General features: G+C 54.8%; 2 protein-coding genes across 3 annotated transcripts; both read left to right on the top strand.

Moving 5' to 3' along the window:
• Window positions 1-21,450: 21,450 nt before the first annotated feature.
• On the top strand, window positions 21,451-40,319 carry CAPN1 (calpain 1). The gene is made up of 22 exons (XM_004596686.2): window positions 21,451-21,607; window positions 22,243-22,510; window positions 22,659-22,728; window positions 23,010-23,128; window positions 24,925-25,058; window positions 25,176-25,344; window positions 25,735-25,818; window positions 26,129-26,214; window positions 26,579-26,653; window positions 26,781-26,941; window positions 35,933-36,108; window positions 36,511-36,522; window positions 36,963-37,174; window positions 37,283-37,322; window positions 37,440-37,505; window positions 37,598-37,655; window positions 38,033-38,097; window positions 38,417-38,485; window positions 38,646-38,724; window positions 39,013-39,129; window positions 39,293-39,351; window positions 39,632-40,319. The coding sequence occupies exons 2-22, from the start codon at window positions 22,244-22,246 to the stop codon at window positions 39,656-39,658; spliced, it is 2,145 nt and encodes a 714-aa protein (XP_004596743.2). The 5' UTR covers window positions 21,451-21,607; window position 22,243; the 3' UTR covers window positions 39,659-40,319.
• A 1,160-nt stretch (window positions 40,320-41,479) lies between these two features.
• LOC101530488 (solute carrier family 22 member 20) lies at window positions 41,480-54,684 on the top strand. 2 transcript variants are annotated; one of them, XM_004596854.2, is made up of 10 exons: window positions 41,480-41,911; window positions 41,993-42,096; window positions 43,080-43,234; window positions 47,049-47,217; window positions 47,787-47,910; window positions 48,725-48,840; window positions 50,309-50,523; window positions 51,786-51,894; window positions 52,001-52,207; window positions 54,416-54,684. In XM_004596854.2, exons 1-10 carry the CDS (start codon window positions 41,537-41,539, stop codon window positions 54,510-54,512), a joined length of 1,671 nt encoding a protein of 556 aa, XP_004596911.2. In that variant the 5' UTR covers window positions 41,480-41,536; the 3' UTR covers window positions 54,513-54,684. The 2 variants fall into 2 exon arrangements, with proteins under 2 accessions (XP_004596911.2, XP_058518779.1); XM_058662796.1 differs by having other exon boundaries at window positions 51,786-52,207.
• The last annotated feature ends 14,499 nt before the right edge of the window (window positions 54,685-69,183 follow it).

The raw sequence follows: 69,183 nt of genomic DNA, 5'->3' as shown, positions 1-69,183 counted from the left end.
TCCTGATGAAACCCCTAATCTATGCGAGAGCTTCAGAAAGCTGAATACAGATCCTGTGAAATGTAGGAAATGTGTGTCATGAAAAGCCTAGACAAGGATTTTGCTTGTTTTCAGACCAAAATAAACTTATCATTTTAAATTATTATATTTTTTTATGATTTATTTTACTTGAAAGTGGAGTCAAAGAGAGAGAGAGACAGAGACAGAGATCTTCCAGCTGCCGGCTCACTCCCTAAGTGGCCACAATGGCCAGAACAGAATTGACTGCAAGCCAGGAGCCAGGAGCCTCTTCTGGGCCTCCCATGTTAGATGCAGGTTCCCAAGGACCTGGGCCATCCTCTGCTGCTTTCCCAGGGAGCTGGATGGGAAGTAGAGCAGCCAGAACTAGAACTGGTGCCCACACGGAATCCCGGTGCTTGCAAGACAAAGATTTAGCTGCTGGGTCATTGCTCCAAGCCCTACTCAGTGATTTTTAAAAATTTACTTGAGGTTAGCTTTGCCTGGTCCAACCCTGGTTGTTGTGGCCATTTGGGGAGTGAACCATCAGGTGGGAATATGGAAGGTCTCTCTCAATTTTCTTCCCTTTTCTTTCATTCTCAGTTCCTTTTTATTCTCCTGGTTTTCTGGGGCAGGCGGGTGGGGACGTGGACTGCTCCTTGCTGTCAAGCTACAGCAGCACCTGGGGGTGGAGACAGTTATTCGGTGACGCCTTAGAGACCCTGATGTGGGGAAGAATGTTCCGAGGGTGTTGCTTGAGTGGCTTTGATAGTTCTGAGAAGTTGTTGGTTTTGTTGTTGCAGAGTTGAGAAAATCTTTCCAAGGTCTGTTTTCTGACCAAGTCCACCTTAGTGCATCCACAGGCCCAGGAACGTGCTGCAAACTTGGCCGGGGGAGTGGTCCTGTTCTGCTTTCCATCCCCGCTGGCCTAGAGGAGCTGGCTGTCACGTCCCTCCTTGGCACTGGGCATGCTGTCCTCTGCACAGGCACCAGCAAGCGAGGAGGCCCAGTTCTGACACATGCACTCCAAGACTGGACCACTTATCCTGCGATTCTCCCTGTGGTTGGGATTTGAGTCCAGCAGTCTAGTTGGGGAGGTCCCCAAGAAATCTCCCCTGCCGGCCAGCGTAGGGTCCTGCACCAGCCGACACACATACCAATGAAAACAGCGCCTGGTTAGTTGCACCCTCGTCGCCATCTCCCGCGATGGCAGGTGGCTTCCTGGCAGGTGAGTTCCACGGGCCAGCCTGGCTTGGCCTGTCACCCCTGCAGCGCTCTGCACCAAGCAGCGCTGCGACAATCCCACAGAGACGAACCCAGAAATCTCCTCCAGAACCTGGCCCCAGACCCGTTTCTCTAACGTTCCAGTGGGGACTTTGGTTCAGCCTGACAGGGGCCACCCTTTGCCCTGACACTTGCAGGTGGGTACTGTGGCCTAGCACCGCCAGGCATGTCCCCCACCTCCAGCTTTTGCATGTGGCGTGGTGGCAGGCTGCCCGTGTCCCCAGCCGGCGGGTGCCTGGGCCTGACCCAGACAAGCCCTCTGGTTTCCCTCTCTTAGTCCGTCTCAGCTCCCTCAGGTACCTGGAGGGGTCTGATCTATGGAAGACCCCAGAAGTCACTCCTCCCTTGTCTAACATGCCCTCAGCCACTCCCACTCCACGCGGACCCCAGACCCATTCCCCGGCAGTGTGCAGCACCCCCACCTGGGGCTGAGGTTTACTTCCCCACATTTTTTTAAGATTTTTGTTTATTTTTATTGGAAAGTTAGATATACAGAGAGGAGGAGAGACAGAAAGGAAGATCTTCCGTCTGCTGATTCACTCCCCAAGTGACCGCAACAGGCAGAGCTGTGTCGATCCAAAGCCAGGAGCCAGGAGCTCTTCCAGGTCTCCCACATGGGTGCAGGGTCCCAAGGCTTTGGGCTGTCCTCCACTGCTTTCCCAGGCCACAAGCAGGGAGCTGGGTGGGAAGTAGAGCGGCTGGGATGCAAACTGGTGCCCATATGAGAGCCTGGTGCATGCAAGGTGAGGACTGTAACCACCAGGCTACTGCACCGGGCCCCCTTCCCCACACATCTTTAAGGAAAAAAAATAGACCAGGCAACAATGTTGGCACACTAGCATAATTAACACAAATTTGGCATTAACCAAGTCCAGAATACCTGCCAGCTATTGGCTGCTTTTCTCCTAGCAGTGTAACACTTGCCCAGGTACAAGACAACCCAGGCAGTTGCCTGCAGTTGGTGTTCAATTTTCTAATAAAGAAATCTTAAAATTAAAAAAAAGTTTTTCAAAATTTATTTTTATTGAAAAGACAGATTTACAGAGAGGAGGAGAAACAGAGAGGAAGATCTTCCACCTTCTGGTTCATTCCCCAAATGGCTGCAATGGCTGGAGCTGAGCCAATCCAAAGCCAGGAGCCAGGAGCTTCTTCCGGGTCTCCCATGTAGGTGCAGGGATCCCAAAAGTTGGGCTGTCCTCTATTCATTTCCCAGGTCATTAGCAGGGAACTAGTTGGGAAGTGGGGAAGCCGGGACGTGAACTGGCGACCATATGAGGTACTGGCTCTTGAATGTGGAAGGTTAGCCTGTTGAGCCACAGCACGAAGTCCTACCTTCCCTGTATTTACAGAAGATTTTAAACTTCAGTTTGCTTTCCCCAGTTAAATTTCCAGGATAGCAGAGTCTTTACAAAATAGTACTTACGTCTTACGCTGTGTTCAAAGAATATCTTACTTATTTCTGCCTTATTGAATTTACTGGTGATTTCTTTGTGACCTGATATTTTTTTTAAGAGTACTTTGGTTTTCTGGTTGCTTTTTTCCGCAGGGAAATTTTTCTTTGTTGATACATGTTTGATTATTTATTTATTTATTTTGAGCAGTGGTACTATCTGGATCTACTGATCTGTTTTTTCAGATCGGTACTGGGTGGTTTTCCAACTCCTGGTTTCAGGCCCCAGCATCGTGGAGCACTCGGTTGGGAGCACCACCCGGCTGCCCGTGTCCCGAACAGCAGCCTCCGATTCACACCCAGTTGTCCCACTTCCCCTTCATCTCCCAGCTCCCGTGCTGGGGAAACAACAGAAGAAGAGCGGAGTTATTGAGCCTCTGAGTCCCACGTGAGAGGCTGGCTGGAGTTCCAGGCTGCTGGCCTGGCCCGGCCCAGCACCGGCAGGCCGTGAGGGAGCCATGCACAGAGATGGAAGATTTCTGTGTGTATGTGTGACTCTGAACTTCAAATAAAATAACTAAGTCTTTTTATACATGAAAAGCTCCTTCCTGTTCTGCGGCACACCCTTGGTTTGGCAAAGTGCACACACCTCAGGGGATTTCCATTCGTTTTGATATGTAGGGGCCAGCGTGTGGCGCCAGCATCCCGTAAGGATGAAGGTTCAAGTCCCGGCTGCTCCTCTTCTGGTCCAGTTCCGCATGACCTTGGAAAGCCTCAGAGGAGTCCGAGACCCTTGCCACTCTGACGTTCCAGGCTGCTGGCTTCAGCCTGGCTTGCCCTTGGCTCACGCAGCCTACTGCGCAGATGAGCCGATAGCAGATCAATCTCTTTCGGTGTGAAACTCTGCCTTTCGAATTCATCAGTCAGTCTGTATTTATGTTGACATGGGGATAATGTTCATTTGTGGGGGGAGCAGGGAGGGCACTTTTGTCTTGCCATGTTCTTAAAATTTCCCTAGGTTTCCTTTTCTTTCTTTTTTTACTACTCACTTTCCTCTTTAATTTGCTTGTGAAATCTGTCTTTTCCAAAGTCACTTCCCTGTAGTGTGATCACTGCATTTTCATGTCTTTATTTTCTTTTAAGATTTTTAAAAAATTTCTGGGCGACACAAGCACTGATTTCTGCTGGGATGAGTTTTGGGTCTGGGAGTGAGCCTGGTGGAGAACTTAGGGAACTGCCCTGGTGGGCCATAGCTACTGCTGGTGATCATGTGATTCAGGCCAAGCTGGGCAAGTTGGTCAAGCTGGGCAAGGCATCTGCACTTGGCAGCAAGTGTGTGGGTTGGTTCTTGGGGAACAGAGTGAACTGTGCAGAGCGAGGTCAAACCTTAGCACACTGACATGTGTGGGTGCCAGTAATGAGTAGGCCATGCCAGGTGAGGTTTTCACATCTACCAGTTTGCATGAACCAGCGATGGGGGCAGACTGGGCGGGGCTAGGCTGCAGCTCCTGCTAGTGAGAGTTGGGGCTGGAGGCGGGCCGGACTACGTCAGGCTGCAGCATCCAAAGGCAAAGGCCTGGACAGGGAATGAGCTATTCCGAGCTGGGTCACAGCGACCACTGTCACACGCACTCTGTGTGTAAGCGGATGTGGGTGACAGACTGAGCTGGACCCAATCTGCCTGGCACACACGAGGTTTCTTTGAGGACCCTCCCCAACTGAACTCCTGGACTCAGAGCTCCAACCGTGAGGAGAATTGCATGATCTGTGGTCTGAGTGTAGCGCGCATGTGTCAGAGCTGGGACTTCTCAGTGCAGTGGACGGCATGCCCAGATGCACATGGGGGCCATGGCAGTCCACTGGGCCTGCAGGGGGACATCTAGTAACATAACAGGAAGGAGGACAGAACAAACTGGACAGCTCTCTCAGCCAAGCATTGACAGCAAATATCTGGGTACATGGAGACTCCAAGGTGGGCTGTCAGCCAATGGACCTTGGAAGGATTTTCTCATCCCTGGAGGAATAAGATCAACAGCATTTCAGAACTGTTGAAACCATGTGAGCACAACCCTTGGAGCATGCTTCATGTCAGGATGACACCGAGTGGCTGTCCCCATCCCGGGTCCTGATGCAGTTAAGAGACCGAGTGTGGCTTCTCCCTTTTTCTCCCCCTCCCCCCACACACAAGAAGAAAAAGAAAATTGGAAACCACCTCGCCCTATTCCTCGGCCCTTTCTACCCTCATCGGTGGTCCACATGGTCACGTATCCTTCTCAAAAATATAATGAAAATAAAATGGAGGTCCCAGATATAAACAATGCATTAATAATTAAAAAAAAAAACTTGTTAGTTTTTGTTGGAAAGTCAGATTTACAGATAGAGGGGAAACAGAGAGAAAGATCTTCCATCCACTGGTTTATTCCCTCAAATGGCTGCATTGGCCAGATGTTGAGCTGATCCGAAGCCAGAAGCCAGGAACTTCCTCTTGGTCTCCCACACAGGTGCAGGGCCCCAAGGCTTTGGGCCATTCTGCACTGCTTTCTCAGGCTGTCAGCAGGAGCTAAAGGGAACTAGAGCAGCCCAGACACAAACCAATGTCTACATGGGATCCTGGAGCTTGAAGGTGAAGGATTAGCCTGTTGAGCCATCTCACCGGTTGAAGTAACTTTCTTAGTACTTCTTCCAGGTTTCGAGGGGACTTCGCCTTGACTGGGGTAGTTCGAGACAAGCCTCAAGACCCTGTGGCCACCCCCGTTCCCCCATCCTCTGCCCAGCATATGCTGACACAAAATTTGCAAACAGAGCCGTCTGCACAGGATCTGGTCCTTACCTGGGACACGTGGAGGCGCTCTGCTTCCTGGTCAGGCTGGGGCTGTGGTGGCGCTAGTGGCTTTGCCCTCCCGTTATTGTTTGAACTGTTTGGGGGGCACGCTGGAAGAAGGGGCACTGTCCTCCGCAACTCCTAGTGTCCCTCTGCTGTAACTTGCTAATTGTGAGCTTACTAGCTCTTTCCTTGCTTAAAATGTTGTTTTGATTTGAAAGACTGAGTGACAGCGAGAGGAGGAGAGACTCGGCAAGAAGGAGATCTGTCCCCTGCTGGTTCTCTCCTGTGTGACTGCAGGCCAGGGTGGCCCAGGCTGGACCGAGGAACTCCATCTGGGTCTCCCACATGGGCAGCAGAGACCCAAACCCTTGAACATCTCCTGCTGCCTTCCCGGCACATCGGCCGGGGGCTGGATTGGGGGTGGAGCAGCAGGGACTCAGTGGCGTACTGAGACGTACTGAGACGGGATGCTGTGCCACCCAGTTGCATCACAAAGCCGGCTCCTCTCATTTCGAATGCATGCCTTGGAGGTCACAGATTCCTCTCCATGTCTTGGTAGCCACGACCCCCAGGCCCGGCAAACAATGCTTCACTTCATGGTTTCTATTTGCTCCTTGCTATTAGGTTTCCCTTTGACCCAGATACTTTGCGAATAAACCTTTCTTAACTTCAAAATTCCTCACATCTCTTTTTTTCCCCCACTCTGTCTGTAGCGGTTGTTGGGCAGTGTTAAACTTCACAGTCTCATGGAGAAAACACAAGAAGTGGGTCAGCCAGGCGGCAAGATGACCCCAGACCGACAAACACTACAGTCACAGTTTGCATGTTTTTAAAGGGATGACTTTTCAGGGTCAGTGTGGTGGCACAGCACGTTAACCCTCTGCTTGCGCCCCCAGCACCCCACGGGAACGCTGCTGCTCCACTTCCCATCCTAGAGGGCCTGGGAAAGCAGCAGATGATAGTCCATGTACTTGGACCCCTGAACCCGTGTGGGAGACCCAGAAGAAGTTCCTGGCTTCTGGCTTCAGCTCAGCCCCGCTGTGGCCATTGGGAGCGTTGAGGGAGTGAACTAGAAGACAGAAAATCTGTCCCTCTCTCTGTGTAACTCTTTCAAGTAAAATGAATAAATCTTAAAAATAAAAAAAGATTTTTCAAAGATCACACCAGATCAATGAAGAATGAAGACTGGTTAGCAGTCTGTGAGGGCCTGGATGTTGGTCTGCGGCCAAGGAGGACATGGGGGGAACTAGAGGGACACAAATTAGGGAGTTTCTTTGCTTGTTTTTGCTTTTGGTTTGTTTGCCTGTTTGTTTGTGGGTTAGACCCCAGAAGCTTTAGTGCTAAGCTGAATGTTGGGGCAAGAAAGAGGGCAAAACCGTCGCTGCTTCTCGCTCATCCTAGGAGGAGTCCACTCCCTTAGCAGGCAGAATGCTCTCTACCGACGGCTGGCTCCCCAAAGGTCTGAGACAGCCAGGACCAGCCAGCATCGTAACTGTTGGGCCAAGCCCCCGGGCCATGTGCAAAGCTCTTGCTTTGTGAAAGAAGCTGAAAGACGAGCTATAGTCTGGAGAGACTATGCACAAACCCACCTAGCCTACAAAGAACTCGCTTTCAGATCATAGGAAGAACACTCTAGAACCCCTCATCAGAAAGCAATCTAAATCCCAGGAAAGCAAGGAAGTGTCCGGCTAACACATAAGCAACAGACTGGAGCGGAGATCTCACCAAAGAAGACACACGGAGGGGCAACCCTTGTGTCTTCCGGCAGAGCGCCACAAAGATGGTGGCTGCAGCTCAGGGAAGTGCCACCTGAGATGGTTCCGGAGCTGGAATTCTGACTCCAGGGGTCTCCAAGGCTGCACCCCGCCTCCAGGCTCCTGGTGGCAGCTCCCACCCCAGCCCCAGCACTGGGTGTCCTGGTTTGGGGGGACAGCTTCTTGCTCTAGGCCAGGAAGCCTGGTGCTCCCTGGAGGAGAAGCCCTTGGCTCTTGGCTCTTACTCCACCAGAGCCGATGGTGCCCTCACCCTTCTCCGCTCGCCAGCCCAGCAGCACCTGAGGCACAGAGGGATGCCAGGGATTTCAGGACCCGCCTCCCCAAGCCCCCATCCTTGCCCCGATGGAAGGACGCACCTTGGCCTACAGCTGTGTGACTTGGTGGCTACCCTCCTTTTTTCTTTCTTTCTTTCTTTCTTTCTTTTTTTTTTTTTTTAAGATTTGCTTTGATTGAGATTGATTAAGATTTACAGAGAGATAGATTTGTCCGCTGGTTCACTCCCCAAATGGCCACTGTGGCTGGAGCTGAGCAGATTCAAAGTCAGGAGCCAGGAGCTCCCTCTGGGTCTCCCGTGTGGGTGCAGGGACCCAAGGACTTGGGCCATCTTCTGCTGTTTCCTTAGGATGTAAACAGGGAGGTGGAAGGGAAGTGGAGCAGTGGGGATATGAACCGGCACCCATCTAGGATACCAGCACTTGAAGGTGGGGGACTAGCCTGTTGAACCCTCATGCTGGCCCCTATACCCGCCTTTGTTGTACATCAGCCGCATTGGATTACGGCCCATGCTAATTAAGGGGAACATAATCCTGTCTCCTTTGATTGCATATCACATTTCTAGGCAACTTGGGAAGGACTTCTACATACCTGCTTTGGATCGGCTTGGTTCCGGCTGTTGTGGCCACTTAGGGAGTGACCCAGTGGATGGAAGAACTTTCTCTCCTCTCTGTAAATCTGACTTTCCAATAAGCAACAAATAAATGAATAAACCTTTAAAACGAAGAAAGCCCCACAGTGAACTAAAAATAAGCCCATTTCATACCATGAACTATTATTTGATATTAGAAAGGAATGAGCTATTGATACCCAGGATCACACATGGGCTTTTTGCAGATCGCACATACATGATGCAACCTGGATGGATTTTAAGGGCTTCACACTGAGTGGGAAAGCCAGTCACATACAGGGCCTAGCTCAATGGCATAGCGACTAAATCCTCGCCTTGAACTTGCCGGGATCCCATACGGACACCAATTCATGTCCCATCTGTTCCACTTCCCTTCCAGCTCCCTGCTTGTGGCCTAGGGAGGCAGTCGAGGAAGGCCCAAAGTCTTGGGACCCTGCACCTGCATCAAAGACCCGGAAGAGGCTCCTGGCTCCTGGCTTCAGATCGGCTCAGCTCCAGCCATTGTGGCCGCTTGGAGAGTGAATCATCAGCTGGAAAATCTTCCTCTCTGTCTCTCCTCTTTGTATATCTAACTTTCCAATAAAAGCAATTTAAAAAACAGTTATTGCACTCCCAGCTGTGGTCAGTTTTCTTCAGGTTGATGAAAAACCACTTAGAATCACAGCTGTTATGTGGTCACCCAAAAGGATCATATGAGAAGTTAAACAGGCAGACCTAAAACCAAAGCCAAGGGAAGAACCAAGGCTCGGGGCCAGGCAGCTTGGCTACGTATTAATTATGACAAGAAAAAGAAACCAATAAAATTATTTGAAGAGTAATATTCTTTCTTTTCATTTTGTTTAAAGATTTATTTATTTTTATTGGAAAGGCAGATGTACAGAAAGGAGGACAGACAGAGAGGAAGATCTTCCATCCTATGGTTCACTCCCCAAGTGGCCACAATGGTCGGAGCGGAGCCAATCTGAAAACGGCACCCACATGGGATCCCGAGGCATGCAAGGTGAGGACTTTAGCCACTAGCATACTGTGCAGGGCCCTGAAGAGGAACGCTCTTGAAACAATAACATGTTAGTAGTGGAATCCGGATCCACAGTGGCCATGGGGAGGGCCAAGGGAGGGGCTGGACCGCACAGGGAGTGTGTGTGTGTGTGTGCGTGTGTGTCTTTGTTGTGGGTCCTGGTGGAGGTTGTGATTATGGAATACGTGTGGTAGTAAAAGTTACAGCAGCCACTTAAAACAGTTAAGTGCCTGTAAAATTAGAAAAGTTAAAATAAGGTAACAGTTTACTTAGAGTTTAACTGTGCTATGATTGCGTGCCAAATTGATAATATTGCAGTGGACAGCAGACAAGCGGACAGCTGCAGGTGTTTGTTTATCTTTTTAAAAAATAATTGTGTTTATTTGAGCCGTGGAATTACAGTAGAGCTCTTCCACCTGCTGGCTCATTCCCTGATGGCAGCAACAGATGGGACCGGGCCAGGCGGGGACAGGAGCTCCACCCAAGTCTCCCATCTGAATGGTGAGGGCCCGAGCACCGAGCCATCTTCCACTGCTTTCCCAGAAGTGTGGGCAGTGAGGTGGATCAGAAACCAACCAGCTCAACTTGAATGGGTAATCCTGTATAGGATTCAGTTGTCACAAGCATAACTGCATCACAAATTGGCCCCACGTGTGCTATTTTTAAAAAGATTTATTTATATGTAAGAGAGAGAGGTGGCTACAACAGCTAGGGCTGAGTCAAGGCAAACTCAGGAGCCAGGAACTTTTTCCTGGGCTCTTCCACGGGGGGCAGGGACCCAAGCACTTGGTGCATTCATCTTTTGCTGCCTTTCCTAAGCCATTATCAGCAAGCTGGATCAGAAGTAGAACAGTCAGGGCAGGCCTTGGTACCTGTATGAGATGCCGGCACTCACGTAGCAGCTTAACCAGCTATGCCACAACACCAGCTACCCCACCCACTCTACAGGAGGGCAGTAAAAGCAGTCTTTTTCTGCTTGCCATCCCCTCCCCCACACACTTTTTTTAAAAGTGATACCTGTATGATTCTCAATTCTTGGGAAAAATAAACAAATTGAGCACGTTGAAATCTTTCGTTTAATGTGGAGGATGTCCCATCTCTGAGGCTGGCTCTAAAGGGACTGGAGAAAGGCAGCCGCCTTGGGGAGGAAGCAATTTAGCCCCTGCACTCCTTGGTGGTCTGCTGAAGGAGGGAGAGAGCAGGCAGGCACAGCAGCAGGTCGGGAGGGCCAGGGCGGGAACCAGGAGGATACCACGAAACCAATGGTCACCTGGGAGGCTGGCTGCCTACAAGGGCTCAGCCTCAGCAAGGTCCCCGGCCTCCCCACCTTAAGAACTGGAGGGGTTGGTGGGGGCTGCCCTCTTTTGAGTCCGGACTGGAGCATGGGCACCCCCACCCCGCCTTTGTAGGGGGCCTGGCTGATGGGCGTGGCTACTGTATCCACAAGCAACAGACCATAGGTGGACCCAAGTCTCGCCCCCGGTGTGAGAGGCCTGATTGGTTGAAGGGCGGGCAGGAGCCGGCTTTGGGCTGTAAGAGGCGTTCTCCATAGGTAGCAAAGCTTTTAGCAGGCATGTCCACTTCCCTCAGGTGCAGCTGTTTCTGTCCACCTCCAACCCAAGCACCTGTGGGATGTCGATTCTCTCGCTGGGTCCGCCATGTAGAACCTTCAGCTCTGCTCCAGTGCAGAGTTGGGGGCTGGGGTAGATAATGGAGAGTGGGGGTGGGGAACGCCCCAGGAGTGCACAGATAAAGGTCCCGCTTGGAGAGCCAGGTGGACTCCACCTTCACTGCGGCTCCCACCTGCAAGGATGGGATCCCATGACCCACTGTTCTGGCTCTGTTGGACTTGGGAGAGGGCCAGGGAGCAGGACGAGACCTGAAGTCCAGAGGCAACTCTCTCTACAAGTCACCCTGTCCGGCCTCAGGAGGGTGAGAAAGTCTGTAGCCCTCCCTGAAGCTGCCGTTTGGGGGCCTAGAACTTTCCAGGTGAGGAGGAGAATCAACTCCCTTCTACCCCCTCCTCCCCCAGCATCAAGAGTTCCAGGACTTTCATGACCTTCTGAGTGAATTTCTGGGAGTGGGGAGGCTAGCACAGGAGGGACTGGGGCCACAACAGGGATCCTGCCCTGCCCCCACCCTCCCAGATACCCCTGGGTTTGGAAACAAGGAGGCAGTGGTCTAAGGCAGTGGGCTTCGGAGTCTGGGGCTGTGGCATGGTGAGTAAAACCTCCATCTGCGGTGCCAGCATCTTACTTGGGGCACCAGTTCAGTCCTGGCTGCTCCACTTTTGATCCAGCTCCCTGCTAATGCATCTGGGACAGGCACTGGAGGATGGCCCAAGTGCTTGGGCCCCTGTACCACGTGGGAGACCTGGAAAAAGCTCCTGGCTTGGTGCATTGGGTGCCCCCCATGGTCCCAGATGGCTGTGAAGACAGAGTCCCATGTCTGTCTCCTTTCACCGCACCCCTAGACAGTAGTCTTTTCCTGGAATTCATTTCCCAAGATCGTGGTTACTGGATATCAGGTAAAGTGAAAGAACATGGTGGAGGTGATAGAGGCTGGGGTAACTTGAGGTGAGTGGGGGGGTGAGTACTGTTCCCCTACCCTGGTGATGGGAGGAGGACCCCTCTTCACCCTTTTCTGTTTGAAGTTGGTTTTCTTTTTTTTGGCGATGTTTACATAGCTGATTAGAGTGGGAAGGGTCGAGGATCAGGGCAAGGTGTGAGAGAGTACTGTTTCCAAGTTTTCTCTTTCTTCTTCCTGTATCCAGGGGAAGGCAGGAGATAAGGGGAGAAGCTTCACTCACCTTCCCAACCACCTCAGTACTGGGGTTGAGGGACAGCTACCTGATGTCATCCCAGGGTCATCCTGACATGGAGCATGCTCCAAGGGTTGTGCTCACATGGTTTCAACAGTTCTGAAATGCTATTGATTTCATTCCTCCAGGGATGAGGAAATCCTTCCAAGGTCCATTGGCTGACAGCCCACCTTGGAGTCTCCATGTACCCAGATATTTGCTGTCAATGCTTGGCTGAGAGAGCTGTCCAGTTTGTTCTGTCCTCCTTCCTGTTATGTTACTAGATGTCCCCCTGCAGGCCCAGTGGACTGCCATGGCCCCATGTGCATCTGGGCATGCCGTCCACTGCACTGAGAAGTCCCAGCTCTGACACATGCGCTCCACACTCAGACCACAGATCATGCGATTCTCCCCACGGTTGGAGCTCTGAGTCCAGGAGTTCAGTTGGGGAGGGTCCCCAGATCTGACTCATGTGTGCCAGGCAGATGGGGTCCAGCTCAGTCTGTCATCCACATCCACCTACACACTGAGTGGTAGTTGTAGTTTTGGGTCAGTTCTGCTTCCAGCTCCATCTCTTATGCAAACCAGTGGATGTGATGGTGCAGCTTAACCCTACCCACCACACAGTCAGCCCTCACGTACACCAGCAGGAATGACAGTCCACTCCGAGTGACCCCCCAACCTCTCCCACCAGAGAGACCAGCGCTCCTTCACCCAAGAGTCGAACACCCAAGAGGTGTAAGGAGTTTGCAATGGATTCACACAGAGGCAAAACCCCCAGCCTCGGCCCCGAGCCTCACCGGACACCCTGGGCAAGGAGGGCAGGGATGCTCTGAGCATTTGGAAATGTTAACCAATGACCTTGAAGTTGACTCCCAGCCCCACAGCCAGATTCCTTCCCCCAGGACCAGTGGCCCAGCAGAGGTGTGAAGATGGCCTTCTAGGGTCCGCAGGAGGAGAGGACCAAGGACATGGTTATCTGAGTGGAGAAGCACTGGCCTGGCTGCATTGCCTGTTCATGTATCCTCAGCTTATAAGGAATCTGCCGTGCCTTTGGCCCCTGATTGGATCCAGAGAGGAAGGTCCGCAGGTTCTGACTATCCCTGCGTGTTTCAGAGACCAAAGTCAACGCGATGCAACCCAGCACCAAGAGCTGATGTGCACCCCAACAGGTATCTTGTCTAGAACATAATGATTAGTGCAGATAGTCACTTTGCTTGAATTGCAACAAAGCAAAAGTTTGATGTACAAAATTGAAGAAAGCAAGCTGGAGTCAGGGATTAAACTGACTTCAGATGTGGACATTTAACTGTTGGGCTGAATACTAACTCCCACGTGTCAGTTATTTATATTGGAAAAACATGTTTACAGAGAGAAGTAGAAAGATCTTCCATCTGCTGGGTCACACCCCAGTGGCCATAATGACAGGAGCTGAGCTGATCTGAAGCTAGGAGCCCAGTGCTTTCTCTGGGTCTCCTATGCAGGTGCAGGATCTCAAGGCTTTTGGCCATCTCTGACTGCCTTCCCAGGCCACAAGCAGGGAGCTAGATGGGAAGTGGAGCAGCCTGGACTAGAACCTGTGTTCCCATGGGCTCCTAGTGCAAGGCGAGGATTTCACCACTGAGCCATTGCTCAGGCTCCAGACAAAGATCTTTCATCCTCTGCTTCACTCCGCAAGTGCCAAGCTGAAGCTGGGAGCCAGGGCATCCCTCTGAGCTTCCCACATGGGCGGCAGAGCCCCGGCTGCCCGAGCTGTCATCTGCCGCCTCGCAGGGTGTACACACACAGGAAGCTGGCCCTGGAAGCGAAGCCCAGACCCAAACCCAGGACTGTCTGTAGGAGGTGGGGACATTCTGAGCGGCATCTTAGCCACTGTACCAGATGCTGCCCCTCTTGTAACAAGTTGGCAGGTCATCTGAGGGAGGGTTCACATCTCTATAAACATCTTTCGGTCCAGGCAAGGTGTCTGGGGCAGGTCTTCTGATGTGTGCATCTATTCCAAGCACTTGGCCTATTTCCTACCCTATCATCTTCCCTTGGGAGAGAGAGTCTCAAAGCCCCTTCCCCACCCTGTCTAGACCCACGGTGTGTTGCTCTAATTGCATACCATTAACTGTGTGATTTGAACAGATTGTCATGCTGCACCTGAGAAGTCGGAGGGTGTGGATGGACATCGGGGAGGGGGGTCCATGGTCCCAGCCGGACAGCACAGCCCTGGCTTAGCTTGGTGTCCCCTCCCTCACAGAGCCACCAATGCCTTCGTGAGTGTCCACTCCCACGACATGCTGTTACACAAATCCCCCACTCACTCTGTATCTCCTACGCATGTCATGACTACGTTTCTAACACCAGAAGTGTAGGGGACACATTCAAACTGCAGCACCCCAAGCCTGTTCTGTCCCCCCAGCTTACTTCACTTGCCTTTCTCATGGACCTCTACAATCTCCCGTGACAGACTGAGTGTCTGGTGTTGTTGTTTTAAAGATTTATGTTTATTGGAAAGGAAGATCATATTTAGAGAAAAACAAAGATCTTCTGTCCACTGGTTCACTCCTCAAGTGGCTATAACAGCCAGAGCTGGACTGATCTGAAGCCAGGAGCCTACAGCTTCTTCTGGGTCTCCCATGTGGGTCCAGAGACCCAAGGCTTTGGGTCATCCTCCTCTGCTTTCCCAGGCACGTTAGCAGGAGCTGGATTGGAAGTGGAGCAACCAGCACTTGAACTGCTGCCCATGTGAGATGCTAGCTTGGCCACAATGCCAGACCCTAAAAAAAAAAAGTTGTAATATTTTTTTCTAGAGGGAGAGACAGGAAGAGCACTTCTGAGACACCTGCAGCAGCTGGAGCTGAGACAGATGGAAGGCGGAAGCTGAAGAGGGAATCCAGGCCTCCCAGGTGGGTGGCCGGCATCCACCTGCCTGAACCCGCATCTCTGGAACCTGCATCACAGGCAGATCAGGGTCAGGAGCCGGAGCCCAGCATTCCACCTGGGGAGCCAGGTATGCCATGCACTTGCCTTGCCCACCAGACCACAGGCACCTTCCAGTGCCCCCAAGCAACCCCGACCCGCGTGTGGCCACCATGTTCCTGTGCATCTGCTCAAATGTTCTGTGGAAGGCACCTGCCTCGGGCCCTCGCACTCAGCAGGGGTGCTCTGTGGCTCAGCTTAAGGAGGACGCTCAGTAACACCAGGTCACAGGTGGCACGCCACAGTGTTTTGTTGCTCATTTGTCACCAGGGATGCACGTTTGTTGTCTAGTCAGCAGCTCTTACAGTCCTGGAAATTGTGTAGTTTATAGAACTTTGCTTCTGCAGGGATAGCTAGCTTTCCTGAGACCGCACAGTGGCCTAAGTCCACTGCCATTGGGCCTGGGCAGTGATAGCTGCATAAGCATGGGCTGAGGGCCCGGTACCATAGTGTAGTTGTTAAAGTCCTCGCCTTGAATGCACCAGGATCCCATATAGACACCAGTTCTAATCCTGGCGGCCCTGCTTCTCATCTAGCTCCCTGCCTGTGGCCTGGGAAAGCAGTCGAGGACAGCCCAAAGCCTTGGGACACTGCACCGGTGTGGGAGACCTGGAAGGAGCTCCTGGCTCCTGGCTTCGGATTGGCTTAGCTCCAGTTGTTGTGGCCACTTGGGGAGTGAACCATTGATGGAATATCTTCCTCTCTGTCTCTCACCCTGTTTGTACATCTGCCTTTCCAGTAAAAATAAATAAATTGACTTGTTTCCCAAGCCACAAGCAGCGAGCTGGATGGGAATGGAGCAGCCGGGATTAGAACCAGCGCCCATTTGGGGTCCGGCATGTTCAGGGCAAGGACTTTAGCTGCTAGACCACGCCACCGGGCCCAATAAATAAATCTTAAGAAAGAAAGAAAAAAGGATGGGTTGAGTTCACTGATCCCCTGGGGCTCCCAGAGGCGACCCCATGGGCAGGGCCTGGAGGCTCTAGCCCTTAGAAGAGACTGGGGCTGTGGTAAACACCCCAGCTGTGAGAATTTGCTCTCCCTTGGAAATGAATGGAGCTGGAAGAGGAGGGGGCTGTGGCAAGGGTTTTGATGGACAAGTTAGCCGCCTGAGGTGGGTGGAGGGGGGTCTTGGGAACTTAGCGGGCCCTTTGTGGGTGAGAACTGTCGCCATCTTGAGGTCCATGCGGGCTGCACTGGACGATAGAGAGGGAGCAAGAGCTGGGCAGGTTCTGTCCACTTAAAGGACCAGGCTTTTTTAAAATAAGCTTTTTTTTTTACGTGTATGGAAAATCGCTCAGAATGTTGACAGCATGGCCGTGTCCCGCTCCTGCTCCAAAAGTGTCTCGTTAGCCCAGGGCACATCACGGGTGTCCTTGTCACAGGCACCCCTCCCTGCGGATCTGTCCCTTACTCACCCAGGTCCACGTGAGCCTGACTACTCGCTCTCGCGCCTGACACACGCAGGATATGGCACAGGCGTCACTACCTCCCTGCGCAGTGCAGTCCTCCTGCCCTCAAGGGCCCCGGCTGTGTGTTCCTCTCCTCCCTTCCCAGGCCCTGGGCCCCACGGACTCTCCACCTCCAGCCTGGCCCCTCCTAGAAGGCACCGGGTCTGGAATCCTACACCGCGTAGCTTTTCATTCTGGCTTCTGCTGAGCAATTTGCATTGTTTGCCGCTGCCCTGTATCTTTTTGGAGCTGAGAGTTCGTGCCTTTTTATTCCCGAATTTTAAAGAAACATGTGACATCACTTGACACACCTTTGACACCTGGTGTGATCAATTTCTTCCACGTTAGCAGTATTGGTAAATGGTTCTGCTTGTAGTGGTTTTTGTTTAAGGTTTATTTGTTTTCTTTGAAAGGCAGAGTTACAGAGAAAGAGGGAGAGCTTCCACCCACTGGATTTCTCCCCAGATGGTCACATCGGTCACAAACGAGCTGACCCAAAGCCAGGGTCCAGGATCTTTTTCTGGGTCTTCCACGTGGGTCCAAGTGTCCAAGGACTTGAGCCATCCTCTACTGCTTTCCTGAATCAGGGAGCTGGATCAGAAGTGGAGCAGCTGGGACTTGAACCAGCACCCATGGGGAGTGCCAGCGTTGTAGGTGGAGGATTAGTATAGTACATCACCGTGTTGGCCAATCTGTTTGTAGTCTTCCCCCATCCTTACCCCCTCACACCTCCAATGAGACTGTGTTGGATTTCAAGATTTGTTTATTTTTATTGGAAAGTCAGATATACAGAGAGGAGGAGAGACAGGGAGGAAGATCTTCCGTCCAATGATTCACTCCCCAAGTGGCCACAACGGCCAGAGCTGAACAGATCAGAAGCCAGGAACCAGGAACTTCTGGGTCTCCCACATGGGTGCAGGGTCCCAAGGCTTTGGGTCGTCCTCGACTGCTTTCCCAGGCCACAAGCAGGGAGCTGGATGGGAAGCAGGGCTGCTGGGATATGAACCAGCACCCTTATGGGATCCCGGTGCGTGCAAGGCGAGGACTTTAGCTGCTAGGCCATCATGTCAGGCCTTGAACATTTTTTTCACATCCTTGTTGGCAACCCAGGTGTCTTGCTGGTGAAATGTCTAGTTTTCTTTCTTTTTTTAAAAAAGATTTGTTTATTTTCATTACTAAGTCAGATATACACAGAGGAGGAGAGACAGAGAGGAAGATCTTCCATCCAATGTTTCACTCCCCAAGTGAGCCGCAACGGGCTGGTGCTGCGCCGATCCGAAGCCGGGAACCAGGAACCTCTTCCGGGTCTCCCACGCGGGTGCAGGGTCCCAATGCATTGGGCCGTCCTCGACTGCTTTCCCAGGCCACAAGCAGGGAGCTGGATGGGAAGTGGAGCTGCCGGGACTAGAACCGGTGCCCATATGGGATCCCGGGGCGTTCAAGGCGAGGACTTTAGCCGCTAGGCCACGCCGCCGGGCCCTGGAGATTCTTTTTAAAGTCTGAAAGTTCTAAGTATGAATACTCCACCAGAAAGAGTTTCTTCGGATATTTCTCTCTTTGGTCTTTAGATTGTTTCTCATTGTTATCAAACTGTGTTCTGACAAACAAAATTGATTAAAATTTTGTTTAAAGATTTATTTGGTTTGGGACCCAGTGCAATGGCTCAATGACTAGATCCTCGCCTTGCATGCACTGGCATCCCATATGGGCACCGGTTCTAATCCCAGCTGCTCCACTTCCCATCCAGCTCCCTGCTTGTGGCCTGGGAAAGCAGTCAGGGATGGCACAAAGTCTTTGGACCCTGCACCTGCGTGGGAGACCCAGAGAAATCTCTGGGCTCTTGGTTTTGGATCAGCTCAGCTCTGGCCATTGTAGCCATTTGGGGAGTGAACCAGCAGATGGAAGATCTTTCTCTCTGTCTCTCCTCTCTGTACATGTGATCTACCTTTCCAATAAAAAATAAACAAATCTTTATTTATTTTAAGTAAATATTTTAAGATTTGTTTGTTTTGAAAGAGTTATGCAGAGAGAGATCAATCCACTGGTCACTCCCAAAGTGGCCGCAATGGCAGGAGCGGAGCCAATCTGAAGCCAGGGCTGTCCTCCACTGCTTTCCCAGGCCATACACAGGGAGTTGGGTGGAAGTGGAGCAGCCAGCCAGGACTCCAACTGGCGCCCTATGGGATGCTGGTGTTGTAGGTGCCTGCTTCACCAGCTATACCACAACGCCAGCCCTGTTGCCATTTAACTCTTATCTGAGGGAGCAGCATTGTGGTGCACTGCACTGAACCCCGTCTGCCAGGCTGGCTTCTCAAGTCCTGGCTACTCTGCCTCTGGTCCAGCTCCCTGTTGATGCGCCTGGGAAAGCAGCAAAGGATGGTCCAGGCGCTCGGGCCCCTGAATCCACATGAAAGACCTTGACTCCCGCCTTCACTCCAGCCCAGCCCCTGCTGTAGTAGCTATTTGGGTATTGAACCCACGGATGGAAGACCTCACTCTCTGTTACTCTGCGTTTCAAATCATTCAAAGTTTAAAAATAAATATGCAAAATTTACTAGAGATGCAGAAAAACACTGAAAGACTTGAACTCCCTTCCACGCATTCATGAGCCGAATTCCTGAGAGGCTGGGGGCCAACACTCGGGCAGAGGAGATCCAACCTCTGGTGCCATCACCCAGGGCTTCCAGGAGCAGGAAGCTGCAGTGGGGACCAGTGTCGTGGAACCCGTGTGCTCGGAAACGGCCTGCAGGTGGCGCTCGCTGCCATCTTCACTGTCAGGCCAGCGTGCAACCCCAAAATCTTTTTTGTGACCCATCAAGTTACTGAATTGTTGTTGTTGTTTATGCTTTTTGCGTCACATGTAGTAAATATTTGACAAACTCAAGATGACGATCCTACGTCTAGTCAGGCGTAGGTCCTGTGTTTCCATCAGGAGTGGACCAGATGGGGCCGGGCACAATGGCTCAGCCACTAAATCCTCACCTTGCAAGTGACAAGATCCCGTGGGTGCTAGTTCATGTCCCGGCTGCTCCACTTGCCATCCAGCTCCCTGCTTGTGGCCTGGGTAAGCAGCAGAGGACAGTTCAAGCCTTGGGACCCTGCACCCACATGGGAGACCTGAAAGAAGCTCCTGGCCATTGCAGCCATTTGGGGAGTAAACCAGTGAATGGAAAATCATTCTCTCTGTCTACCCTCTTTTTTCCTGTAAATCTGCCTTTCCAAGAAAAATAAATAAATCTTAAAAAAAAATAAAAATGGACCAGATTTATACCCAGTGATGCCATGAGGTCATACGGGGGCTGGACAGTTCCTGTCCCCTCACACTGTGGGAACTGTCCCAGTGCCCCCGGCTGTCCTAATAACGTGGCTGCGTCAGCGCCTGCCCTGCCTTGCTCCCTACCCCGTATCCATGGTGATGCTGGTATCCTAAGGCGGATGCATACAGTTGTATAAACTTATTGCACATGCAATTAGGTGCAGTGCAGAAAAACTGAACAAGCAGGGGGCTGGTTTATGCATTTACTACCAGACACTTTGATTGTTATCTTAGGGTGTCTTCCTTCTACTAACAAAGTTCATAGTTGAACAGCTTGCCATGCTACTCCAGTGTGACCTCACCCCTCCCGTGTTTATCACAGTTGGTTTGTTGCTTTGTTTTGAGAAATATAGAGATGGGAAGAGATGATTTTTTTTTTCTATATGCCAATTCACTCCTGGAAAGTCTGTGACAGCTGGGACTAGGCCAGGATGAAGCCAAACAGCTGGGAATTCCATCCAGGGTCTCTCCCACTTATAAGGCAGGAACCCAAGGACTCAAACCATCACCTGCTGCCTCCCAGCATGTGCAATAGTGGGAAGCAGGATGAGAAGTGGAGGAGCAGGAACTTGAACCAGGCAGGGTGATCAAGAATGTGGGCCCGTACCCGCTCCCCCCTTGCGGGTATCAGGGCGCCTCTCAACCTTCACTGAGCCTTATGCAGAAAGCCCTGTCTTCAAGCTTACTGCACCCCCAAAACTGGAGCAGGGAGAGCCACCAGCCCCATCAGAGCCTGATCAGCCTCGCCAGGGTCTCATCTGCCCCAGGGTTAAGAGGAGAGTGGCACAGCAGGGCAGGGCCCGAAGCGGATTCGAGCCCTGACTCACTAGGTAAGGCGCTGAGTCCCACCCTCTCAGGCTCCGGTCTTCCTCGTATGCACATGGGGTGCGATCAGGTGCGTGGGCGTGGGGAGGCCGTGGGAAAGCCACGTAGTGTCCCCACCGCTCACCTCCTGCAAAATGGGCCCAGTAGACATCCAGCTGTGACCCGGGACCCTCCAGCGTTCCCCCACCCCTCATGCGAGGGCGGGGAGTTGGGGGAGTTGCTCTCAGCCTCCTCCGTCCTTTCTGGACCAGGCCGAGGCTAGAGCTGAGAGTGCGTGGGGTGATACACGGGGTTGGGATGTCTGCCTGGTTCCAGAGTGAAATGGGCTCTCACCGCGGGTCACCCTCACCACTTTGCGACTCAAACGGGGATCCTTGAGGCCGAGCAGGGCAGGGACTTACCAAGGTCACCCATCGAGCCCGCAGCCCCCTGGGACTCGTGATGGTCGTGATGGTGCCGCGGGTCTGCGCCCAGGGCGCGGGGGCGGGGACCTGGTGCGTGGTGTCCAGCAGGAGTCCACCAGCCCCGGGGATGGGGGTGGCGAGACAGGGCGGGGACGCGGGGCCAGGCTGAGCGCAGAGGGGGAAGGGCGCGGGGCGCCCGCCCGGCCTGAACGCCGGGAATACCCTGCAACCCGAGCTGTTGGCCCTGGTTAAAAATACCCGGGTCCTGTCCTGCCCCACCCTCACCCCCCTCCACCTCCCCTGTGCCCTTCCGCCCCTGCCCGCCCCGCCCCGGCAGGCGCTGGCCCCTCCCCGGGGACAGCCCTGGCCTTTTACTGATTTGTCCTGTCGCGGAGTTGGCTCGGGGCCTGCCCAGGGAGGGGCGGCCGGGAGGCTGTGGGAGAGATAAGGGACACAGAGGGGGGAAGCCAGGTGGGGGAGCGAGGAGGAGGAGGAGGAGGAGGAAGGCGGGGAGGGAGGGACCAGGCGAGGCGGGGCGCGGGGACGCGGGGCGAAGACGGGGAGAAGCGCTCTTCCTGGTTGGGCCCTGCTCTGCTCTGCGCCGGGAAGCCGGCCCCGAGGACCGCGGCGACCCCCAGCTCCCCTCCTCCAGGTAAGTCGCTGGGTGGCGGAGCACGATCACCCCAGCCTGGGTCACGCTGCGGGGCTCAGGGGCTGTCCCTGCCTTGGTTCTTTCCCGGCTCGGGGCCCTGGGCGAACTTGGGACAGGGACGGGTCGGGGGCTCGGGAAGCGCCCGAGAGCCCAGGCGCGCGCTGTCTGCAGGGCTGAGCTGGGGCACCGGGCAGCCCCGACCTCCCAGCCCCTGTGATGGACCGGCGGACAGGGACAGGGACCTCCGACTGCTTGCAGCATTGCGCCCTCTGGGAGGGAGGGTGGGGCGGTGTCCTGGAGGCTTTGCCTGGTTTAGGGAGGGGGGCCCCCAGTGCTAAGGCAAGGTCTAGCAAACCTGCCCCAGGGGTCTGCCTCTGGCCCCTGAAGGCTGGCTCCGCCCAGCCGCACCTGACCCCTTGGCTGGCTGTCCTTAGGCTGAGGGGGTTCCTCAAGACAATGGGAGTGGGGAAAAGAAGAGAGGGTGGACAGGACACTTGGAAACTGGACAACCCCATTGCTGGGTCCTGCGGGGGCTTGGGCAGATGGCCTGCGTCTCTGAGAGCTGGGAGGAGGGCAGGCAGGGGCCAGGGTCTCCCTGGTGGGCCTGGCTCCTGAACCCAGCTTCCATCCCGCAGCATGGCCGAGGAGATCATCACGCCGGTCTACTGCACGGGAGTGTCCGCCCAACTCCAGAAGCACCGGGCCAAGGAGCTGGGCCTGGGCCGCCATGAGAACGCCATCAAGTACCTGGGCCAGGATTATGAGCAGCTACGTGCTCGCTGCCTGCAAAGCGGGGCCCTTTTCCGGGACGACGCCTTCCCCCCGATTCCCCAGAGCCTGGGCTACAAGGAACTGGGGCCCAATTCGTCCAAGACCTATGGAATCAAATGGAAGCGCCCCACGGTGAGCAAGTACCCCCCACTCTGTCCTTGGGTGATGGGGGTGGGGAACCAGTGGGGGCTGCAGGTCCCTGGGAAGGAAGCAGTGTCTGGGGGCGGGTCTGGGGCTCCAGGAAGGGGCTGGTCCCCAGACAAGCCTCCGGGTCTTGTAGGAGCTGCTGTCAAACCCCCAGTTTATCGTGGATGGAGCCACCCGCACAGACATCTGCCAGGGCGCACTGGGTAGGCCTCCCCTGCAGGGGGGAGCGGGATTCGGGGTGCCACTTCCATAGTCAGTTCCCCGTTCCTTTCCCGTTCCTGTGGGCTCTGCCCCAGCTCCTCCCTTCAGCAAGCCCAGACAGGCTCTGGCTATCGGTGCTGGGGCTGGTCTGCCCAGATTCCTGGGTCTTTTCTGTCAAGCTAAGGGGGACCCCGCCCAGGGAGCCCCAGGGATCTCCCTGGCATGGGCACCCCCCAGGGCGCTGCCCCAGGGGCGTGCCTGACCTGGGGCCCTCTCCTCCCAGGGGACTGCTGGCTCCTGGCTGCCATCGCCTCCCTCACCCTCAATGACACCCTGCTACACCGAGTCGTCCCTCACGGCCAGAGTTTCCAGAACGGCTACGCCGGCATCTTCCACTTCCAGGTGATGGGGCTTGGGGAGGAGGGACAGCGTCATCCCATCCCCCACTCCTCCTGCGCCCTGGACACCTCTACCCCAGAGCCCAGCCCGAGAGGAGGGTTGGCATGGATCTCCTTCGAGCCGCTTTTCCCCCTCGGTGTTTACTCAGGGCTTCCTTAGATCTTTGGAGTCAACTTAATGAATTCTCAGTGAGCTGGTGTTGGCAGAGAACACACCCAGCGCCCCTGGGTTAGGTGTGGGGGACATCCAGGTCTTGAGTGACCCCGCCTTCCGCCTAGGTTAGTGATCCCCTAACCCAAGCTGTCCTCTCCCGCCCTAGGCAGGAGGAGTGGGCTGTCAGCCGCACCTGCCAGAGGCTAGTCTGCAGGGGCGGGCCTGGCCGCCCCTTTCCCCGCCTCCTCTCCGTGCTCCTCCAATCCACTCCCTCGCAGCCTCCGATTGGCCTTTTTCAACGCTCCCTCCTTGCTTGGGTCTGCCTCCTCACCTCCCTGCATTGTTCCTGCCCCCGGCCACTCCCAGCTTGGCTGCCGGACGCCCATAACCTGGGGCCCGACCCCTGCTCCTGGCCTGGAAAAGCTGCGTTCTCCACTCCCAGTGGCACAGCCAACCCCACTCATAGTGCGGCTGAAGGGTCTGAATGCCACTTTTGCAGGTGACACCCTCTGTGCCCCCCACACTCAAGCCTGGCCTAAAAGGACACGGCCCGTCCCAAGGCTTTCCAACGTGTCCCCACCCGAGGAGGCAGCTGACTGCGGCTCTGTTTTGCCCATCGGGATACTGAGGCCCAGAGAGGCTAACTTGTCCGGAATCATGTTCCTAGCACTCGCAGGGAAAGCAACTGCAGGTGGATCTAGAACACACCACACATAAGCACGCGATGTGTACCTGTTACATGAGGGTATTTCGAGAAGTTTCTGGAACATGGAATTCAAAGATCATTTTATGTTGGTACAGAAAGCCATAGAGATTCTTGGCAAAATGTGAGTTTTCATGAGTTTTAAAGAAGTTATTGATTTGAAAGGGGGAGAGAGAGAGAGCTCTTCTAACTACTGGTTCTTGCCCCAATACCTGTAAGTCGTCAGGGCTGAGCTGGTCCAAGTCAGGAGCTAGGAACTCCATCTGGGCCTCCCACAAGGAAGGCAGGGAACCAAGGGCTTGAGTCATCACCTGCTGCAGGGTTAGAAGGGCACAGAGCCTGAATGGGACACACCTTGTCATGAACTTGACCCCTGAGATGCCTGGATTTCAAGATTTTTCAAATACTCCAGCAGGTGATCCAAGGGTCCTCCATTAGGGGAGGGGCATATGTTAGAAGACCTCCCCTGGGCCCAGGGGATGCCCAGGTGGCGAATAGCACTGAACCCCATGTCCAGGCACTGCAGGGTGTGGGCAGCCCGTTGGGTCCTGACACCGTTATTGCCTAACAGGCGTGAATCGTGTCCGGCGGCGTGGAGGCTCAGGCCGCTGGGGTGATCACATCTGGGGCAAGATGTACAGTGGGATGTGAGATTTCATCACATCCCTCAGCGGGGTGTGCAGTTTGAAACTTCTGAAGTGTCAGTTTCTGGAATGTCCCGTGTCAGGTTCAGCTGTGAGAGGTAACTGTGACCTCGCATAAGAGGCGTTTACTGTACACGCATGCAGTGTGCATGTGTCTCCATGATCTAGAGTACATGCATCCAGGGAGCCTCTAGTTTCCTGTTGAGGAATGCAGGCAGCTATATGTGGCTGGATACTGAAGCTAGGGCCTGGGGGCCTCCCTCCCTCCCACGGGGACTCACTGGGCCTCTCCCCTACAGCTGTGGCAATTTGGAGAGTGGGTGGACGTGGTAGTGGACGACCTGCTGCCCACCAAGGATGGCAAGCTGGTATTCGTGCACTCTGCCCAGGGCAACGAGTTCTGGAGCGCCCTGCTCGAGAAGGCCTATGCCAAGTGAGTGGGGGATCCTGGGGTGGGGGAGGAGACCCAGGGCTGTTGTCCACCCCGTGGAAGGCACAGGCTGGGGTGAGACATGATCCCTGACAGGGTGCTGAGCCGGAACCTTTGCAGGGTGAATGGCAGCTATGAGGCCCTGTCAGGGGGCAGCACCTCGGAGGGCTTCGAGGACTTCACGGGCGGCGTCACTGAGTGGTACGAGCTGCGCAAGGCCCCCAGTGACCTGTACCAGATCATCCTGAAGGCGCTGGAGCGCGGCTCCCTTCTGGGCTGCTCCATCGACGTGAGTGCTGGCCCACCCCCACCTCTGGCCTCCACCCAGGGTCTTCTAACCAGCCCCTCCCCCTTCCCCTCCCCCATGCCTATCTCCAGACGACCCACCCCCTTGACCTCAGGGCCCCATTCCTGATGGGCTCAGTCATGTCTCTACCCCCAGCACTGTGCAGGCCCTACAGCTCTGGGAACTCACTGTATGGCCTTGTGTGAGTGTGTGTGTGTGTGTGTGTGTGTGTGTGTTGCTGAGTGTTCACGCACAGTCTGACCCAGCAGTTCCCCTGCCCCAGGAGGTGTGTCTGTATGTGAGGGTGCTGGGCTGGGTGGGTCCCAGCAGCTGCTGAGCGTGCAGGTGGTGACACCCATGGGTCCTGACCCCCATGTCCATGTCTTCCTGCAGATCTCCAGCGTTCTTGACATGGAGGCTGTCACCTTTAAGAAGCTAGTGAAGGGCCATGCCTACTCAGTGACTGGTGCCAAACAGGTGCAGCCCTGGGTGGGGTCTCCTGCCCCCTTGCCCCATCCCAGCCTCTCCTCTGGCATCGTGAGGCTGGGCATGGCCCTGGCTCCTCCTCCTCAGGCCTCCTGCAGTGTCTTATCCATCGGCCTTGGGGACACCCCTCCTGCGATGCTGTCCCTACTGTGTGTTGGCCATGGGTGGTGTGCATACTCGCCGCCTCCCATGGTTTTGCATGCCCGGGACCCAGGCAACGTGGTGCCCCAGCTGCGTTGGTGTGGGAGATGAGCTGGACGGGGGCGCTTGCAGGCGTGCCTGATGGGAGCCTCGGCAACAGGTGAACTACCAGGGCCAGACGGTAAACCTGATCCGGATGCGGAACCCCTGGGGCGAGGTGGAGTGGACAGGAGCATGGAGTGATGGGTAAGCGCCTGGGGGCCCCTGGCAGGTGAGGGGCACTGGGGGCCCTAGGGCTTTTGCCAGCCAAGGAAGCCTGCTGTTTGAGCAAGGGACCCGTCTCCATAGTGCTGGGTCTGGGAACTTCCCTTGCCGAAGCCCAGGCTCTGTGGCCTGTGGCAGAGCTGGGCCAGGCAGGATCACCCATGTACCAGATGACACAGAGTGGGAGCTGTGGGCCCGTGGCCACACTCAGCACTAATATGAACCAAGGACCCCATGCACGGCTTAATCTTGAAGCAGCCTCCCAACTGACCCGGACTTGGGGTGGACCGCCCCCCTTCCATTGGGAGACGGTGGCCCTGACAGTGCTGTGGCCTGCTCCCCACAGTTCCCCCGAGTGGAACTACGTGGACCCATACGAGCGGGAGCAGCTCCGTGTCAAAATGGAAGATGGAGAGTTCTGGTGAGCAGCCCTCCCTCTCCCCTCTCCCCGTCCCGCTGGGCTTCCTGCACCTCAGGGCTGCACCACCATGCCCTCGGGGTGCCTTGACGGTGTCCCCTCTTCCCCCCTCCCCCTTACCCGGACTCAGGATGTCCTTCCGAGACTTCATGCGTGAGTTCACCCGCCTGGAAATCTGCAACCTGACGCCCGACGCGCTCAAGAGCCGGACCATCCGCAAGTGGAACACCACGCTGTACGAGGGCACCTGGCGGCGGGGCAGCACGGCGGGCGGCTGCCGCAACTACCCAGGTGAGCCCCAAAGCGGGCGGCACCGTGGCGCCCTCCTGGCCAGGAACCCCGGTTCCCTGCCTTGCAAGACACACATAGTTACGGCCAAACTTGTGGATGCTGAAGGGGCACCTGGCCTCTGCTGTCCCCTGCAGCCGCTCCTGCCTGGCCCGTATTTGCATCCCTCGTGGCCCACTGCCCATCTCCCTTGTCCCCTGTGGCTTGGGGTCCGTGAGTGTGACCTTCCTATTGCTCCACCTGCAGCATACTCTTCACCTTGGCTTCACCTCTGCGCCCCGACCCTGTGCACCCTGGTTCCTCCCACCCTCTGACTTCCGCCTTCAACCTGCTCTCCTCTCCGCTCGCAGAGCTGTCCTCTGTCTCCCTCCTAGGGGGCGCCATCCCTCTTCTCCCATCTCACCTGCCCTCCTTTCCCCAGGCTGGAGTTGTCATTCCAATCCTGTCCCTGCAAACACTTCGGGCTGCTGGCCTCACTCCTGCTCTGAGTTGCCTGGCACATGGGCAGTCCTGCCTGGCACAGCACTGCCTGGCACCACACAGTGGAGGCCGTGGGTTCCCCCCTCAGATTTCCCTGCTGCTGTCCTGGTCTCATGCTTCTCCAGTCCTCACCAAGACCCCCTGCCCAAGACCCCCCAGCTCTGCTCTGAACCCCCCACCCTCCTCGCTTCTCACTCCTGTGTCCCTATGGAAAACTCCTTGTCTTGAAGCAGGCCTCACCTGACCCCTCCCCATCTGTTCTCTGCTCCCCTTCAAAGCAATATCCCCTTGGGGATCACCAGTGCCCTACTTCCTTGCTCCTCCCTGCTTCTATGATTTGACTTCGTGGAACTGTACTTCTGTTTTTCTGAAGATTTTGTTTACCTAACAGGCGGACAGCAGAGAGCAAAAGTCAGTGACAGACAGAGCAGGCGGGCTCCTGTGTGCTAGGTCACTCCTCCAATGGCTGTAGAGACCCGGGAACTCGGTGCGGTCTCCCACACATACCCACCAAAGGCCAAGTACGTGAGCCGTCACCGCCACCTCCTGGGTCTGCGCTAGCGGAATGCTGGAGGTCAGAGCTGGGGGCAGGCATTAAACCCAGGCCCTCTGGTGTGAGACATGGGCATCTTAGCCAATGGGCCAAACATCCAGCCCTGGCCTTGTATTGTAGTTCTGGTGGGGACATAGCTCATTGCTCAGAAGTTTTCAGGAAATACCAAAGGAGTTCTTATCGGTGATGAGATTTTTAAAATATATATATATTTTTTGGAAGGCAGAGTTACAGAGAGAGATGGAGAGACAGAGAGATCTTCATCTGCTGATTCACTCCCTAAATGGTTGCGACGGCCATAGCTGAGCCAATCTGACACCAGGAGCCTTTTCTGGGTCTCCTGTATGGGTGCGTGGGCCCAAGCACTTGGGCCATCTTCTGCTGCTTTCCCTGGCTGTTAGCAGTGAGCTGGATTGGAAGTGGAGCAGCCAGGACTTGAACTTGTGCCCATGTGGGATGGTGGCACTACAGATAGAGTTAGTCTGCTATGTCATGGGGCTGCCCCCGCTTCCAGGGTTTTTTCCCCTAGTATTTGTGCTTCAGTGCTATGCTGAAATTTAGAAGAAATGCTCATTTTTGTGGCTTCTTTTTCTTTTAACCATGCCAGTCCAGTTTCCATCCCTCCATGCTGTTGTCAAGGTCACTGGCAGCTGTGGCTTTGCCAGACTTTGCCCTCCCGTCCTGCCTACTCCCTCCAGTGACCCTCCACGTGGCTCAGCGCCCTGTTCCAGTCACTCTTTGCTGGGTGGATTTAATCGCAGCTTTCCCTTAAATAAATGACCCCAGCCCCATGTCTGGCTCTCCTGCAACTCTAGGCAGATTCATTCTTCAGCAACCTTGTAGCTATCGTTTCCCAAGTTTTTCCTGGTGATTTTTTTCTTAAGATTTATTTTTATTGCAAAGGCAGATATACAGAGAGGAGAAGAGACAGGAGAAGAGACAGAGAGGAAGATCTGTCCGATGGTTCGCTCCCCAAGTGGCTACAACGGCTGGAGCTGAGCCAATCTGACGCCAGGAGCTCTTCCAGTTTGCCCACGCGGGTGCAGTGTCCCAAGGCCTTGGGCCGTTCTTGACTGCTTTCCCAGGCCACAAGCAGGGAGCTGGATGGGAAGTGGGGCTGCCGGGATTAGAACCAGCAACTATATGGGATCCCAGCGCATGCAAGGCAAGGACTTTAACCACTACGCTATTGTGCTGGGCCCCAATTTGTTTATTTTTTTATTGCAAAATCAGACATATAGAGAGAGGAGGAGAGACAGAGAGAAAGATCTTCTGTCTAATCGTTCACTTCCCAAGTGACTGCAACGGCTGGAGTTGAGCCAATCCAAAGCCAGGAGCTCTTCCAGGTCTCCCATGTACATCCAAGGCTTTGCACCAGCCTCTGCTGCTTTCCCAATTGCATTAGCAAGGAGCTGAACAGGAAGTGGAGCAGCCAGGACTTGAACTGGCAGGCTTATACGATGTCCGCGCTGTAGGTAGAGGCGCTGCCACAATGACACCAGCCCCTTCCCTATGAATTTTAGAATCATTTCTCTGTATTTAGGCTTTAATTTGGAATTGCATTCGGTCTACAAACTAATTCGAGAAGGACTGACGTTTTTACAACTTTCAGACTCCCTAACCGCGAGTGTGGCATATCAACTCATTGCTTGCTAATACAAGAGCAGGCAACTGTAGTTTCTATACAGCCAACTTGTTAAGTTTTAATTAATGTTACTGATGTTTTGGTTTTCTCGTGGGTAATATAGTATCTGTGAGTAAAGAGGCACCTGCTGCTTCATTTTCAGTTCTTAGTAACTTCTGTTGCTTTTTCTCCTTTAGCCGGCTGGCTAGGGCTGTGGACTGAACAGGGCTGATACTGCGAGTGCCCTTAACCCTCTCTTACAGGGGAAGTTCTCCCTAATAAGCACTTACTATAGGCCTCACCACCAATTGGCTTCTCTTCTCTTCAGTTTGAGAGGCAGAGAGCCTTACAGACAGCTCCCAGTCCTCTGCTTCACTCCCAAATTTCCTCAACAGGTAGGACAGAGCTGAGGACAAGGCTGGAAGTCAGGAATTCAATCCAGGTCTTCCACGTGAATGGCAGGAACCTAGCTGCTTGGGCTACCACCTTCCAGGGTCTGTCCGCAGAAAGCTGGAATCAGAGCCAGAGCAGGAGTTGAACCTGGGTCCTCTGAGCCAGGATGCAGGTGTTGGAGCTGTTCAGCTACATGCCTGCTCCTCAACACCTTTTTTTTTTTTTTTTAAGATTTATTTATTTTCATTGGGAAGGCAGGTATACAGAAAGGAGAAGAGACAGAGAGGAAGATCTTCTGTCCAATGATTCACTCCCCAAGCGGCCGCAAAGGCTAGAGCTGAGCCAGTTCGAAGCCAGGAGCCTCTTTCAGGTCTCCCCCGCGGGTGCAGGGTCCCAACGCTTTGGGCCGTCCTCGACTGCTTTCCCAGGCCACAAGCAGAGAGCTGGAAGGGAAGGGAAGCTGCTGGGACTAGAACCAGCGCCCATAGGGGACCCTGGAGTGTTCAAGGCAAGGACTTAAACCATATGCTATCGCACTGAGCCCCTCCTCAACACCTTCTTAGGCAGGATTTCCCACAGGCATTAAAAAAAAAAGTTTATGTATTTTCATCGTGAAAGCAAAGTGACAGACTTCCATGCATGATCCACTCCTCCCTTTGCCTGCCGGGGAGTCCGTGAGGGTGGAGCTCGGGCGCTGGAGTCATCTGCTGCCTCATGCATACATTAACAGGAAGCTGAATCAGAAGTGGAGTACAGCTCAATTGGGTGAAGGCTGCAAGCGTTGGCATCCTACATGGCCATTGGTTCATGTCCTGGCTGCTCCGCTTCCCATCCAACTCTGTGGCCTGGGAAAGCAGCCGAGGACGGCCCAAAGCCTTGGGCCTCTGCACCCGTGTGGGAGACCTGGAAAAGGCTCCTGGTTCCTGGCCTTGGATCAGCTCAGCTCCTGCCTTTGAGACCACTTGGAGAGTGAACCATGAGATGGAGGATCTCTCTCTGACTCTCTCTCTCTGTAACTCTGACTTCCAAGTCGAATCTTTAAAACATTTTTTAAAAGAAAGAAAAGAAGGAAGGAAGAAAAAAGAAAAGTGCTGTATCAGAGACTGCTAGCGTCCCAAGCAGGGGTTTAACGTACTGCTCCATTCCACTGGCTCCAGTGAGCGGTTTGCAGTTCTATCAGCTCTTCGCAAACATTCCAGTCAGCTAACTCTGGCAGGTTTTCAGCAGCCCTGAGAAGGCCTGATGTGTTAGCAGGTACACTCTCCTCAGGCAAACGATCAGGTCTTTTTCTCTGCAGATTTGCCAATTCCAGATCCTATGGGATCTCCGTGGCCTTGTGTGGCGGCCTTCTTTCCTATAGCGCGATGTTTCTGGGTTATTCATGCCATGGTTTTGTGCCAGTGCCTCATCTTGGGTGCACAGTAGTCCGTGAGGGAGCAGTGTGTTCCCTCTTGATCTGCCCTCCTTGGTGATGGACATGGGGGTTGTTTCTTTCTTGTCTTTTTTTAAATGGGTAAGACTATTATTTCCACATTTTTTCCCCTATATCTGGGGTAAAGGGGGAGGTCAAGGGAGAAGCCCCACCCATCCCAGGTCCCTGATATAGGGCATGCTCCGAGGGTCTTGCTCAAGTGGTTTTGATAGTTCAACAGTTCTGAATCGCTGCCAGTCTCACCATTCCAAGCACGATGAGGTCACTGAAGAATCCTCTGATTCACATAGTCTACCTTAGAGTCTCCATTTTCCCTGTTTTTCATTGTCAACATATGGCTGGGTAGTTGATTGATTTGTTCTGTCCTCTGCCTTTTCATGGTTAGGGTTCTGAGTCCGGCAGTTCGATTGGGGGGATCCCTAAAGAACGGGGTTTGTTTCTGCCTTCGGGGCTGGTTGCTGTGAGCGACCCGGTGTGCCTGTGCTTGCGGTTCACCAGGAGTGCAGCTGCTGAGTCGGATGCAGAGGAACTGCCAGCTGCCGTGCCAAGCAGAGACACAGGTCCGCATTCTCACTGCATCCTGGGAGAGGTCTAGCTTCTCCACCTGTTAGTGTCCATCAGTCATTCTAGCAACTTTAAAAACTAATTTATTTGAAAGCAGAATGACAGGGCTATTCTGTATCTGCCGATTCACTTCCCACACAGCTGCAAATGGCCAGGCTGGGCCAGGCCAAAGTAGGAGCCAGGAAGTCCGTCCCCGGTTGCCCACATGGATGACAGGGGCCTCGATCTTGTGGTGTAGCTGGGACCCTACTCAGCATTCTGACAGGAGGTGGGGCATCCCGAGAGGCAGCAGCTTAACTTGTTGCGCCAGCATACCAGTCCCTCTTCCTGTGGGCTTGAAGCTGTAGGCCACTGAGGCTCTTAGTTGCTTTTCCCTAATGACTCATGATACGGAACATGTTGTTATGTGCTTAATGGCTGTTGACGCCTCCTGTTTGGCATGTAGAATGCCAAAGTTGCTCATAACTTGGGTGTTCTATGTGAGAATCTGTTGACAGACTTGCTCACTGTGTTTTCCTGAGTACCATGGTTTTCGCTCATATGTTGGGATCGTAGATGCACTTGGCTTCTTTTTTGTATATGGTGTGAGGTAAGGGTCCACCTTGATTCTCTTGCAGGTGGAGATCTGGTTTTCCCTGCATCATCTGTTGAAGATTACTCTGTACCCCACTGAATAGTCTTGCACTCACACTCTGTGAGCTTTGTAGCAAGCTTTGGGATTAAGAAGTGTAAGTCAAGATTGCTTGCTGGTCTTACAATTCCACGTGCATTTAGCATTGGCTTTCGCACTTCTGTGACCAGGGCAGCTGGGATTTCCACAGGTGTTTCATCAGTGGCACTAATTTCTCATTCGTAAGTCTTTCCATCCATGAACATGGGCTGTCATTTGATCTTTAATCTCGTTTAGCAGTGTTTTATGATTTTCAATCTCTGAGTCTTCCAACTCCTGTGTTAAATGTGTTCCTTAGGATTTTATTCTTTGGGTACTATTGTCACGGAATTGTTTTCTTGGTCACTTTCTTGAGTTGTTTCTCGCTGGCATATTAGGAACATATCTGAGTGTTGTGTCTTGAGCTCTGAGTGTTGTGTCTGTGCAAGGATTTTCCGTATGCCAACAGTGCTTCGCTTTTTCTTCCCCGTTTGAATGCCTTCTATTTTCTGCTTGTCTAACTGTTCCAGGTAGAACTTGAGCGCCCTGCTGAGTGGCAGTAGTCGATGCTAGCATCTTGTTCCTAATCCCTGGCTGAATGCTCTCTTTCATCATTTAGTGTAACATTAGCTTTGGATTTTTCATAAATGCTCTATTGGTCAGCCTTCCTCACGTTAACTAAAGTGCTGAGAAGTGCCACTGATGAACGAATGAGTTTACAGTTTGGGAGGTCCACAGGCCAACGTTTTAGGGGTGGGGAGAGCTACTAGCCTGGCCTATGACAAGGGCAGTTGATGGCAGAGGAAGGATGGAGGGGTGAGGCCAGAAGCCCAAAGACAAGACCCCCACTGGCTTCTCACTAGGTGTCTCTCCCTGTAGGACCACAGTGGTTCAATCATGGGCTGCACCACAAAGGCCCATCCAATCTCATCACGTCCTAAGGCTCCTGTCTGTAGAGTAGACACTATCCTTCAGTTAAGCTCATGTAAGACTTTGGGAAACAAAAACTTTTAACAACAGAACTTGGGGGGTGGGGTCTGCCCAGATTCTTTTCTGAACTATAACAAATGCCCTTTATCATGCTGAGGGCATTCCACGCTACACCTATTTGGGTTTTTTTAAGTCATGAAAGGGTATTGGATTTGGTCCTAATCCCTTTCTCTGTCCGTTGCCATGATGCTGTGTTTCCCCTTGTTCTGCTAATGCGGTGTATAACCTCCGTCCATTCTCTCTAGCTGAACTCTCCTGGCATTCTTGTGACACATCTTACTTGGCTGTGGCATCTTAATCTTTTTAACATATCTCCAGATTTGGTTGACCGGTGTTCTGTTGAGGATTTTTTTCATCTCTATGATATGCATCGATTATTTGATTTCTGTGACTTTGCTATCAACGTAATGCTGACCTGCTGGGGGGGTGAGGAGATATTCCTTATCATTAGTGGGTTGGGAGAGTTTGAGAAGGACAGGGATGAGTGATTCTGTCAATGGTGGAATTCGCAAGTGAAGCCAACTGGAAGGTCACATGGAAATTGATTTGAGGTTATTTTTCCAACCTCCCAGGAGTTTGGAGTTTTTCCCCACCCCCACACTCACACTCAATCCTCTTCAGGATTCCAGCTTTACTGCAGGAATTCTGTGTGTCCTCTGGCTCTGGGGCACCTTGGCTTTCTCTCGGGTCCCCGTGCCCAGTGCCTTCAGGGTCGGCCGAAGCACACTACTCCATTTACCTTGTAGAACTAGTTCCTGTCTCTTTAAACATATACACACACACACACATTTTATTTATATGAAAGGCAAAGTGATAGGGAGAACCATCCATGCTTACTCCCACACACACAGCAGCCTGGGACAGGATCAGGGTTTCCTGTGTGGGTGGCAGGGACCCACATTTGAACCATCACCAAGGGTGTGCTGGCAGGAAGCTGGAATTGGCCATGGCGATTTCAGCTGGCCCATGGACTCCAGCACCGTGAGTGACAGCTTAGCAGCCACCTCCAAGACCTGTTCCCATGTCAGTCTTAGAACAAGCGGTCCTCCCACAAGGCCATTGTGGGCCCCTTCGCTGGCCCTGCCCAGCCTGCCTAGCCCCTGGCGGTGCACCTGAACTTCCTGCTTGTCGTTTTCTGATGGTGCATGTGAATCCCCGGGTCTCATGGCCTGTGGCCCCTGTGACTGTGAGCGCGAGGGTCTCATGGCCTGTGGCCCCTGTGACTGTGAGCGCGAGGGTTTCATGGCCTGTGGCCCCTGTGACTGTGAGCGCGAGGGTCTCACGGCCTGTGGCCCCTGTGACTGTGAGCGCGAGGGTCTCATGGTCTGTGGCCCCTGTGACTGTGAGCGCGAGGGTTTCATGGCCTGTGGCCCCTGTGACTGTGAGCGCAAGGGTCTCACGGCCTGTGGCCCCTGTGACTATGTGACCCTGAGGGTCTCATGGCCTGTGGTCCCTGTGACTATGTGAGTGCGAGGGTCTCATGGCCTGTGGCCCCTGTGACTATGTGACCCTGAGGGTTTCATGCCCAGTGGCCCCTGTGACTATGTGAATGCGAGGGTCTCATGGCCTGTGGCCCCTGTGACTGTGACCCCTAGGGTTTCATGCCCAGTGGCCCCCGTGACTGTGTGAGCGCGAGGGTCTCACGCCTGTGGCCCCATGTCCACTCCTTACTCCTTTCTGGAGAGCTGCATTCACAGAATGATTCATGTCACCCCAGAAGCCTGTACTATGTTCCTTTTATTGCTGTGTGACAGGGCTTATTTGGCCATCACTGCTGTATAGCCCCTCGACAATTGCCGGGTGATGAACTGGGTGGGGTCCCCAGGTGGCTCAAAGACTGTAGGTCCAGGTGACTGTGTGTCCTGCAGTGGGATTTGGGGTCCTGCAGCAGAGACCCCCCCATTCCCACCAGCAGTGCCTGGGGATGTTCTGTCCTCATCCTCACTCACGGATGTGAGTGTGTCTCCTGGATTCTAGTAGCCTCCTGTCCACCGTGATGGCCCAGCCTCCCTGGCCAGCAGTCATTTGCTCTCTGAAACAGTCCACTAGTGCATCCACAGTGAGGCCCGCTTGCTTCTGCCCACGAGCCCTGGCCAGATACGTGCTGTCCCTCTGCAGTAACTTCTGCCCGTCTCTGGCCAAGGACAGTTACCCTAACCCAGCAGCCCGTTTTTAAGGAACGCGAGCCTCCAGGGTAGGGACAGAGCCTGCTGCAAGGGGCCTGGCACGGTTTGCGCAGGGACGCTCGTGGGGCCACGCCCTGGCCCTGCCTCTGATGCCCCTGCCTTCCACCTCTCCACCTCCTGCAGCCACCTTCTGGGTGAACCCCCAGTTTAAGATCCGGCTGGAGGAGGTGGACGACCAGGACGACTACGGCAGCCGCGAGTCTGGCTGCAGTTTTGTGCTGGCGCTCATGCAGAAGCACCGCCGCCGAGAGCGCCGCTTCGGCCGCGACATGGAGACCATCGGCTTTGCTGTGTATGAGGTGAGGCCCCCGCCAGGGGGCGCCCGAGGCGCGGCCGTGGGTGGGGCCTGCCGGGGGCGGGGCTTCCATCGGTGGGCGGAGCCAGGGAGGGTGGTGCTGTGAGGGGAAGCCGGTCACTCAGCCCCTGGGAGGCGACTGCTGGGGCCAGCCCTTGGCAGGAGTAGTGTGACCCCTCTGGGCCCTCAAAGTGTGAGCAGAGGCCTTGCTGGCTGGGCCATGGTGGGACGGACACTTCTAGACTTCCCCTCAGCCAACATTCGGAGACCCCTGCCAGTAGAGGCTGATGATGTCTCTTGGGGTCCTTCCACCTGGGGCCGCCTCTGGGAGGAAGCCAGGTCTAGGGGAGCCCTGCCCCACGCCCCTGGACAGACACATCTGACCCTTCCGTGCTGTCTCTTGCAGGTCCCTCCAGAGGTAGGTCTGACTCCTGACTCACCGGATTGAGCTGCCCCCGAGCACACAGGGCAGGCACTGCCCAGCCGAAAAGTCCACCCTACTTGAAGTTCCCCCCCGCCGACCCTGCACAGTCCCCACGCTTGTTCAGCGGGCAGGGCGCTCCTGAGGTGGCAGGATTTGAACCTGGGTCCTCAGAGAGCCCCACTCAGAGGGGCACACAGGAGGCTCTTCCTGTCTTGGTGTGGGGGGCAGAGCACTAGCTGGGAAGAGTGGTCTGTTCCCTTGAGACTGTTCAGGCCGGTGAGGTGGGCATGGGGGCCCTTGAGCCTTCACCCAGGGAAGAGCCTGGTGGAAACGGGGGTGGTCAGGACCATAGCCCCACCCCCCGGGATTGGAGCTGGGGTTGGGGGAGTTCAGCTGAATGGCAGCTACTGCAGCCCTGCTCTCCCCGCCTCCAGCTGGTGGGCCAGCCCGCCCTGCACCTGAAGCGCGACTTCTTCCTGGCCAACGCGTCCAGGGCGCGCTCGGAGCAGTTTATCAACCTGCGCGAGGTCAGCACCCGCTTCCGCCTGCCACCTGGGGAGTACGTGGTGGTGCCCTCCACCTTCGAGCCCAACAAGGAAGGCGACTTCGTGCTGCGCTTCTTCTCCGAGAAGAGGGCAGGGACCGAGTGAGTGGTGGCTGGGTTCTCCCGTCAGCTCCCCTTCCAACCCCCAAGTTCCCCCTTGCGGCCTCGTCCCACCAACCAGCCCCCTCCTCCTTTTTCCTGTCCCTGCAGGGAGCTGGATGACCAGATCCAGGCCAATCTCCCTGATGAGGTGCGTGTCCCACCCCTCCAGGAGCCCCCTCACCACCCCACCTCCACCCCGTCCCACCCTGGGCTGCAACCTGGTGGGCGGGGACGGAGCCCCCCTCACCTCCCCTTCTCTGCACAGCAAGTGCTCTCCGAAGAGGAGATTGACGAGAACTTCAAGGCCCTCTTCCGACAGCTGGCAGGGGAGGTACGTGGGGTCCCCGTGGGGGTGGGGCAGGTGGCACCGGGGACCAGCTGGGCCTGGGACAAGTGAGGTCAGCCCCTGGTGTCTCCCCCCAGGACATGGAGATCAGTGTACGGGAACTCCAGACCATCCTCAACAGGATCATCAGCAAACGTGAGTGCCCAGGGACTGTCCCCAGTGTCACCTGCCCGCCCCTGCCCTGCCCCACCCACCAGCCCCCCAGTGTCACCTGCCCGCCCCTGCCCTGCCCCATCCACCAGCCCCCCAGTGTCGCCTGCCTGATCCCGCCCTGTCCCATCCACCAGCCCCCCAGTGTCGCCTGCCCGCCCCTGCCCTGCCCCACCCACCAGCCCCCCAGTGTCGCCTGCCTGATCCCACCCTGTCCCATCCAACCCCTCATCTTTGTTTTCACTTTGGCTGAACCGTGCCGGCTTGCTGGCTGCCACGCTGTCCGCCACGCTGTCGCACGATGGGACCTGCTGAGCATGTTGCATGTCCCTGGCTGAGGTGACAGAATGGCTTTCTTGCAGACAAGGACCTGCGGACCAAGGGCTTCAGCCTGGAGTCGTGCCGAAGCATGGTGAACCTCATGGATGTATCCTTGGGGCAGGCTGACTCCCAGCACTGCCCAGGGTGGGGTGGGGGAGGCTGTCAGCTGGGGGCAGGTGCTGTGTGGCCTGACTCCCAGCACTGCCCAGGGTGGGGTGGGGGAGGCTGTCAGTTGGAGGCAGGCGCTGTGTGGGCTGTGCCAAGGACCTGTCTGTCCACGATCAGACAGCCTCACTGGCATTTTCGGGTTGATTTGGAAGCGGGAGGGGGGAAACCGAGAGAGGAACCTGCATCGTGTCCTCCGCCCAGCCCACTGTATTCCGGGTCTAGGTAGGGGTGCTCTTTCTTCTTTAACACCTGCCCAGCGTGATGGCAATGGGAAACTGGGCCTGGTGGAGTTCAATGTCCTGTGGAATCGTATCCGGAACTATCTGGTGGGTGCCCCGCTGCTCCTACCCCTCCTCCCACAGCTCAGCCCTGCCCCCTGCCCAGCCTTGCCTCCCCAAGCTCACATGTCCCAGTCACCAGACATCAACCTGGACACACGCAGGAAGGGCTGGACACTGACACTTCCTCCCGTGGTCCCCTCCCCAGGCCGTCTTCCGAAAGTTTGACCTGGACAAGTCGGGCAGCATGAGCGCCTATGAGATGCGCATGGCCATTGAGTCTGCAGGTAAGGCCTGGAAGGCTGGTGACAGCTGCTCCCGTGCCCCCGGCTGCTGCCCTGGCGCCTGCCCTGGGGAGCCCGTGCTGGTGCTGGTCATCGTGGCAAGGGCCACTTTCACGGAGGCACCAGGAGGGACGATCACTGACCTGGGACCACCCAGCTGAAGAGGGCCTGGGCCAGGCTGCTGAGTGCCAGTGGGAGGGGCACTGACTTAACCATGGACTCCCCTACCCCCTGAGGCCCCGGGCGCCCAGCAATCTGGCCAGTTTTGAGCCCCCCATCCTGCCCTGCCAGGCTTCAAGCTCAACAAAAAGCTGTATGAGCTCATCATCACGCGCTACTCAGAGCCAGACCTGGCAGTGGACTTCGACAACTTTGTGTGCTGCCTGGTGCGACTGGAGACCATGTTCCGTAAGTGTCTCTCCTGGCTGCCGAGCCGCGGTGCCCGAGGGCTGGGTGGGTGTGGTGGGCGTGCAGTGGGTCACCTGGGGGCTGTGGACGGAGAGGGGGGCCCTGCCCCACATGCATGTCCCACTGAGTCAGAACCATGTGCCATCCTTTCTCGAACACGCAGGGTTTTTTAAGACTCTGGACACCGACCTGGATGGAGTTGTGACCTTTGACCTGTTCAAGGTGGGAACCTCTTGTGCAGGGCCATGGAAGGGAGGCCGGGGGATGGACTTCCTTACCTGGTCTGTGTCCTCCTGTCCCTTCTTGGGCCTGGGCCTGTGGCCTCATGCCCTAATGGCAGGGTCACCTTAGTTCTGGAAGTCAGGGAGGGGTTCTGGGAAGGGAGTGGGATGGCAGGGGGTGGAGGGTGTCTCCCGGACGAAGGGCTGGGTGGTGCCTTCAGGGCCTTGGTGGAGGGGGTGCCCAGGCAGGCACTGAATGGCTGCCCGGCCCCTCCCCACAGTGGCTGCAGCTGACCATGTTCGCCTGACGGGCTCAGGTCCCTCTCACTTCCTCCTGTTTCCGTCTGCCAAGCCACGCCTTCCCGCCATGCCAGGCCAGTCCTTGCCAGGCCACGCCCCGCCCCGCCAGCTACAAGTGCCTTCCCTGGAGTCAGGAGGCAGTCTTCCTGCCCTGCTTCCCCTAGCTGCCAATGTCATTGCCACTGCTGCCACGGGGTGGTGTGATCCTTCCTGCCCCAGCCAGCTGTGGGCACAGGAAGGATGCCCCAGCTCTGCTGTCGCCCAGCCGGAAAGGTAGCGTCTGCTACCCCCCAGCATCCTGCAGTGTCTCCTGCTGTCACTCCAGAGGCACCCCCACCCCTGGCCTCTCCTGCAGATGCCACCATAACCACTAGCTGGGCAGGGCGTGTCAAGCCCGCGGGCTGGGCCACTTGTGCCCTCCTCACAGAAGCCCATGCCCCGCCCCCACCCTCCCCTGCTGCCCAGCCCTTGCCCACTCCTGCCCAGCTCCAGGCCCCTCTCCCACCCAGCCCCAGGTCCCCCACCTCCTTTTTTATATTGGGGATTTTAAAGGGAACTCTTCAGGTACTGGGCATAGGGATGCCAGAGGCACTGGGGTGGGGGAGGCCCATGTCCCCATGTGGGGGAATCCCAAATAATAAAGGAAAAGGCCCCACGGCAGCGTCTGGAGTGTTTCTCTCATGCATCTGGCTGTTTCCGTTCCCCTCCCCCTTTCACACCTGCTGGAGCGTGGGGCATCTGGGTGAGGCCTCTCTGGCCCAAGTCCCAGCTACAGGGCCACACAGCTGAGGACCCACGTGGCCCCAGAGGCCTGGCTCCTCCTTGCCTTGCTGCACACTCCTGCCCCAGGGTGAGGGGGTGAGGCTCCCACCTCCAGTCGGAACCCAAACCCCTACTTATCACTGACCTGGCCTCCTCCCCACCGGAGCTCCTTCCAGCTCTTGTCACAGGTGGGGCTGTCCTTGTGGCCCAGACACCTGTGTTTATGGAAGCATCCAGGGTTCAGGGACTTCTGGGGTTCCGGCTTTTCTTACCCTAGATAAGAATTGGCCCTGAGCTGGGAGGAGGGAGGCCGAGGGGGCAGGACAGAGCAGGAGGAAGGGAGGAGAGCAGAGGCAGGCACTCTGGTGTGGAGCTGCAGCTGGGCCCCTGTGTGGGCTGCACCTCCATCCAAAGCCATCACTTTGCCCCCACATCTCCCTGGGAAGCCCCAGCTGGGAGGGGTTGATATGGGAGGGCAGCTCAAACTCCATCCTTCCCTCCCCAACCCATCCTTCTCTGTGGCGAGCGTTATTTGAGTGGAGGCTAGGGTTTCCCAGAGCTGGGATCCCCACAATCCCCAGTTCCCAGACTGAAGACAGCGGGCTGGGGGTGGAAGGGCCCTGGGGGGTCTCCAAAGCCTCCTCCGGGGGCACCCTGGCTGTTCGTTCAGTGGGCAGGACTGGCGGCCATGACCACCAGTCCCCAGGGCGCCTGACCTCCGGGTGCCAGTTAGAGCCCAGCCACAGGGACTGTGTTTCAAGGCCAAGGCCAAGGTGAGGGACCCTGAAGATGTCTTTCGGTGGCCTCCGGTACTGAGCAAAGGTGGCGGCCTGGTGTCTCTGCCTGCTGGGGACAAGGAAGGTGACAGTGCCACATCCCTGCGGGACCAGTGGGTCAGTCCCTCCAGGACTTGCTGCTGGGGGTGGCATAAGATGGAGGAGGGGTGGCATAAGATGGAAGAGGGGTGCCTGTGGGACGGGCAGCCTCCCGGGAGGTGTAAGTGAATTCCGCAGGGCCGTGGGACCCAGGGCGTATGCCCTGCTGCTCCACCTCCTGGAGCCCAGCCCAGCCCCTCTACTTAAGGCCCCCTGGGGGCAGGCTGGGCCTCGGATCAGGCTGTGACCATGGCTTTCACAGACCTGCTGGACGCCCTGGGAGGTGTGGGCCGGTTCCAGCTGCTCTCCACCACCCTGCTATTGCTGCCCTGCGGGCTGCTGGCCTGCCACAACTTCCTGCAGAACTTCACTGCCGCCATGCCACCCCACCACTGCTGGGTACCTGCCAACCTCACCGAGGCCACCGCCAACACCTCAGGTGCCTGGCTAAGGGCCATGGTACCCCTAGACCGGCGTGGGCTCCCTGAATCGTGCCGGCGCTTCATTGAGCCTCAGTGGACCCTCCTGCGCCCCAACGCCTCTATCCTCGGGGCTGCCACAGAGAGCTGCAAGGAAGGCTGGGTCTATGACCGCAGTGTCTTCCCGTCTACCATCGTGATGGAGGTCAGTGAGGGGCCAGACACTGTGGGGGCTGCTGCCTGCAGGGTCCTCACCTCAAAGCTGAGAGTCCCTGTCTCCTCGCAGTGGGACCTTGTGTGTGAGGCCCGCACGCTGCGGGACCTGGCTCAGTCCATCTACATGGCTGGGGTGCTGGTGGGCGCTGCCGTGTTTGGTGGCCTGGCAGACAGGTGAGCCTGGGGGAGGGGTTTGGGGAGTCCCCCAGCCACCCAGCCACCCACAGTCCTGGCCAGAGGCCCCCACCTTGTAGTCCCAAGCCTGTTTTAATCTTTGCACTGGAAGCCCCTCCACGGTCCCCCCACCCGTCCTCACCATTGTCCACCCTGCATCTGTCCGCCTCAGAGAGCCCTTCTGCTGGACACCAAGCTCTTGGCCCTCCAATAAGCCCCTTCGCTGTTCCTCTCTCTCCTCCCTTGCCTGTTCTTTTTTCTGTCCTTGCCACCCTCCTTACCCAGCCCGATGAGCCCAGTGTGCGGCCAGGTTCCAGTGCTGCCTGCATGTTTGCTACACATTGTAGGCACTCACTCTGCCATGACCGTCATCACACTCCTGTGAACCCATGTCCTATGCAGTGTCTGCGTGTCGCCGGCCCTCAGCTCCAGCCCACCACCTCAACGTGCCCAGAGAATGTTTGTTTAACAGGGAGGGCACACACTGCTTGGCTGGCTGCCCTCCTGGACAAAGTTGGGGCTGTGTGTCCTTGCCCCAGACCCTCACTTGCAAGTGGGGCAGCACCCAGGCGCAAGCAGGCTCCTCTGCCAGGCTGGGCCCCGACCCTTCTGTGGTGCAGCCTCCCCTACAAGGCCAGTCCAAGAGTGGACTTGACCTTGGATCCTGCCCCCATGACCAGGACGGGTCAAGGGTTCACCCTGCTGTGAGTTCTGGCACAAGGCCACCAGCCAGAAGCAGGTGGAAGAGCTTACCCCCTGCACACCAGCTCCTCCCCTCCCCTCTGCAGGGAACCTCCTCACTCCTGTGGCCTCCCTGCTACCCTGTCCCTGCACCCTGACTGGCCTCTGCCACCCATGTCTGTTCTGAGGGCAGTGCCCCCCACGGGACCCCCACTTCCCACCCTTGAGGGCAGTAGGGCCCGGCCAGGCTGCCATTCGGCCCCTCCTGGATGCCTAATCTGCATGTTGTTTTGGGGACTTAGGCTGGGCCGCAAGGCGCCCCTGATCTGGTCCTACCTGCAGCTGGCGGTCTCAGGGGCTGCCACGGCCTACGTGAGCTCCTTCCGTGCCTACTGTGTCTTCCGCTTCCTGATGGGCATGACCTTCTCAGGCATCATCCTCAACTCGCTCTCGCTGGGTAAGACCTGAAAGTAGGTCCCCACCTGCTGGGCTCTTCTGTTTTCTTCTGCTGGGATTTCTGTGAGTAACCTCAGCTCACAACCTCTGACTTGGATGCTGGGCTCCAGAGAGCTGGCTCAGGGACGTGTGTGTGTGCCAGTGGTTACATGGCCACCAGTCTCTGCTTGGGACTCCCCTGTAAGTGGAGAGGAGTCAGCTTACTCTGTAAATTAGCAGGGAGCAGTCTCTAAGACCCCGGCACTAGCCTTGGGGAGGGAAATGGGACCAGAACAAAGGGACTAATGAGACTCGGCAGCCCCAAATCATGAGGGCTCCCCAAACAGCAGGATTCTCCCAGGTGGTCAAGGTGTAGCCTCAGCTCCAAGGAGCAGGCATGGGCTTAGTTCTCCTCGCAGTGGTCCCTGGTGGCCAGCAGGAAGCCCGCCTTGGACCCAGCCCTGACCCCTGCCTACACTTTGTTAGTTCTGTCATGTTCACAATCGCCACCACCCTCAATCCAGCCAAGGACACAGTGGCTTTTGATTTTAGGGCTGAGACAGAGGAGCCAGGATGCACCTGCTGGGGGCCCGTGACCACCTCTGCCTCTCCCAGCACCGCACCTGCGCACACACGGAGCTCCCAGCAGAGCCCTGGCCTACACTCACCTCACTCTGCAGAGCAGGCATCCAGGCATGGCTCAGGGCCAGTGTGTCAGGCCCCTCTCAGGCCACAGTGATGACCTGTACAACCCCACCTCCCCTGCTTGGCCCCTGAATGCCTCCTGCGACAGGTGCTCTACCTGGGGCCTGCTCAGTCCGCCTCTGTGGCTACTTGGTCAGGGGCCCCGGGGCTTCCTCCCACAGGCCTCCCCCTATGTTGGCATCCATCTCTGTCCTCCCCTTGGTCATCACACACACCTTTCTGCATCATGGTTTTTCTTATTGATGCTGCCCTTGCTTTGTTGTCGATCCAAGGCCTCCTATGATGTTATTCTAGGTACGAGAGATGCAGGCCCCTGCTGTGTCGAGTCTGGGTCCCAGAGCAGGACGGCACGCAGAGGGCACCATAGCTGAGCTGACTGTCTAGTGTAGGGCTGTAACTTTTTTTTTTTTTTTTAAGATTTATTCATTTTATTACAGCCAGATATACACAGAGGAGGAGAGACAGAGAGGAAGATCTTCCGTCCGATGATTCACTCCCCAAGTGAGCCGCAACGGGCCGGTGCGCGCCGATCCGATGCTGGGAACCTGGAACCTCTTCCGGGTCTCCCACGCGGGTGCAGTGTCCCAAAGCATTGGGCCGTCCTCAACTGCTTTCCCAGGCCACAAGCAGGGAGCTGGACGGGAAGTGGAGCTGCCGGGATAAGAACCGGCGCCCATATGGGATCCCAGGGCTTTCAAGGCGAGGACTTTAGCCGCTAGACCACGCCGCCGGGCCCAGGGCTGTAACTTTAATTGCTTTCCTGAAAAGGAGTCATTTTTTTTTAAAGATTTATTTATTTTTTTATTACAAAGTCAGATATACAGAGAGGAGGAGAGACAGAGAGGAAGATCTTCCATCCAATGACACGGGTACAGGGTCCCAAATATTTGGGCCGTCCTCGACTGCTTTCCCAGACCACAAGCAGAGAGCTGGATGGGAAGTGGAGCTGCTGGGATTAGAACCAGCGCCCATATGGGATCCCGAGGCTTTCAAGGCGAGGACTTTAGCCGCTAGGCCACGCTGCCGGGCCCGAAAAGGAGTCATTTTGAGCCAAACTTGATGGAGCTGAGAAAGTAAGCCTGGCAGGTGTTTGAGGGTGGAACATTCCAGACAGAACACCCAGAGTGGAGGGTTACGTGCCCAGGGTCTAGAGCAGCGAAAACAATGAAGGGGGTGCCTGTGGCCGGTGCCGAGGTTGGTGACAGATGAGGTCAGGGAGAGGGTGCACCTGTGTCTGGGGCCTCGTGGTCATTTTAAGGACTTGCTTTGGATGCTAAATCAGATGGGAGCCTCTGGAGAATTTTAGTTGGACAAGATCCCTGAGGCTGCTGGGTGGAAATAAGGCTAGAGTCGGGGAGGCCAGGGCACAGGCCATCACCGCCATCTCAGTGAGAGAGGAGGTTGAGGCTGGCTGGGGTGGTAACAGCAGCTGGGGCAAGCCCTAAGGCTGGCTCGGCCGAAGAGAGAGGCCGGAGAGTTTGCAAATGACTCAGGTGCATGGGCTCATGTTTGCGGAAGTGGGGTCCCAGTGCCCATGTTATATGGGTGCTTTGCGTGGGTGATTGCCTGGGATGAAGCCAGGCCCTTGTGATCAACGTTTAGGTCCCTGTGAGTAAGAAACCAAGAACAGTAGGGAGGAGGAGCGGGCCTGCACCCCACGTCTGACAACAGACTCAGGCCCCGAGGCCACCGACACCTGACCCAGGAAATCTCTTGGCAGGGACAGCTGCCCAACAGCCGCCTCCACAATCCTGGACCCTTGCCACCCTCCCCAGGGATGGGGGTTTCAAATATCTTATGCAATGCTTCTCATTTTTACCCTTAAAAACCTAACCCTTGTCCTAATCTCTTGAATATGCTCGATTTCCGACAGCATCGTATGCTGTGCCCTACTCCCAATTAATTTCCTTTAATCCTCAGAGTTTCTACTATGCTTGTTATTGAGGTCGACAGTGTATTCCAAGTTTTGCTATTTGAAAAAAAATTATGCTTTTTCTCTGCAAGAACGGGAACATCTCTTCACAGGATTAAGAATCATTAGTTATAGGACTGGCAGGAAACTACCCACTTTCCTTTGGGCTTATCTACCATTTTCCTATTAATTTGTAGGAATTTTTCTAGTATTAGAAGAGTTGCAAATATTTTTGCCTTTTTTTTTTTTTTTTGGCTGAGCGTGTCACTTTGCGTATGAGGTTTATTTTCCAGTGCAGATGTTTCTTATTTTTGTAAATTTGAATTTCCTGACTTTGTTTTTCCAATGATTGAATCTGGGTTTTGTTTGGGTTTTTAAATTTTTTTTGTTTGTTTTTTTAAGATTTATTTATTTATATTGGAAAGTCAGATTTACAAAGAGAAGGAGAGGACAAAGAGAAAGATCTTTTATGTGCTAGTTAACTCCACAAGTGGCTGCAATGGCCAGAGCTGAGCCGATCTGAAGCTAGGAGCCAGAAGCTTCTTCTGGGTCTCCCATGTGGGTACAGGGTCCCACGGACTTCAACCACCCTCTGCTGCTTTCCGAGGCCACAAGTAGAATGGAAATGGAGCAGCTGGGATGCTGACACTGCAGGATAGAGGATTACTCTGTCGAGCAACTATCCCAGTCCATAAGAGGTTTTATAATTTTTTTTAATTCCTATCTTCAGATAAGATAAGGCAGAGTGACAGGGAGGGGAGCAGAAATCAGTCACCAGCTGAGTCGCTCATCAAATGCCCACAACAGCCAGGGCTGTGGTCAGGCCGTCCTGGATCTCCGGGCAGGTGTCCCTGCTGCGAGGTGGGGCCCATCACCTGCTGCCCACCAGGCAGGAAGTAGCCTGGACTTAGCTGGGCACTTTGATATAGGAGATGGGCATTGCAAACATGGCTTAACCCACTGTGCCCCACCTCCCACTCCTGCATCTGGGGTTTGGACATTCTTGGAAAAGCCTCTCCCGCTTCCAGATTTGTTAACACAAGCAAACAAATGTACCACAATCTCTTCTAACTTTTCTGTGGCTTTAGTTCTTGGTCCCACATGGAATTTCCCCAGGGTAGGGGGCGGGCAGGAGTGAGGTTCCTCAGTGGCAAGGGGCTATGGCTGGAGCAGCTCAGCCAGGGCAGGGGTTCATTGAGCTCTGCTGTTCCTTCTGCAGTGGTGGAGTGGATGCCAGCGCGGGGCCGAACAGTGGCAGGCATCTTGCTGGGCTTCTCCTTCACCGTGGGACAGCTTGTCCTGGCTGGAGTGGCCTACCTCATCCGGCCCTGGCGCTGGCTGCAGTTGGCTGTCTCTGCTCCCTTCCTGGTCTTTTTCTTCTATTCTTGGTATGTCTTCAGCCCACTGTGGCGGTGTGTCGGGGGTTGGGGAGGTGCACCTTGCAGCCAAGCCCCTGCCTACCCGGCCCCGTGGGAGGTTGGGGATGGTGCCTTGGCACCTGCTTGGCCTTGGTGGGGGATGCCAAGGGCTTCAGGTATCCATGGAGGCTGGAGGCCCCTGAAGGTGCAGACAGCTCCAGGTAACAGCTCCAGGTAAAACCCTTCCAGGAGTGTGAGGCTCCGAGACATGCTGAGCCCTTCTACCTGTCTCGCATCCCCAAAGCGCTTCACAAGAGCAGGGGACTGAAGTCCAGCCCAGAGAGGTTCCATGTCTTACCCAAGGGTTTGTTCATGTCCTGAGTCCTTTGTAATCTCTACCATAAGCTGCAAAGAAAGGGGCAAGTTGATACTTGCCACCAGCCCCACCTTCTGCCCTCGGGGCCAGGAGGATATTTCTGTTCAGAATCTGAATGAATGTGGGTGAAGGTGTGCCAGGATTTCAGGATTAGACTGAACTACCTCCTCCCAACTCCCTGCCCTTCAGCCCTGGGTCCTCCTCATCCTCCTCTGCCTCCCAGGTGGCTTCCAGAGTCGGGACGTTGGCTCCTGCTGCACGGCAAGTCCCAGCAAGCTTTGCAGAACCTGCGCAAGGTGGCAGCGATGAATGGGAAAAGGGAGGAGGGCGAGAGGCTGACCCAGGAGGTGAGTGGATGGCCAGGGGGATGGCCAGGAGGCAGCCTGGGAACAGGCTTGGGTCTTGTCAGCTGCCTCCATTTAGGCTAGGAATGAGCAGGTTCCTAGGAAGCTCTCGGTCAGCCAAGGGCTGGGACTAAACCAGGCAGGCTGAGTTCCCATGTGGGAAGGGGCCGTTAGCCACCCAGAGGCTATTTGAGCAGGGTTGAGTGGTTCATGCCTGGTTCATCAGACTGTGCATCCAGAAAGGTGAGAAATAACCTCCCCCTCCACATTAGTACCTGATCAAGATATTAATGAAAGGATCAGAATAGATAAGTATTGGCAAATCCATCACACACACACACACACACACACACACAGGCCATTTACTGTAAGATGGTTACTGGGACTCAAACTGGGCTACTCAACACAGGCTGCTCAAGTCCCAGGCAGTGCCTTCATGACAGGCCCAAAGCCTGCCCTGTGACGCATGTTGATGCCATGCACAGTGATGCTAGCAGCTTTGCATACGTCACCTCGTTGAATGTCTTCTATTGGTCAATGAGAAACTGATGTTTAGCTCGAAGTGGCAGACCACTTGAAACTTCTGTGGTGTGATCTGTAAGTCCCCATCAGGGTGGGGTGAAGGGCCCCTCAGAAGCACAGAGCACCCAGGGCAAGGGAGGGGTTCATGCTGGAGCCTCAAAGCCCTGGCAGTTGCCCTCCGAGAGCCATCAGCAGCTGGACGAAGAGGAGCCTGCAGCCAGCCCTGACTGCTCCCCGAGCAGGGATGCAGGGCTTCTGTGCTTTGGCTATCCCTGACCAGCAGTTCCCTGCCCAGGTGGTGAACTCCTACATCCAGAGTGAGTTTGCGAGCGTCCGCACCTCCAGCTCCATCCTGGACCTCTTCCGAACCCCGGCCATCCGCAGGGTCACATGCTGTCTCGTGGGGGTCTGGTAGGTGGTGGGATCATGGCCACGTCTTGGATCTAAGGCCTCCATGAGGGGCTCTTCTAAAATGCTCATATTCCACTAGCAGGTGCACGCTGTGAACTGCCTCACCCTACACCCTGCTCTGGCACCAGCCCTCCACTGGGTGCTGAGGCTTGAAGGCACACAGTGTCACCTAGGGTGGCGTGGGAAGGGCTATTGGGAACCCCAAATATGCACCTTATCCGATCCTGTGCTTGGGGCTCTCCAGGGAATTCTGGGCAGTGTCCCAGGCTGGAACACCACTTGTACGGCTGGTATTGTGGTATAGACGAGGCTGCCGCTTGCAACGCTGGCATCCCATACTGGTGGTACTGGTTCAGTTCCAGCTGCTCCAGTCCCGCTCCCTGCTAATGCACTTGGGAAAGCAGCGGAAGATGGACCAAGTGTTTGGGCCCCTGCCACCTGTGAGGGAGATTCAGGTGAAGCCCTTGGTTCAGTCCTAGTTATTGCAGAAATCTGGGGAGTGAACCAGCAGATGGAAGATCTCTCTGTCTCCCACCCTCTCTCCTTGTAACTCTTTTAAGTAAAAATTTAAAACAACAACAACAAAAAGACTTTTGGATCCAGAGGGGACAGGCAGGTAAGAATATTTTCCATTTTCCCCAACAGTTCTGAGAGGGACAACTGCTGAGCACTTCCTGTAGGAGAGAGCATATAGGTTCAATTTATTTTTTAATGAAAAAATTAATTTTAGAGGGAAAGGGCTGGCAAGGCACATGCACAGAGAGAAAGCTGCCATCTGCTTGTCCACTCCCCAGGTGTCCACAGCAACGTGAGGGGCAGGCCAGGCTGAAGCCTGGAGACAGGAACTCCACACAGGTCCCCCAGCTGGGCAGCAGGGACCCAAGTCCTTGAGCCGTTGCTGTCCCGAGGGTGGCTCCGCCTCAGCAGGAAGCTACAGTCAGGCATCAAACCCAGGTTCTCCACCGTGGGATGCGGGTGTGTCAGCTGGCAATCAGAACCAGTAGGCTACACGCCTGGCCCAGCTGCAGAGTATTTTGAGCCACAGAATTGTAAGAGGGAAAGGAATTGTTAAAAATGGAACATGTGATCCAATCCTCTCACCGACGCCACTCTCACCTCCCTGGCATTCCCAGCTGGTCTTGCTCCATCTCTCTGGGAAGAGTCGAGGCTGGAGCACAAGGCTGCTCATCCCCTGCCACCCTAAGGTGGGCAAGTCATCACCTGCTGTTTTCCTAGATGCATTAGCAAGGAACTGGATCAGAAGCAGAGCAGCCAAGACTCAAATCAGAGTCCCTTTGGATGCTGGTGCTGCGGGTCACAAACACTAAGCCACAGTGCCAGCCCCAACTCAGAGGACTGTTAACTCCCAGAGAAGAGGCCTCCCTGTCTCCCATCCGTGTGGCTCCCATCCTGTGCCCAGGACAGTGAACCATGGGGTCAAACAGGACCATTTTGCCACCTCTCCCAGGTTCTCCAACTCCGTGGCGTACTACGGCCTGGCCATGGACCTGCACAAGTTTGGGCTCAGTATCCACCTGGTACAGGCTCTGTTTGGGGTCATTGACATCCCAGCCATGCTGGTGGCTACTGCCACCATGATCTACGTGGGTCGCCGGGTCACAGTGGCCTCCTTCCTCATTATGGCCGGGCTCATGGTGATCGCCAACATGTTTGTGCCCGAAGGTGAGTCGGCTGCTTCTGCCCTGGCCACCTACCACCAGCCAAGACCCCCAAGATGCAGGGTGATGAGGACTGGGAGCCTTGGGCACAATGGGTACTTTTCTGGATCTGGAAAGGGAGTGTCATTCCATCAGAAGAATTAATGAAGCGCTCACTTTGGTGGCGCCTGGAGCCAGTGTGATCGCAGACAGTGAGGTGGTGGGGGGGGAGAGAAACTCCACCAAGGACCTGAGTTAGGGCCCAACGCACGGGCCACAGGCAGTCGGCAGACACTCAGCGAATATGTGTGTCTCCCCCGAAGTCAGGGCAGGCAGCAAGGGCAAGGGTTGTGATGTCAGGATCAACCTGGCCCTGAGACAGTGGCTTGTCAGCTTGGCTGAGGTACCCCGGTGTCCAGGCCCATGCAGTGGGACTCTCCAGGAACTAGGGTCCTGTTCCAAGCAGCCAGGGCTGAGCTCCGTGATCCTAAGACCCCAGCCTTCCCAGCCAAGAGGGAACCCAGCTTCATCACCACGGCCTGGGTAGGCTGCCCAACTTTTGTGCCCTCCAATTTTGCACCTGTAAGATGGACAGATGGTATTGGTATTTTGATGCTTTTTAAAAATGCATTATTTCTAGATTCTGTATTGAGGTCATTTCATACATATGATATATATAATTGTATCATTAGGGCTGTAAGGCATGTGTGTGGACACATGTGTATCCTCCCTCTGTGACACTCAGTAACTCATGCTTCCAGTAGCCTGTTGCCCTTGGCATTCTACTACCAGATTTTAACCAACCTGGAGTTTCTCAACTTTGGCTACACTTTAGAATTCCTGAGAGACCTTTAGAAAATACCTGGACTTGAGTCCAGTCCCAGGAGGCTTTGCCAGCCTGGGTCTGCTTGGGTGGTTGTGTTTTGTAAAATCTCTCCTCCTGATCCCCTGGCTCCCTTGACCACCGTGGGACGATCACTAGGCATCTTGCTAGCTAGGTGCGTGGGCAGCAGAATGCACGCACCTGCCAGTTACAGAGGTAACCACAGACAGGTAATGAACTCTCTGGCGGGGTCCCTCATCACAGCCCCCTGACCACCCTGGGGAGCCTCATCTGACATATACAGATGGTGAGATTCAGAGGTTAGCAGCTGAGGTCAAGGTCGCCCAGCAGAAGCCCACATGCCCCTAAGCCTCACGCTGTCTCCTCTCCCGCCCTCACCCCTCCTGAGACACCCGGACCCCTCAGCCCTCTGCCGCCCCCAGCTCTGCCTCCCTCTGCCCTAGCCATGCAGACCCTGCGCACCGCCCAGGCGGCCCTTGGCAAAGGCTGCCTGGCTAGCGCCTTCATCTGCGTGTACTTGTTCACGGGCGAGCTGTACCCCACGGAGATCAGGTGCGCCTACAAAGTGGGGGGGTGTCTTACCCAGCCCTCTGACCTCCCTGCTGGTCCTCTGGTCCCTGGCCATGGCCCCTCTGATGTGCCCATGTGCCGCCCACAGGCAGATGGGCATGGGCTTCTCTTCAGTCAGTGCCCGCCTCGGGGGCCTGGCCGCACCCCTGGTCACCACACTCGGGGAGGTCAGTGCCTTCCTGCCACCAGTGAGCTTCGGAGCCACCTCGATCCTGGCCGGGCTCACTGTGCTCTGCTTCCTGACCGAGACCCGCAACATGCCGCTGCTGGAGACGATCGAGGCAATGGAGAGAAGGTGGGGACCCTGAGCCCAGGAGCGGGGCGAGCAGGGGGAGACAGTGCAGGAAGGAGACACTGGGTGGCAAATCAGGCCTGGGAACAAACACAGATGGAGCAGGGTTTCCCTTGGTTCTGATCTTGCGCTTATGCATAGCAGGAGGTGAGGCAGCCAATGGCCCCCTTCCTGCAGCCAGCAAAGGCAAGGAGTTGCAAGTTCGTGAGCCAAATCCAACTTTCCGTATGAGTCACCCTAGAAGACTTCCTGTCCTTACAGATGAGCCCAGGGCCTGCGAGGTCCTGGACACTGCTCCTAAAATAAATGCAGGACAGGGTGTGGCTTTGACACTTTAGTCTGCTACAGGGGGCTCCGTGAAGATCCTTCCATTTGGGAAACCAGAATGGACACAGAACACCCACGTGAACCGATGCCCAAATGGAATGCCAGCTGTAGGCTTTCCCTGCTACACATGCCACGGGACCAGTCCCTGAAATTCTGATTTTAGATCATGTGACTTCCTTTGATGCTGATGCCAAGAGCAATTAATTATAAAATTATTGTATGTTGTTTAATTGAATATGAACCAATTAAAATTTGGGGGTAAGATTTATTTTTATGTATTTGAAAGGCAGAACTGCAGAAAAGAGTGAAGGAGAGAAGGAGAAACACAGAGAAGAACTTCCACCTGCTGGTTCACTCCCCAACTGACTGCAGCAGCCAGGGCCGGGCCAGGCTGACGCCAGCAGCCTGGCACTCCACCCCGGTCTCCTACATGAGTGCAGGAGCCCATCTTCTGCTGTTTTCCCCAGGCACACTAACAAGGAGCTGGATTGGAAGTGGAGCAACCAGCACTTCATTGGTAATCATGTGGCATTCTGACATTGCAGGTGGCGGTTTAACCAGCCAGGCCACCACACTGGCCATTAGGATACATGGTTGGCATAGCAGTAGAGACACTCCTTGGGATGTTTATGTCCCCCAAAGGAGTTCCTGGGTTCAAATCCCAGCTCTCCATTCCAGCTCTCTGCTAACACCCTGGCAGGCTTGAATCAAGCTCCTGGCCTTGCTTTTGGCCTAATCCAGCCCTGGGGAGTGAACTGGTAAATAGGAAATTTCCATCTGTCTCCAGCTTTCTGCCTTTCAAATAAAAATAAATGAATAAAAAAAAAAAACGGAAAACTTTGTCAGTCTCCTTAGCATTAGTAACTGTCAGCCTTCTGGAGTCTGAGTGGTAAAGATTTTTCATTTTTTCTTTTGTAACTTAAAAAAAAGAAAATATTTAGGAGTCAGCATCGGGACAAGTGGCTTAAGCCACCTGTGGCCCTGGCATCCCATAAGGGAGTGCCTGCCCACATGGGAGATCCGGAAGAAGCTCCTGGCTCCTGGCTTCGGATTGGCTCAGCTCTGACTGTTTGGCCCCTTGAGGAGTGAACCACTAGGTGGAAGATCTGTGTGTTCTTGCCATTCAAATCAATCAAATCAGATCAACTTTTTAAAAAGTGTTCAAACATTGAGGATATCCCCCAAACAGAATTAACTAAAAGCAGAAAAGAGGCATGGGCAAGACACACAAAGGGTTAAGCCAGGAAGATGATAGAACTGAGACAAAAGGGTGGCAGGCAGGTTTCCCTGTGCCCATGTGATGGGACACTGAGAATCAGAGGGCTGGCAAAGAAATGGCCACAATGGAGCCAGGCCTAAGGACAGAAAACCTGTGGGGCACCCAGGGTGCCCTGGGATGGTGCAGTCCCGAAGTCCAGGGGAGCCCACGCTCTGGAAGAACAGCCCAGTGCCTCCACCCAGGCACCCCTCGCCTGGGGAAGAGGGCACTGGTGGTGCCCAGGCCCTGGAGTCTCTGCTGGTGCCCCTGCCCACAGACCAGTGTGCCCAAGGCCGGCCCCTGTCGCTGCCGGGGGACCTGGGCTGCGTGTGAGGCTTCCACGGCCTCATCTCGCCTGGTCTTCCTAAACCTGTAGTTTCTCCAAGGCCGTGGGCAGCCAGGCCAGTCTCTGCTGCCTCCCCCGGGGAGCCCTCAGTGGGGTGGAGCAGAGAGTGGAGGTGCAGTGGGAAGGCCGATGCGAGAGCCCCCTCTGGGTGCCCTGGGGGAAGCCCCAGGAGCTGTCTCCCTTGGGACATGGTGGGGCACAGGTGACTCACCTGAGGTACCGCCACATGAAGCACGCACACACCTGTCATCGTCCTTCCTGCTCATTTCTGTTCCAACAGAGGCCGAGCAGGCCCTCGTGGGACAGCCACAGAAGGGAAGACTGAGGACGTCTCTCTCCAGCCGCTGGGAGCTTCGCCCCTCAAAGATGCCATCTAAACTCCCGGGTGCCTGGTACCCGCTGCGGTTCCTCAGCCGGGCTTCTCACCTGCTCCTCCAACACCCCAGGGCGAGGTCAGCCAAAGAACATGGTGGCCTTTGCCCCAGAGCCACCCACCCTCAGAGTGGCCCCAGCCAGCAACAGCCCATGAGCCTCACAAACAGCTCAAAACCACATTGCAACAACAAAAGGGCTGTGGAGGCAGCCATTGGCTCCTGCACCTCAGATGCTGGCCAAGATGGACCCATGTGCCATAGCTGAGTCCCTGAGCGTGATGCCAGCTTGCTGCTCACGCAGGGCAGGGAGGCGGCAGTGGTGACCCAGCTGATGGGGCTCCTGCCACCTGCATGGGAGACCCGGATGCATTTCCCTGGCCCAGCTCCAGTCATGGAGGGCACTTGGGAAGGGACCAGAAGATGGGAGCTCTCTGCCTGACCCTCTCAAATAGTAATAGTAATAATAATAATTGTTGTTGTTGTTTCAAAATATTGTTTTCTTTTCCATCTCTGAATCTGCCCCTAAAACACGTTGTTCATTCTTGTTGCACTGGACACATCTGGTACGGAATTGTCCCTGAATGGCTCCCTGCGTCCATCCAGCTCCCTGCGTCCATCCAGCTCCCTGCGTCCATCCAGCTCCCTGCGTCCATCCAGCTCCCTGCTTGTGGCCTGGGAAGACAGTTGAGGACGGCCCGAAGCCTTCAGATCCTGCACCTGTGTGGGAGACCCAGAAGAGGCAGGGTCCCAAGGCTTTGGGCCATCCTCGACTGCTTTCCCAGGCCATAAACAGGGATCTGGATGGGAAGTGGGGCCTCCAGGATTAGAACTGGCACCCATATGGGATCCCGGGATGTTCAAGGCAAGGACTTTAGTTGCTAGGCCACCACACCAGGCCCATAAAATAACTCTTGAAAAAATTTAAAATGAAAGTTCTGGAGCCCATTTAATCTGAGAGTAAATGCTGACACAGTAGGTTAAGCTGTTGTCTGTGATACCCTCAGCCCTTATCAAAGTGTGATTGTGCCCTAGCTGCTCTATTTCCTATCCAACTCCCTGTTAACGCACCTGGCACCTGGGAGGGCAGTGGAAGATGGCCCAGGGGATTGGGTCTCTGTACCCACCTGGGAGACCCGGGTGACGCTTCAGGTTCCCAGCGGCATCCTGGCCCCATCCCTGCCATCACAGCCGCTTAGAGGAGTAAGCCAGCAGGTGGTGGGTCTCTAAGGCCTTTCCAATGAATAAATCTGAAAGGAAAAGGAAGAGTAAGGACTTGCTTCTGCCCCATGTGAGGAAAGTGGTCCCATGTGAGCGGCAGTCCCGTGTGAGGGACCTCCCCTGGGCCACAGTGCTTGGCCTTGGGTGGAGACCCTGTCTGGCACCCTTGTTCCAGGCAGTGCCACTTGGCAGAAACGGGCTCTGGCCCTGCTCCCCAGAGACCTTCCCCGGGAGAAGTCCTGCTGTACATACTGCCCCTCCGACCTTGGCGGCATCCCCACCCCACTGGTCCACATCGCGTGTGTGCCTGCAACCCTGACCTTCACACAATTCCAATCCTGGCCCACTGGGTGGCCTTGGCCACTTCTTGTCTAATTCCTTCCATCTGTCGTTGTTGGAGGATCAGTCCTCAGGCCCCCTACTGCCCAAACAAAAGCATGACACTGGGCAGCAGTGGGCTTTCCAGCGCTGGCAGGAGCCCTGGCTACTAGCCGCATGTCCAAGGTCAGTCTTCCCACAGGCCAGACTCCCAGCCAGAGCTTGACTGAAACTCCCCCCGCCCAAGAGCTCTCCCCAACCCAGCTTAGCTGTACCACTTCCTCAGGCCTTCCCTTGTCGAGCTTGTGGGGAGCATCCCTTAACAACTGACTCTACCAGCTTTCTTCTTGTGGGGCTGGCATCACGGCATAGTAGCTTAAGCCTCTGCCTGCAGTGCTGGCACCCCATATGGGCACCAGTTTGAGTCCTGGCTGCTCCACTTCTGATCCAGCTTCCCTGCTTATGGCCTGGGAAAGCAGCAGAGGATGGTTGAAGTGCTTGGGACTCTGCACCTACGCAGGAAATCTGGAAGAAGCTCCTGGCTCCTGACTGGCCCAGCTTCAGCCACTGTGGCCATTTGGGGAGTGAACCAACAGATGAAAGACCTCTCTCCAGGGTTCTGGTCCAATTGCACTGCAAGCTAACCCTCTACCCCATGGTGTTGACAGCCCATATGGGCACCAGTTCCAGTCCCAGCTGCTCTGCTTCCCATCCAGCTCTCTGCTAATGGCCTTGGAAAGCAGCAGAGGATGGTCCGAATTCTTGGGATCCTAAACCCATGTGGGAGACCCAGAGGAAGCTCCTGGCTTCTGGCTTCCAATCAGCTCAGCTCAGCCATTATGGCCATTTTGGAAGTAAATTAGCAGATGGAAGATGTTTTCTCTGTATCTTTCCTTCTCTATCCATAAAATCTGCCTTTCAAATAAATGATAATAATAATAAAACCTCTCTCTGTTTCTGCTTCTGTCCCTGTAACTCTGTCTTTCAAATGAATAAGCAAATCCTTTTAAAGCATTTTCATTTGTTAGGAGGCTAACGGAAGTGTGCCTGGCCAGGCTAAAGCCAAGAGGGGTTTCTCCCACGTGGGTGGCAGGTGACCCCGTGACTGGAGCAATTGCCTGCTGCCTCCCTAGATGTGTCTTAGCAGGAAGCTGGAATTAAAGGTAAAAACAAGACTGAGAGCCAGGACTGCCGACAGGGGCCCTGGCAGCCGCCCCAACGGCATCCTGAGCACTGCGCCACCTGCTGGCGGCCCTCTCACTAAAAGGCAGAGGCTGCTGGGCTCACTGCAATTCAGCTTGGGGCTGTCCTGTCCACACCGCACCCCTTGACCTCCCATGCCTGCCTCTGGGCTCCCATGATGCTCCTGCACACCCTCACAGTGCCCTGCTCCCAGGGGGTGGTCCCTGGATTCGGTGTGCAGAGGCCTCACTGGTGGCTCCTAAGAGCGGTGTGGGGATAGCCTGTGACCAGTGCAAGTGTGCAGTTCACTTGGAGGGAGGACTGACTGCTGCATGCTGAGAAAGCTCCCCGGGGGCCCTGGGGGTGAGAGTGACCTGGTGGCTAAGTCACCAGCCGGACACGTGGGAGGACTGGATTCCTTCCCAGCTGGAGCGCCTTCCAGCACCCTCAAGGCAGAGCTGGTGGCTCCAACATTTGCCTGTTTGTCTCCCATGCGGGAGACCTGAATTGAGTTCCCAGCTTCTGGCTTCAGCCAGAATATTGGGGAATAAACCAACAGGTGGAACTTTCTTTCTCTCCCTCTCTTGTTTACCTATCTTATAAATTTTTCTTTAAGATTTATTTTGCGCGCGGCACAGTAGCCTACCAGTTAAAGTCCTCACTTTGCATGTTCCAGGATCCCCTATAAGTGTTAGTTCTAATCCTGCTGGCCCTGCTTCTCATCCAGCTCCCTGCTTGTGGCCTGGGAAAGCACTCAAGGAAGGCCCAAAGCCTTGGGACCCTGCACCCGTGTGGGAGGCCCTGGAGAAGCTCCTAGCTCCTGGCTTCAGATCGGCTCAGCTCTGGCCATTGCAGCCACTTGGGGAGTGAATCATGAGACGGAAGATCTTCCTCTCTCTTTCTCCTCTCTGTACATCTGACTTTGTAATAAAAATAAATAAATAAATCTTTAAAATTAAGATTTATTTTATTTTCATTGGAAAATCAGATATGCAGAGACAGAGAGGAAAGATCTTCTGTCCGTTGATTCACTCTCTAAGTAGCCGCAATGGCCAGAGCCGAACTGATCTAAAGCCAGGAACCCAGAGCCTCTTGTGGGTCTCCCACATGAGTGCAGGGTCCCAAGGCTTTGGGCCTTCCTTGAGTGCTTTCCCAGGCCACAAGCAGGGAGCTGGATGGGAAGTGGAGCAGGTGGGACTTGAACCAGCGCTCACATGGGCTGACAGAGCTGGAGGCAGATTAGCCTACTACGTCACTGCACCAGCCCCACAAATATTTTTCTTAAATGAAAGTCCTAGATAGAAGAATAAGAACCTACACAAGGGAACGTTGGGAATAATCCCTGGGAAGAATGGAATCAGACGTAAATTAGGGACTTGCAGCCGGTAAATCCACGGCCTGTCACCAGTATCCCGTTTACGGGCGCCAGTTCACATCCAGGCTGCCTCAGCCCCGATCCAGCTCCCTGCTAACGGCTTGGAAGAAGCAGAGGAAGATGGCCCAAGCGTTGCTCCCCGTGAGCGACCTGGCTCCCGGCAAACAGCTTCAAGCCTCTTTACTCTCGATGTGAAGGCTTTGGCTAGCTTCATTTTCTTTCCTTTTTTATTTTAAAAAGCGATTTATTTATTTATATTGAAAAGGCAGATTTACAGAGAAAAGGACAGAGAGAGGAAGAACTTTCATTTGCTGGTTCACTCCCCAGATGGCTGCCACAGTGGGAGCTGAACTGATCTGAAGCCAGGAGCCAGGAGGGTCCTTTGGGCCTCCCATGTACATGTAGGGTCCTATGACTTTGGGCCATCCTCTGATGCTTTCTCAGGCCACAAGCAGGGAAGTGGAGCAGCCAGGACATGAACCAGTGCCCACTTGGGATCCTGGTGCTTGCAGAGGGAGGATTAGCACCACACCCCTTTTTTAAATTTTTCAAGATGTTATTGATGTATTTGAAAGACAGAGTTATACAGAAAGAGAACGATCCTCCATCCTCTGGTTCACTCTCCAGATGGCTTCCGTGGCTGGGGATGTGCAAAGCTGCAAGTTAGGAGCCTGAGACATCACCAGGATCTCCCAATGGACGATGGAGCCCAAGCTCCGGGTCATCTGTTGCTGCCCTCCCAGGAGCATTAGCAGGGAGCTGGACTGGAAGTGGGGCAGCTGGGTACACGCCGGGCCCTGCATTCCCTCCCCAGAAGCTGCTAGGACAACAGTCATCTGGGGAGCTGCTTCTGGGTTTGCTGGGCCTTGGGGTTGTGGGGGCACAGTTCCGGCACACCACTGACTGTCTGGGCCTGGGTGGCCCCACGGGAAGTTGCTGATCATGGCACATGGAGAAAGAACTGCTGCTTTGTAATGCAGGTGGTGGGGCTTGCTATGAACACAGTGCCCAAGAGACACCTTGGGACACCTTCCCCGGGACATGGTCATGAACCCAACTTCCTCCACAGAGCTCTTACTCCTCAAGCCCAGAGCTTCTTTGCAAATCCACCTCTTACTAAAATTAGCCACTGGCCCTGATCACAAGACATGAGGTCATTTTATCACCTCGATTGATATCTTCATGCTCGCATTTGTCTTGAGGCTGTTTCCAGGAACCCTGGGTCCTGAGCAAGAAGGAACTATAAGATACCAGCAGCACAGTGGTGTAGCAAACTAAACCTCTGTGGTGTTGGCTTCCAACAAGAGCAGAGGTTCAAGTCCTGGCTGCTCCACTTCCCGATCCAGCTTCCTTGCTTATGGCCTTGGGACCATGCAACCATAGGAGACACAGAAGTTCCTGGCTCCTGGCTTCTTATTATCTCAGCTGAAACTTCAGTAATAGCTGCCCAGTTCCTTGCTCTGCACTTGACAAATAAATACATGCTTTCTTCCAGCGCCATAATGTCCCAGCAGTCCTGTGGGACAGACTGTGCAGGCAGGCATCGGGAGTCCAGGAAAAGCAGGGCTGAAACAGGGAAACAGCCGGACAACAGGGTGAAATGCCCAGCGCAGCACACACCTCCACTCCCCAGCGCCCAATATCCCATACCAGATAAATCTCAGGATGAGGTGGGGAGGGCTGAGGAACTGGGAGATGAGCTGCATCATGAACCCACCTCTGCACGGATTCCTCCGTTTCTGGTCCCCAGCTGCCCGACTGCCAGAGGGAGTGGAGGCACCTAACCTGCAGCTTCTTTTGAGGCGCTCTGCTTGCTGGCTGAGGCCCTTGTGCACACTGAAGATCATGAACATGAACGTGATGCCTTGGCTCTTAAAGTTGGACCTGGCATGGCTCCCGCCTCGGCAGATCAAGATGTTTGCGGAAGGTGGAAAGTGTTCATGTGCTGCCCAGGGACACATCCGTGCCAACAGTGCAGGGGGGGCACAGGGAGGGCAGGGGCGGGTGGGGAAGGAGAAACTGCAGGAAGTGGTCACAGGATGCTGAAGGTGGAAACCCAGTCACAGCCCGGGCTGCAGGGAGGGCAGTGCCCTCAGCCTGCTCTGGTCTTACCTCTCAGCCCATCCAAAGGACACCAATCCCATCCATCGTGGACCACCCGCAACCTGACCAGTGAAGAAACTGGCTCAAAAGGACAGAACAGGTGTCCCATGTGGGCACCGCGTGATCTCACTGATACTGTCAGTGCTGGAGCTTTTGTCTGCCGAGCACAGACAAATCATTCTACACTCCCCAACACAGGGGCGATGGCCAATCCCATCCCCCTGGATGCCTTTAGCTAGGACGTGTGGCTGCCCACCAGCTCCTCCTGCTTGTTGGGTCAAGTGTCTTTGGCTGGTTGGGTTCTGGATGGGATCGCCCAGCTCTGTAGAGCTGACCAACCCACACGGTGCCACATCTAGAGTCACTGTCGTCCAAAGTCAGCTAAAAGATGAAAAAGAAGGATTCCATCCTAAGCTGCTGTTGGTACTAATAGCCAGGATTTGGGGCAGGTGCAGTGGCACCCTGTTCTGCTGAGAGCTGGTTGGATGCAACAGGTCACGGGGCAGAGTTTTGGGCACCAAATCCCCTCATAGACCCATGGTAGGCAAGAGTGGGGCTGCAGCTGCACCAGGCCTGGCAGGATCTGGAGGGACTCCAGACTGGGGGGAGGGGGCAGCGAGGGGCTTGGGAGCACAGCAGGTGCTTCCAGGTCAACTCGCTCCCATTCGCTCCCTGTCCACCCTGGATGCTGTCATGGCAGGGTGTAGTGTCACATCCGATTCCAGTGAGGTCTCAGACATCCGGCCTTACCCTCCCCAGAACCCCAGAGAAGCTTCCAGAAACACTCCACCATGTCTAGGAGGGGTTCCTCCTCAGCCCCAGGGTCTTGCACAACCTGGCCCTGGAGCCAGGGTCCCCGTGTGTTCCGAGGTATGTGTGTGACAAGGACCTCCAGGAGCTGGCCCTGCATCTCCTGCTCCTCCGTCTACATCCAGAATAGACCCTGAAGCCGGAAGCAGTTCACGGTCTCTACAAGTTCAACAGGTCAGCCCTTGACCTTGTCCTGGCCCTGCCTCCCTTGTGGGCCCATGTTCCACCCCTCATCTTGACCCGGGTTGACTCAGAGAGGCTGGGCTGTCATTTCTGGTCACCACAGACTTCTAATGATGCCCGAACCTGTGAGAGATGACTGGTTTATTGAGCTTGAGTAAAAGTTGGCGACTGACGGACTTTGACTCCGGGAACATGTCCGGAAGGTTCCATTTCGGTTCGGCCTCTGAAGGATTACTCATCTGAGGCACCGAGATGTCTCACTTCCCCTCTGGCAGCACAGGTGTAACTGGATCCGTGTGGGGACCAGTGCCAGGGGCTCTTTCCCTGGAACCTGCTGGAAGATTGAGATGAGGGGCTGTGGCAGACAGACCTAGGGCGTTAGTGTGGAGTGGCCTCGGGCCGCAGTAAGGCCACACCATGCAGTTCCTGGAGCCGCTCCTCGTCCTTGGGGTCACAGGAGTGTCCACATCCTCCTCCTGGACTTGTGCTGTCCCTTGCACACCTGTTCTGCTGTGGCTTCCTCCTGGCCATGGATGGGGTTAGCCAAAGACACGCCCTGGGGCCAGCTTACAGAATGCTGGAATCCTGAAGGCTGGCGACTTCCAAACTGCAACCAGCATCATTAGGAAAGGCTGTGCCAGGGGGCAGAGGGGCAGCGGGTTGTGGCACCGCAGCTTAACCCACTGGCACCTGCAAAGCTGCCATTCCAGCGAGCACTGGTTCAACTCCCAGCTGGTCCTCTTGTGCTCTTCTGAGGTGTCCTTGCTAACAGGCACAGGAAAGCAAGAAGACACTGCAGTCCGTGGGCTCCTGCATCCGTGTGGGAGACCCGGGTGGAGTTCCTGACGCCCGGCTTTGGCCACAGTTTCCAGGGACTGTGGCCATTGGGGGATTGAACCAGCCCATGGAAGATCTCTTTCTCTCCATCTTTTTCTGTTTTCTTTCTATGGGCGGTTGGGACCCAAGTACTTGAGCCATCATTTGCTGCCTCCTGCGGCTCACATTAGTAGGATGCTGGGCCGGAAGCAGAGTAGCTGGGACTCAAATCCACACTCTGGAATGGATGCTATGCTGCCAGCGGCAGCTGAACCCGCTGTGCCACAACATCCTCGCCCACTGCCCCTTACCCTGCCACGCTTTGGAGCACTTCCTCTCGCTTAGCCACTGTCGGGCCACGAGTCAGGCTGGGATGGAGTTTGAAAGGTGCTGAACAATGCAGTGTCAGGAGTCTCACCTCTGATCTGTTCCATCAGACACCAGCTACACATGGCCACTGAAATTACTTTTTTAAAGATTTTTAAAATATTTCATTGGAAAAAGTTTTACAGAAAGGAGAGATAAATAGAAAGATCTTCAGATCGGCTCAGCTCCAGTCGTGTGGCCACTTGGGGAGTGAACCAACGGATGGAAGGTCTTCCTCTCTGTCTCTCCTTTTCACTGTACATCTGACTTTCCAATAAAAAAAATATTTTTTTAAAAATGAAGGGAGCTGGGGCCCGGCGGCGTGGCCTAGCGGCTTAAGTCCTCGCCTTGAAAGCCCCGGGATCCCATATGGGCGCCGGTTCTAATCCCGGCAGCTCCACTTCCCATCCAGCTCCCTGCTTGTGGCCTGGGAAGCAGTCGAGGACGGCCCAAAGCTTTGGGACCCTGCACCTGCGTGGGAGACCCGGAAGAGATTCCTGGTTCCCGGCTTCGGATCGGCGCAGCACCGGCCCGTTGCGGCTCACTTGGGGAGTGAACCAATGGACGGAAGATCTTCCTCTCTGTCTCTCCTCCTCTCTGTATATCCGGCTTTCCAATAATAATAAAATCTTTTAAAAAAAAAAATGAAGGGAGCTGGATGGCAAGTGGAGCATCTGGGACATGAAGTGGCGCCATATGGGATCCGGCGCTTGCAAGTTGAGGATGTAGCCATCGAGCTATTGCTTTGGGCCCTGGATACTGAAAAGAATTCATTATAATTCAATAGCAGCGAAAGTTTGGTTCTCTGGCCATGTCCTAAGTGCTCAGTAGTCACATGTGGCTAGTGGACCCATACGGACAACACGGGCTACAACATTCCATTACTGTCTTACTTGAGACAGCTGTATGGGGAACTGGGTGCCTAGTTAGGGCTCCCCGCCAAAGAGGAGCCCCGGGGCAGAAAGAGGGATCCTCCCCTCTCGGGAGGGGCTTTATGGTTTCAATATCTAACGAGTAGGGAGTAGAATTAGCTCGCCAGGAGCCAGCAGCCTCTTCCAGGTCTCCCTGCAGGTCAGGGGCCCAAGCATGTGGGCCGTCCTCTGCTGCTTTCCCAGGCCACAAACAGGCAGCTGGATGGGAGCCCGGACACAGACCAGTGCCCACACCAGATGGCAGCGTCCGTAGTCGCTCTGCTGCTTCTTGTACTTTTCCCTGTAACATTTAAGTAGCCCTTTGTGTTCTAAAGTTACCTTATGCTTCAGTCACTTTAAAAATCTGTTTAATTTATTTGAAAGGCAGACCCTCCTCTGTGTTGGTTCTTTCCCACAACAGCCAGAGTCAGGGCAGGCAGAAGCCAGGGGCCAGGAATTCAATCCAAGTTTCCCAAGTGGGGTCGGTCCCAGAACCGGGACTCGAACCTGGGCATGTTGGTATGGGATGTGGGTGCCCCAAGCGACATCTTACTTGCTGTACCAAATGCCCATTCCACCTCTTACTTGTTAGATATTAAAACCACGAAACATGTCACCCAACATCCCGATAAGTGATTGGTGATGAGAAGTGCAATGTCCTGAGCAACTCTAGCTTTAATTTTAAACCAACAGAGCTGGACATACACTTCCCTGTAGCTCCAGGCAGCCAGCTGCATGCGTTCAGGGGACTCACGTTAGTTCAAAAATAATAAATAAGAAGTAGGGTCAGCACCATAGCAGATTAAGCCTCTACCTGCAGTGTGGGCATCCCCTGTGGGTGCCTGTTCTAGTCTCAGCTGCTCCACTTCCAATCAAGCTCCCTGCTAATACACCTGGGAAAGTAGCTACAGATGGCCTTGTACCCACATGGGAGACCCCAGGGAAGCTCCTGGGTCTGGGCTGGCTGTTACAGCCACCAGGAGAGTGAACCAGGAAGATCTCTTCCTGTAATTCTTTCAAACAATTAAAAAAGGGGGGGAGGGGCTAGCATGATGGCTCAACTGGCTAATCCTGCACCTGTAAGTGCCAAGAACCCATATGGGCACTGGTTCATGTCCAAGCTGCTCCACTTCCAATCCAGTTCTCTGGATGGAACACATTAGCAGGGAGCTGCAGCAGAAGTGGGGCAGCTGGGGCCCAATGGGATGCCTGCACTGCACAGGGCAGTTCTATCTGCAGTGCCACAACTCTGGCCCCATATTTGACTCTGACATATCACGTGGGTGAGTGCAGCAGCTGACAGAAAGGCCACCTGGGGTAGGTAGGAAATGGAGAGCAGAGACATTGCATTTACAGCAGTCGGACCCTGGGACCCGTCAGCATCTCCTTCAACAGGTGTGGCCAGTTAATGGTCCACAGATTTGCTTTCAAAACTCACACTTTCGAGCCCGGCATGGTGGGCCTAGCAGCTAAAGTCCTCGCCTTGAATGCCCCGGAATCCCGTATGGGTGCCGGTTCTAATCCTGGCAGCTCCACTTCCCATCCAGCTCCCTGCTTGTGGCCTGGGAAAGCAGTCAAGGACGGCCCAAAGCTTTGGGACCCTGCATGTACGTGGGAGACCTGGAGCAAGTTCCTGGTTCCTGGCTTCGGATTGGCGCAGCACCGGCCGTTGTGTTCACTTGGGGAGTGAATCATTGGACGGAAGATCTTTCTCTGTCTCTCTTCCTCTCTGTATATCTGACTTTGCAATGAAAATAAAATAAATCTTAAAAGAAAAAGAATTACTAGTTTGTTAAGCCTAGCAGAACACAATGCCACAGACAGCCAACGCTTCTTAAAACAAAAACAAATAAACAAACAAACAAAAACTTTCGATGATCCAGAAAGCCTTGGTTTCATCTAACAATCTTGTGAGGAATTCCAGAGTGAAGGACAGTTCAAACAATTCTGGAGAAAAACCAAAATCACTCCAGGGCAGTGCTGCGTTGCCGCCCCCTGGTGGCCACATGCCTGCAGTGCACTGCAGTGTCTCCAGCCCTGGTAATGCCACAAAGGGAATTGTTATCACACTGAACTGTATACTTAACCACAATATTGACTGGCCAATCAGAGTGACAGCAATAGAGGGAGGGCAGGTGTATATGAGAGTCAAGTGTGTGGTGGGCAGGGCTGAACCCAGTAGATCTTTTTATAACTTCTGCCTTTGAAATACATGAATGAACCTCTTTTTAAAAAGTAGCTTATAGGGCCTGGCGGCTAAAGTCCTGGCCTTGAAAGCCCCGGGATCCCATATGGGCACCGGTTCTAATCCCGGCAGCTCCACTTCCCATCCAGCTCCCTGCTTGTGGCCTGGAAAGCAGTCGAGGACGGCCCAATGCATTGGGACCCTGCACCTGTGTGGGAGACCTGGAGGAGGTTCCTGGTTCCTGGCTTCGGATCGGCGCGCATCGGCCCGTTGCGGTCACTTGGGGAGTGAATCATCGGACGGAAGATCTTCCTCTCTGTCTCTCCTCCTCTCTGTATATCTGACTTTGTAATAAAAATAAATCTTTAAAAAAAAAAAGTAGCTTATAGGGCCCACAACGGTAATCTTGTAACTAAAGCCTTGCTGGTTCATGTCCTGGCTACTCCTCTTTCCATCCAGCTCCTTGCTTGTGGCCTGGGAAGGCAGTAGAGGACGGCCCAAAGCCTTGGGACCCTGCACCCACGTGGGAGATCCTGAAGAAGTTCCTGGCTCCTGGTTTTGGATCAGCTCAGCTCCAGCCTGATGGCTACCCAGGGCACTGGAGGCAAGGGGCTGATCTGCTCCAGACCCGGCATGTATCCCAGGCTTCAGCTCGGAACGGGAGGGGCCACAGGAGCCAGTTACATCAACGGCCTGGTAGGATTTCAGTCAACCAATGGCACACCTAAATGGACATTCCTTACATAGTTGGGGCATAGACAGCCCCTTCGCCAGAGGAGTACAAAACTCCTCAGCAAACATCTCAGTCCCTTTTCACTTCCACCTTTCTTCCGCTGTGCACAAAGAGGGCCCAGGAGCGGATTTTCCAATAAAGCTTCTGTTGCAACTTTGGACAACTTGCTGCTATTCCGCCAGCAGGTGGGTGATGGTCATCGTCTAACATAGCCACTTTGGGGAGAGTGAACCAGCAGACAGAAGAGCCTTCTCTCTCTGTAATTCTTTTTTTTGTTTGTTTTTAAAGATTTTATTATTATTGGAAAGCAGGATATACACAGAGGAGGAGAGACAGAGAGGAAGATCTTCCATCCGATGATTCACTCCCCAAGTGAGCCGCAACGGGCCGGTGCTGCGCCGATCTGAAGCCGGGAACCAGGAACCTCTTCCGGGTCTCCCACGTACATGCAGGGTCCCAATGCATTGGGCCGTCCTCAACTGCTTTCCCAGGCCACAAGCAGGGAGCTGGATGGGAAGCAGAGCTGCCGGGATTAGAACCGGCACCCATATGGGATCCTGGCGCGTTCAAGGCGAGGACTTTAGCAGTTAGGCCACGCCGCTGGGCCCCTCTCTGTAATTCTGACTTTCCAATTAAAAAAAAAGTCGCCATATAGCAACTTGAGACAGAGTGCAGCTGGGCGCCCCCTCAACACTCACCCAGCTCTGCCCTCCACCTCTTCCTTCCAAAGCGAGTATCTGTGGGTGCAGAGATGGTTCCCGCGATGGACTACCAGCACCTGCCTGCAACACAGGCCTATGAGTTCTCAGCCCCGTCACCAGCACAGGTTCTAGCCAGGACATCTGCTGGCAGGTGTCATAAAGAGCGAACTCCTTTCTCATATCTTGGGTGCTAGTTCAATTAATTTTTTTAAGTTATTCATTTGGAGAATCAAAATGGCGGAAGGGTAAGGACACGTTTAAACAGGGAAATATTAGCAGCGTGAAGCAGTGAGGGCACATTCCAGGAAACTGGAGAGGACAGAACAGCAGAGGGGTACCTGGAGGCTGACAGACACAGGAAAGCAGCGAACAGTGTGATGTTGCAGTGACTGATACCCCAGCAATATTCAGCAAATGGTGATTTGAACTCCACCAGCAACAAGGTGGGAAGGGATGTTAACCAGGAGCTCCAGAGGTGAACTCGGACAAAGAACTCCATCCTGCTGCTCTGTTTGATTTGATCAGGAGCAGAGACAGAGCGGCAGATCCCAGACGGGCAGTGTGGGACAAGGTGGATTTCATAGCCCAGTCCACCTCCTAGAGCTGTATCGGGGACCATTTTGCTTAAGGAGACAAGGGCTATGGAGCAAGACTGCGCATGCTCTGAGCTGGGAGTGAACTCATTTCTGACTCAGTGAATTGCAACAAAGTGCCATCCTACAGGTTCCACTCAAGACAGGTCCTGGTAGCCCTCAGACCTGACCGCCAGCAGATCAAGAACTCTAGTAGGAGCACGTCAGTCACCATTTCTTACAGTGTGGAAAAACTTAAAGACTGCAGGGACAACAGTGAGCTGCACATGCCCTGAGCTCAGCGAAAACTCACAGAGCTCAGAGCATTGCATTGGTACCACAGGAAAATAATACCAACTATGGCATCGTACAAGTCAAAATAGGTCTGTGTGGCCCCCAAACCTTACAGCCAACAGGTTCTGGCAAGATTAGCATCACCAACAACCTAGCTATATAGGACACCTGGTGTCTCCTTAATCCTGGGACCTGCTCCAACAGGTAGTGGGAGAAAGGTTCTACAATGGTGCAGCCTCAGCACGGTATCACAGGAGGTGGAGACTGGTGAGCCAGGAGCTGGGGCTGTGGAGACCGTAATGGAAATACAACATCCAGGAAGGGCACAGAACTCCCAAGAGGCTTGACCAAAAGCGATCTTCACCAAGACATATGTTAATTAAGCTCTCTTCAATCGAACATAAGGAAAAAATCCTGAAATATGCACGTGAAAAAAATCAACTGACATCTAAAAGAATGCCAATTAAACTCACAGGAGACCTCTCACAGAAAACTCTACAGGCCAGAAGAGAATGGAGGGACATATTACAGACTCTAAAAGCAAAAAATTGTCAGCCCAGAATAACATACCCAGAAAAATTTTCCTTTGAAAGTCTTTGAAAATGAAATAAAATTCTTCCACAGTAAAGAAAAATTGAAAGAATATGCCTCTTCCAAACCTGTCCTGCAAATGATACTTAAAGATATTCTCAAGCCCGGCGGCGTGGCCTAGCGGCAAAAGTCCTCACCTTGAACGTGCCAGGATCCCATATGGGCGCCAGTTCTAATCCCGGCAGCTCCACTTCCCATCCATCTCCCTGCTTGTGGCCTGGGAAAGCAGTCGAGGACGACCCAAAGCCTTGGGACCCTGCACCCACGTGGGAGAGCTGGAAGAAGTTCCTGGATCCTGGCTCCAGATTGGCATAGC

The sequence above is a fragment of the Ochotona princeps genome, chromosome 4, assembly GCF_030435755.1.
Source record: "Ochotona princeps isolate mOchPri1 chromosome 4, mOchPri1.hap1, whole genome shotgun sequence".
Lineage (NCBI taxonomy): Eukaryota > Metazoa > Chordata > Mammalia > Lagomorpha > Ochotonidae > Ochotona > Ochotona princeps.
Note: the sequence above shows the minus strand (reverse complement) of the source record. Positions and strands in the feature narration are given on the sequence as shown.

Bases quoted from the DNA above. Each gene is read 5' to 3' on its own strand.
- LOC101530488 (XM_058662796.1), top strand. From the start codon at position 41,537: ATGGCTTTCACAGACCTGCTGGACGCCCTGGGAGGTGTGGGCCGGTTC. The intron at 43,235-47,048 runs GTAAGACCTGAA...TTCCTTCTGCAG, and splicing joins CCTCAACTCGCTCTCGCTGG to TGGTGGAGTGGATGCCAGCG. The intron at 50,524-51,785 runs GTGAGTCGGCTG...CCTCTGCCCTAG, and splicing joins CAACATGTTTGTGCCCGAAG to CCATGCAGACCCTGCGCACC.
- CAPN1 (XM_004596686.2), top strand. From the start codon at position 22,244: ATGGCCGAGGAGATCATCACGCCGGTCTACTGCACGGGAGTGTCCGCC. The intron at 37,656-38,032 runs GTGAGTGCCCAG...GCTTTCTTGCAG, and splicing joins CAACAGGATCATCAGCAAAC to ACAAGGACCTGCGGACCAAG. The intron at 39,130-39,292 runs GTAAGTGTCTCT...TCGAACACGCAG, and splicing joins GCGACTGGAGACCATGTTCC to GGTTTTTTAAGACTCTGGAC.